We start from the raw sequence: 72089 nt of genomic DNA, 5'->3' as shown, positions 1-72089 counted from the left end.
AGCAGTTGTAAAACTATCAACTCTTAGGACAAACTGCATAGTTACATTGAACTATGACAACAGGGAGCAAAACAGATGACGCTAACATATGTCGTCTGTGGCTGTATTATGTTTTACCTAATCCTTAGACGAGGCAACTTGGAAATTTGTGTTACTGCATGAATACGGGTTCTTTTCTGTAATTACATAGGGCTGACAGCTAAATTACCTTTTCTGGTGCAGTGGGAAATTAAGGGAGCTTCATGTTTCACAGAAAATCACACATTTCTCGTGATTCGCTTGTCATTTGGGTACCTATCTCGTGTCTCACTTCCTCGTTAACTTGTTATTGAATACACTCATTTTGGCATGATCCATATTAACTTGTTGCCATGCACAGGGTTATTTCTCAATTCTGGTGTAGCTTTGTCACATTTCCACTCTATGTTATTGTTGCTCAGGTCACCTAAAAAGACACCAAGTAATCTCTTTCTTTAGTCCTTGCTAATCCTTCTACACATTTCATTTCAAGTTAGTGCTCGATGTTTAAACAGATGGGTTCGAGATACAAGAAGACCATCGTTTCAGAGAACGTTAGGACTTCATTACATGGATGGCGACACAAGGTAAAAGCCAGACTAGAAGGTTCTGTTGTTTCGCCAGAAACACTATTAGCAGCCACATCATTAGACTCCATGGAGGAGGACGAGGCAGATCAAATTCATACCATTGTGTCGGACCAACATGTCACTCTTGAACAAAGTTGCACGAATGAAATCTCAGAATGTGATGAGTTACATATTCCACTTTCTCCTCGAATTTAAGGAGAGTTTAGATCAGAAATATGATGATGGATCAAAACAATGATCAGATGATACAGTTTCGGGCCTTATACAACAGGAACCACAGAACCTTAGACATAGTAATCTTGCTCTTGTCCAATTTTTCCCAGCTATAGATGCATCTAATTTTGTCGTCCATCCATGTCTGGCTATCTATTTAAGAAGATCGATGTATGATCAATTATAAATTATATGAAAACCTGAAGACAAACAAATGGACAGACTTGTTCTGGTAAAGTTTTATCGTGTTAGGAAAGACGGGCACACAATCAAAGAGTCCGACAGGGTAGCAGCGGAAAATACCCAAGACTAAACTTTTCCTTTCAACTTGAACCAAGAGGAGACAAATAAATAGAGTAATATACAACAAATAACTCAACCAAATGAAACAAGACAAGAATAAAGACAATCACACGAAACACAAGATTTACGTGGAAAACAAGAGTAAAAAACCATGGGACCAAAACCTCCATTATAATCACCAAAGAGTTACAATATTGTCTTCCAAAATGGCCACAAAACAAGTGTCAAACAACAAGAAACAATACATAAACCACAGCACCAAAACTAGAGAAATAAAGGAGTGAAAGCACAAAAAACGCAGCTACTATTCGGGAATGAAGAACAGGAGCTACAGGCCACCAAATCAAGCTACGTCAGTTCCTAATCAAAGATTGAGATGAGAGGAACAAGCAGTCCAAAAATCAGCTCAATCGGACAAGAAACGAAGCATGAATCAGCTCAATCGGACAAGAAACGAAGCGTGAATCGCAATTTGAAGTTGACAGCTGTGGCTGAAATTTAGATACGAAAATCAACTTTGTTGTTCTCTCTTTGGCTGCTAAATGAGTTGGTCCAAATTAGGCTTCATTTATCCACGCAGAAGAAAAAAAAACCCAATAACCCAACAGTTGAACTTCAGTTTGTCAAAAGAATCATCTCATGGAAACAACTTATATGACTACGCCCTCCGTCTAAGTTTTGGCGAGGTATGAAGCCTAAGAAAATAAAGGCAGCTCTTATTTTTGGTGTTTCTAAACCAAGATCTACATATCAAGATACTCTTTGAATCTTAACAAGTGTGTAAAAGATTGAAATTAGAAACTCAACAAATAAGAAAAGTCTAGACATTTAAATTGAAATGGAGAAACTAATAAATTGAGCCACTTACATGATGAGTGGCCCGTACAAATGACACACAACATTGAAGATCTCTGTCTATAACAAACATTGTGAATAAGATTAATGATCTTTACCCTTTTGTTTCTTTGATGATACAAATCTATATATCAATTTCTCTCTGTTTTTTTTTTTAAAAAAAAGCTTAAATTCCAAAGAAAAAGGAGGAGGACTCAAAGTGAATAACTTTGACTTCTCTTTACTTCAAAAAAGTTAAATATATCTGCTCTCTTTAGAGATGTACCTAATTAGTCATTTCAATTATCAAATGTCATGGTTTCTGCAGGAAATGTTAACTTATTTCACAAATCGAAAAGTATTGAAAAAAATACAAATTATTAGTATATCATATAAAAATATTTCCTCTTGTCTATTGTGAGAGTTAATAGGGAGAAGAATTTTTTTGTTTTTGTTTTTGTTAGTAGACTAAAGAGCTAAAAAAGGACAAAGAGAGAGAATTTCCAAAAACGTTTAAAGCAAAAGTTGAATTAGGAGGCGATACGTTTTAGTTTGGAGGCACGTGTTAGAGGCTTGAACCAATACATATCTACATATTTGTTGAAGAATTTAAATGATCATAATATCCCTCTTTTGCAGTTGAAAGACAAGCACACATTGAGTGCAGCTCTTCTAATTTATAGGAAAATGAAGCATAATGTCACGGGCTTATTTTTCACTGTGTCAGCGGCACACAATTTTGCTCATGCGACGCCCATGGTTCCCCCAACTATGGGCCAGCCTTCCTCATTTTTCAGGTCTTTAGCACAATCCTGTGCCTGTAGGAAGCTCGCCTCAGAGGCTTGCTCCCTTTGGTGCCGCTCTATCAACATGTCGGCTGACATGGCCAACGTATAAGCAACTCTTCTGACGCACCTTTAATCCTTGGATCTCATCTATATGCACTCCTGGGGATGGCTACGGACATACTCGTCCCTCGCCTTAGCCTGAGCATTGCCATCGCATGCACAGTCCTATCCTCAAGCTTGACATCGCCTCGTGCATGTGCACTTGGCCTTTGCTTCGCCCGAATAGGGCAACCTTCAATCCTTGGCCTTTGTCTCAAGCGTCTTTCGTAGATATGCCATCTCATGTCTTATGGCATAGCCAAACATAGCCCACGCAACTTGCATCCAACTTCCATAGCACAGTGTTGCCCCACAACTGCGCGTCTAGGCCAACGGACCCTTGCTCGCTTGGCTGAACCTTGACCAAGCTCACAAGTTAGCTCACGAGTTTTTGGGGAGGGTATCTCGATTGCTCTATCGGCTTGGAGGCATCCTTCCATAATTTAGACAACCCACGGGACTTGTCGGTTCATATAGCCAACCTCTAGCCTTTTCGGGCGCCCAACACTAGTCCGCCCTACCCTGCGTTGTCTATAGGGTTCCCGAGCCCTATGAGTACCTTGCGCATTCCTTTGACATGCCAAGGCAGGCCCTTGAGGTTTTCCCTCAAGGCAGCACACTTGGGATGACCATCTGTCGACACACCCGGGGGAGACTGGTAGGCTGTCACCATGTATACCCCCCTTATATATGCTTAAAATAAATAATCCCAATGTCCGCCACTAGACATCATTTTGCCCGAGAACTGTACTGGGGCTTAGATCATTCATCCGGCCTTCAAATTAGGTGCCGTTTGTTCCTACTCCTTTCTCTTGACTTCCTTCACACCTCCATAAAGTTTCACTCCATTCCCATACACATGGAACGAGTTATGGCCTTCGGACCAATCAACAAATTACGACAATGCCACTGGACTTTGGCCAAGTCAAGCCCCTATCCAAACGGACTCCAAATGACCCCAAATTTGGTAAGCATACATAAGGTACCCTTAATATCAACACTTTAAACCGGAATCCTTAGATTCCACTTGTAGCTCAAAATGGCACGGCGCTGACATCGAATACCGCACACAATCCTCACCATGCCTCCGCCCCCTTGGGCTCACACCAAGCCCTCTCCAAATCATCTTGTCACTCTTAGGACATGTCATGAAACATATATAGATGCTTGTTGCCTCATGTTATGCCCCTTTGCCTCATCTTCGACTTCAGCATATTCCCTCAACACATGTCGCCTGCATAGCTGACAAGGTTGCGGCCTAGTTGGCACGCATAATCCTAGCGGGTGAAAAGCCCCAAAACTTTGGGGCGTCACACCCTCACACACCTGAATTAGTCATTATCCTCAATGACATGCAACACCAATGATAACCCGAAGTCTGCACCCTTGGGGATTTACATCGCGGCCCTCAAATCCTTGTGTGTGGGAACTCTTACGAGCTCTTTCTAAAAAAATGGAGTTAGGCCCCTTGACCTTCTCCCCCTAGTTTTATCTAAGTGTGCACTCCGCACTTCTGCTTGAATGGTGTCTTCACACCTGCACCCTCTGGTGACTAACTTTGCGGTGACCTTAAGTTATATCCGCACCATGCTCCTCACGACCTTCATCTTGTCCTGGAATCTGTTTCCACCCTGGAGATCCTACTAGCCCATCCATACCTGGCATGTCTAGCCCTTCGATCCTTTGCCTCTGGTAAACAACTATCTTCCCTCCTGGACTTTTTCCTTTTAAGCACAACATAGCTAGGTAGGCAGCCCTCGATGTGGCATCTTTGCCAACCATGCCCTTATGGTCCTTATCTTTTTTCCTCGAGCGACGTCACTGACGGTAGCCCAAATTACAAACTTTGTCCCAATCATCATTCACAACAGCCTTTGGAAACCCATGCTTCACCATGGGACCTTATGGCATCTCGTGTGCTCCACGCCCATAGGCACCTCGCACTCTCTTGGGACGTACCCTTTGGCAAGTACCTCTTATCTCAAAGTGCCGGTATTTGCACACTACTCTGTGAATTAGACACTTCGTTCAAAACTCTCTCTTTCCCTTTGCAGTCCTTCGATAATCGGAGCACCCTCGTACCTATAGCCTATGGCGAGAACTCCCTTGGTTCACCCATCTGCGGCCTCCGACCCGCTCTTCTACTCTTGGAAAGAACCCATCCTCAAACTTGGAACCCAATTCATTTTCAGCGCTTTAGCTAATCCCACTTTGACGACTTTCCTTACTCGTAGTACTTTGGTACAACACCTTTCCATGAAATAGTTTGGTTTACGCGTGCCGCTCACACACCTGATAGCTTTACCTCCACCTGACTTTAACGCCCATCTTCCCATAAAGAAGCCTGCACTCAGGTCCTTCTTTACGTTGTTGCGGCCCAATGGTCTGCTTGGTGCTAGCCTGGTTCTTACTTTGCATAGCACTCTCTTCAACTGTAGGCTCCACTTGCCCATGCCGTAGGCTTCACTGCCCACTCATCTTGCATGGCTCTCTTTTCAAAGAACTCTCCTGCCACTCCTTGCAACCCATTGGATGGCTAGGTTTAGGGACTCTCCTGCCAGTCTTTGCAACCCATTAGGTGGATAGGTCCTTCCGACCTTGAGTCCAACTTCCTTAGATGGACCCCTTCATATGCCTTTCGGCGAAGCTCAAGTCCAACCTTCTTGGCGGACACTCAACTTGATGCCTTAAATGCATCCATAGCAAGATCTAAGAATGATCAAGCCCAATGTTTAGAGTTACGGCTTCAACTCTCTTGGAACATGGCTGCACGACCTGGCAGACATGGTTCATCCTCTTGACCACCCAACTTATCGGCATATCCCCTTCTTTAACTCAGCCTACACTCTTTCATGGCTGACAACCCTGGCTCATCGCTTTGTATGAACAAGCTACTTGACTGACAAGCTTCTGATGCACTTCACCAACCTTGCTTGACGTCCTTGTCAAGTCCATGCTCTCTTCTGACCATAGTTGCCAACACACCGCTAACAGAGTTTCTGATAAACTGACGGCTCCCCACAATCAAGGACATTTGAGCACCAGCTATCCGACTGTTCAACTTTGTGGTTTCACTCAAACAGCATCGCACGATGACCACACCTGTTGGCCTAACGTACCTCCATAGAATCCCTCTACATACGCTAACCACTGATTTAAAGTCATCCCTTGAAGGTTTCTCAATCACTCTCGGATGCTTCGAAGATGAATCAACCTACACAGATGAAGGCAAAATTAACGGTTGTGAAATGGCGTGATTCTGAAATGATGGGCCTTGGTTGACACAGCTAACTCAAGCATCTCAATATACAACCAATTTCCTTCACAAGATAGCATCGTCTCAAACGATCTTCATGAGCACGACGAATGTCAATCTATGCTTTGACGTGATCACTGCAATGGCATTCACAATCTGCTCTAATTCTACGCTCTGATACCATTTGCATAGCAAGTGGTCTTTCTCAGATACCACTTGTCATGGGCTCGTTTTTCACTGTGTCAGCGACACATAATTTTGCCCATGCGGCGCCCATAGTTCCCCCAACTATGGGCCAGCCTTCCTTATTTTGCAGGTCTTTAGCACGATCCTGTGCCTGTAGGAAGCTCGCCTCAGAGGCTTGCTCCCTTTGGTGTCGCTCTATCAATATGTCGGATGACATGGCCAACGTATAAGCAACTCTTCTGGTACACCTTTAATCCTTGGATCTCACCCATATGCGCTCCTGGGGATGGCTACGGACATGCTCGTCCCTCGCCTTGGCCTGAGCATTGTCATCGCATGCACAGTCCTATTCTCAAGCTTGACATCACCTCGTGCATGTGCACTTGGCCTTTGCTTCGCCCGAGTAGGGCAACCCTCAATCCTTGGCCTTTGTCTCAAGCGTCTTTCTTAGATATGCCCTCTCATGTCTTATGACATAGCCAAACATAGCCCACGCAATTTGCATCCAACTTCCATAGCACAGTGTCGCCTCACAACTGTGCGTCTAGGCCAACGGACCCTTGCTCGCTTGGCTGGACCTTGACCAAGCTCACAAGTCTTTTGGGGAGGGTATCTCGATTGCTCTATCGTCTTGGAGACATCCTTCCATCATTTAGACAGCTCGCGGGGCTTGTAGGTTTATATAGCCAACCTCTAGCCTTTTTGGGCACCCAACGCTAGTCCACCCAACCCTGCGTTGCCCATAGGGTTCCCGAGCCCTATGAGTACCTTGCGCATTCCTTTGACATGCCAAGGCAGGCACTTGAGGTTGTCCCTCAAGGTAGCACACTTGGGGTGGCCATCTGTCGACACACTCGAGGGAGGCTGGTAGGCTGTCACCATGTATACCCCCCTTATATATGCTTAAAATAAATAATACCAATGTCCGCCACTAGACATCATTTTGCCCCGAGAACTGTACTGAGGCTTAGATCATTCATCCGACCTTCAAATTGGGTGTCGTTTGTTATTACTCCTTTCTCTTGACTTCCTGCACACCTCCATGAAGTTTCACCCCATTCCCATACACATGGAACAAGTTATAGCCTTCTGACCAATCAACAAATTACGACAATGCCACTGGACTTTGGCCAAGTCAAGCCCCTATCCAAACGGACTCCAAATGACCCCAAATTTGGTAAGCATACACAAGGTACCCTTAATATCAACAATTTAAATCGTAATTCTTAGATTCCACTTGTAGCTCAAAATGGCACGGCGCTGACATCGAACACCGCACACAATCCTCACCATGCCTCCGCCCCCTTGGGCTCATACCAAGCCCTCTCCAAATCACCTTGGCACTCTTAGAACATGTCATGCAACATATATAGATGCTTGTTGCCTCATGTTATACCTCTTTGCCTCATCTTCGACTTCAGCATATTCCCTCAGCACATGCCGCCTGCTTAGCTGACAAGGTTGCGGCCTAGTTGGCACACACAATCCTGGCGAGTGACAGGCCCCAAAACTTTGGGGCATCACAATAAGTTCAATTGATACAATCTTAAAATAAAACTCTAAAAAACATATTTAATGATAAGGTTAAAATGAATAAAAATGATTAAATTATTTATTAATTTTTTAAATTAATTACTTTTAATATACTGTATAAGTAAAGATGGTCGGAGGAGGGAGTAACTTTAATTGATTATTTTAGTTCTAATAATCATAAATTAAAGGGAGAAGGACAAAAATAGCCTTTCTCATAAAACTTATTCACAAAATAGCCCCTGTTTTTAATTCCCACTTAATAGCCGTTAAAATAATTCCATATTCTAACCATCTTCTAATTACCGCAAAAAAGTCGCAAAAATAACCTAATATATTTCTTTCCTTTTCAATTGAAACTCGCACTTTCCTTTCCCAATTTTACCTTAGGATTCTTTTCCATTAAAACCTCACAATTCTCTTTCAGATACAACACATTACCTAAAAATACCTCCATAAATTGTATATAAATATACAAAAATCCTCCATCAATTAGATTCATAAAGTTTTTTTCATTCACAATTAGCTTCAGTTGATATGAAATTATGGCTTCAAGTTCAGTTTTAGTTTCAATTATGCTATAATATGGAGGAGAGTGGTTAAGTAATGTATAGTTTGAAAAGTTTACAATCAATGTAGTACTTTTGAATTCGGATTCAGGTATGAATATTTTGTTGATGAACTGTATAAGCAGTTGAATCTAGAGCAAAATTCTGGTTTAATGACTATAAAATACATTGTAAAGAGTGGATCTATGACTATTTACAATGATATGAGCGTTAGACTTTATATGGAGATGAAGAAAAAAAATTGGATATAAATGAATTTCCATTGTGTGTAACACTATAAAACACATTTGAAAATGGAGAATCCTCAATTGAAAATTTGATCGAAACATCTCTGACTGCTATTCAAGTTTATCCGATACCTATTTCTGATTATACAATTGAAGATAATTTTTCTAAGGAAGAAATGAATGAACAGCCTGAATCGATAATAAAGGATCCACTTCATAGAGATGTTGAAGAAGGGCAGCAGTACTTGGATAAAAATACAATATCAAATGTGATGAAACACTATGCAATCCGTGAGAGATTTCAATTTAAGGTGAAAAGATCATGTATAAACTATATAACTATTTTATATGACTTGTGTCAACAATGTGTAAGTTTTATATTTTGTTGAAATATAGGTATGAATTTGCATAAATACTGCATATAATATTGTAACTACTGTATAAGACCTGTATATAAACTGCATATGACCTGTGTATAGATTGTGTAACTACTATATAGAACCTGTATATATACTGCATATAAAGTACTACATATGAACTGTGTAATTTCTGTATAGCACCTGCATATATATTGGATATCAAACTATATAACTACTTTATATGACTTGTGTCAACAATGTGTAAGTTTTATATTTTGTTGGAATATAGGTATAAATTTACACAAATACTGCATATGATATTGTAACTAATGTATAGGACCTGTATATAAACTGTATACGACCTGTGTACAGACTGTGTAACTACTATATAGGACTTGTATATATACTGCATATGAACTATGTAATTTCTATATAGCACCTCTATATATATTGGATATGAATTGTGTACTGCATATACATTTATTGTATATAAATGTATCAAGGTACTATCTTAAGTGTACCAATCAGAGATGTAATTGAACTTTTAAATCTTCAAGTCAATAAAATTCAGAAATTTTCATGGTGACAAAATTTGTCGATGATCACACCTGTCCAATTGCGGACAAAATGCTTTCACAACGACATGCAACTTCTTTAACCATCACTAAAATGGTGAAGCACAACTTTCTAAATCTAAAGTCAACATACACTCCAGCAGAGATCATGGAAGAAATGAGTAACTTGTACGGAATTAGGATGAACTACAAAAAATCATATAGAGCCAAAGAAAAAGCACTTGAATTGATTAGAGGTTCCTTGCATGAGTCTTATGCTAAATTGCCAGCTTACCTATACATGGTAAACACAATAAATCCTGGATCATTCACAAGGCTACACAAAATGAAGGACAATTACTTTTTATATGCTTTTATCGCGTTGAGCACATCAATTAGGGGCTGGAGATACTGTATGCCTATCATTGTTGTTGATGGAACTTTTCTGAAATCTGCATACAAGGGAACAATGTTGTCTGCTAGTGTGCTGGATGCAGCAGATCAGTTTTATGAAATTTTTTTAGACAAAATTATGTATATGTTGGCATGCACTGATAGACACTTTCCCACTTGTTTAATCAGGACATATTTTTCCACTAGCATATGCTGTTGTTGATTCTGAAAATGACGCTTCATAGGAATGATTTTTCCGCATGTTTAACACTACTTTTGGTGAAAGACAAGGCATGTGGATAGTATCTGATAGGCATGACAATATATTAAAAGATGCTGCAATTGTATATCCAAATGTGGCTCACTGTATATACATCTACCATCTATGAAACAATATCAAGGGTAGGTTTAAGAAGAATCAAAAGCAATTAAAGGGGATCTTCTTTACAATGGCCAAAACATACATAAAGGCAGACTTTGATTGGCTTATGGAAGACATAAACAAAATCGATAATAGGGTGAAGGAGTATCTGTTTGATATAGGCTATGAAAAATGGTCCATAGCTCATTCTGATGTCAACAGGTCGATGTTCATGACTTCAAACATCGCAGAGTCCCTAAATTCAGCAAATAGAGAAGCAAGAGTCCTGCCAATTAAAAAATTCCTATAATTTATGATGGATCTGGTCATGAGATGGAATAAGGAACATAGACAACATTTAGAAGCAACATTTACAGAACTGGAAAATAAATACAATATAATAATGAGGAAAAATCTCATTCTATCAGATAAAATAAAGGTATTACTTCTTATTTCTACTTTACAGACAATTACATATTCTAATGTGCACACTATTTACTAATATATTTATACATTGTAGGTGATGGGTTCTACTCACTATTCTTATGTAGTCATTGATGAAATTGAAAAAAAATATTGTTTGCATGCGTGAAAAAAATGCTCCTACCTACAATTTCAAGTAGATGGCATACCTTGTCCACATGCTATGGTGGTGCTAACTTACACACATGTGGACTTACAAAGCTATTGTGCTCCATATTACACAAGAGAAAACTTCTTGAAAGCATATGAACTTTCAGTTATACCACTTCCTGATGAAATAGTTTGGCACATTCCACCAGAGATATCTGTTAAAATAGTACTGCCACCAACCTGGAAACCAAAACCAGGAAGATAAAAAAAGAACAATTGAGGAAAGGACATTATGGACTACTTTAAGCAACAAATTTTATGTGGGCGCTGTGAAAAAATAGGATACAACTGAAGAACATGTGAAAATTCTCCAACAAGAATCTAATAGGATGTTGCTGCAAGAACACTTTTATTTTTCCCATTTTTTTTCTTGAAAAAAGACTATTCTTTTCATAGCAATGTAATAGCAACAATATTATTTTACTTCAAATGCAACACTTTCAGTTTATAAAATATTGCTTTCAATTTCAATTTTATTTCTACTCTTATAGAAATTTGTGCATTACGGTATTTCATTTAGCCACATTCTTTAGTGAGGTGCACTAATCAACTCCTCTGAGCTGGGGGAGTGTAATTTTTCAGCTATAATGCCTAGAAAAACTGCATATCATCTGTGTCAATCATATATAATACCTATATACAGTTTGAATATATATAAGAACTGGTATTTGTCTTTTGAATTAATTAGCGAATGCATAGAACCTCTGTATTTTGAATATAACTACTGTTATAAACTATATAACTACTTAATTACAACAATAAATAAGTTCTATATATGGTTGACATAAATGTATCAAATTGTAGAAATAGTGCGCTGAAACTGTGTAACAATTGTATAGGAACTGAATAAATATTGCATATATACTGCATATCAACTGTGATCAACATAAACTAACATTTCAATATCACTTGTACAGAATTGTATCAATTACCAAAACGTATAGTATTCAGCATAACATTTCATGATAAGAATCTCCCAATATATCAACACAACCCTAAGCATTTCAACACTAAAAACATATTTCACAACTATGCTTCAAAGATATTTCTAACAAAATTTGTTGCACCCCATCATTTTTCTTCAACAATTGACCAGTAGATTCATCTTCACTAATTGCACATTGCCTTTGTTTCTTCTTTCCATAGTCCCACAGCAACACACCATACTGAATACGAATAATATTAATATCATCTAAATGATTAGAACAAGACCATCAAGCAAATACTCAGCAAAGGCAGCAATAAATACACCACAGTCCCTGCAAACATAATACATCATCAGTATAATTGACAAAAAAAATGTAAAAATGAGCAATTGAATGTGCATTCAATATATTACGTGTTAGCTTGAGTTGGAGTCCATCAACAATACGAATATCAAAAAATTAGCCACTGGAAGTCCATCACCCCTACTTTTTCAAAAATTAATACAAGAAAGAAAGTGTGGAATTAATTCTGAATATGCAATTGATTTCTGAACATGAACGGCATGCCTTGCACTATACATTTAATCATACACATATATGCACTGATCTTGAAAAGACAACCTCGCCAAAATTCAGTGAAACTCCCCAGCAAGATTAATTGGAAAAAGAACATTGTCAACGTTATTTCACGGAACGTTGCATCTCATAAAAAATCCAAACATGTACTCAATGATTTGATGTTCTGAGTGATAAGTGTTACATCTTTATTGTTCTCCACAAACTGCTTATACAAAGTCTGAATCAAGCAGTTAAACCAACAATCGGTGGTTGTAAATTTAACTGAATCATAACAGGACCGTATTTTGACTTCTTTCATAAATAGTAAAGGATAACATCAATATGCTAAAAATACGAACAACAAAATCACGTTAAAATGCTAAAAATGATTACAGAACACTAATTTAAATCTAATAAATACAAACTACTTATATAACATGCATCATATCAACTACTGCATACAATTGTGTACCTACTGTGTAGGACCTGTATATATACTGCATATCAACTACTACAGTTAAACTGTGTACATACTGTGTAACCACTGTATAGGACCTGTATATACACTGCATATAAAGTGTTGCATATAAACTGCACATAAAGTACTGCACAAATAATGCATAGAACTTATATAACATGCATCATATATAAAAATTCAGTATTCCAATTAGCTTATCATTATCAAGTACAAAAATAAAAGATATATAACCTACTTAACTAACAAATTCATTACTTACTGAAAGGTTAAGGGTACTCATGGATATGCCAATGTGAAGAACCACTCTTTCATTTTAACGGTATCAACTCCATAGTCAAAATATTTTGGAAGAGCATTGACAGAATCTGAATAAACATTCCTGTAAAAAAATATTACAAAAATTGTAATATATGACAAAATAAAGTAAAACAAAAAGAAACTACAAATAGACACTTACATCTGTTTAACGCGCAACGATCTTGCAACAAACCTGTTGAACTATAATGTCACTTTCATATCATCAATTCACTCCGTAATACTTTTCATAAAAGGATGCTTTATAGACAAAAAGCGGTTACTTGTCTACACGCTTAGATGATTGTCCTTCAACTTTGCCACAACCAGAATCAAATTTTGACAAAAATGGCGATTCACATACTGCCACTGGCTTACGTAATCGGTGAGGAATAGCGGGTGTTTCACCCAATATAACAGACGCAGCCACCATATTTTCCGCAATCCCTTTAACATTATCACTTGCAATTACATCAACCTTTTTAATATTATCACATACTAAATCAGTTGCATCACTCTTATCGGGTTGAGTGAACTTTGAAATTTCAGCGTCTGGAATTTCTGACCAGTCAACCTCATTCTGGCTAAGCACTGCCACATCACCTTTTTTTTGTGTTTTTTGATCACGAAAAGGTTGAGTAAATTTAGACACTTTAGAATTAGTAAAATTAGACCAATCACTATCAACCTGACTATTTCTACCCTGCCCTATATCTTTATTTTCACCGGAGCTTTGTGTGAACTTTAAAAAATCAAAATTTGAAAAATTCTTCCAAGCACCATCCTTCAAAGTTTCAGCCACAGAATCAACAGCAACATGACCAACTACACAATCACCTATAAAATTAACTTTATCTCCAACGTCATCCACCAAATGACCAAATACGTCATCACATATACAATCTGTTTTTTTACTACATCATCCATCAAATTGTCACTTATATGATCCACTTCCGGTGCAGTAATATTTTGTTGTCCCACATTAGGTGGATCATCAACTTGATCATCACCTATACCACAATATTAGGTGTCTCATCGTCTTTTTCATTGAGTTATCACCATTGTTATCACCAATTAATGTACCAACCTATACAAAAAACTTTGTAAAATAATTACAATAGTGTATATAAGTTTTGTTAAAAAAACAGAAAAAATTCAGGAAAAGAATACCTTAGGTTCGTTCTTTCTATGTAGAGCTCGAAAAATCAATTCAAATGAGGATTTCATAAACTTCTCCATCGAGGAAACCTTTTTCGTTAACTAAACATAAACGGAAAAAGTCAAAATATCAATTAACAAAAACATACAAATATTAATAAAAAACTTCGACATACCATTTTAACATCACTTCTCAAAAGTGCCCATTCATTATCTGAGCTCGAATTACTACATTCGTGTTTACTGGTCCTAGGTAAATCAATAGAGTGCACAACCGCATCCACAGGTTTGAAATCAGGTAATTGAAGGATTATTTTTTCAAGAACTGTTGGCGTACTGTTACGCAACACAATCTGCACATACAAAACAACACTGGACATTTAAGAAGCACATAACAATTTAACAAAATATATGTAAATTATATTTTAAAACAACAATATACTTGCTCTTGCCTAATATAAAAAAATGCAGACTTGACCTCCTTGTATGTTGGTCTATATTTTACAAACTAATTCAGTATACGTGGCACACCATCGCCCACTCGGTCAGCAAGATGACCATCGGCATAAGGACAACACTCATAAAATCAACACCGAAATGCAAGAGGGAAACCAGTACAACGATACATGATTTTTCGCTGATAAATCTTAGACTTCATTGACTCCAACATCAGATGAAAACATAATTTTCCCCCAAAAAATGTTTCATAGTTCCCAGATTCAACCAATAAAAAATTATTCTTAATTATAACATCACTATATGTGATAGAAAAAAGAAAGGAATGAATGAAGAACAAAATAGAAATTTGTAAAGCATCTTCATCACATCGCAACTTTTTGTCCATGAAACACTCTTCTAAATCAAGCTTTGTGACCTTGGACTTTCCTGAAAAATACAACTCCATCAGCTTATTTTCTTCAGTAACAACAAACTCATTATTGTAATTTTCAGTACATTTTAAGCCGCTAGTTACAGCAAACTCTTGTAAGTCGAACCGTAACCTAGTATTATTCACTCTAATCCATATCTCATCATCTCTCTCACAAACAAGTTCCCTGAGCAACATTCCATGGATAAGTTGATTTTGAGGAAGAACACTTGGTAAAGATAAGAAATACCCAAAGCAACTATTCTTAAACAATCAAGTTGCTTTTTGTCCAACTTAGATTTCAAGGCAATCACAATACCACAGTTTGTGTGCACGCTGAGCTGACATTTATAATGATCAGATGGACCAAGAAAAAAATCCCAAACCTGCAATAAGTAAGTGTACTTTTAGGTATAACTATTTCAAAAAGCTACATATATTACTCATACAGTATTCATTACAACAGTGTTGCTAATTTTACACAATTACAATATCAATATTCAAACTATACACACTTCTTATACAATGCTGATACACAAATAGTTATACAGCCACTGTACACTACATTTCACAAAAATTACTACCCAGTATATTTCATATACAACACTGACACATATTATATACAACAATAACACACATATTTCAAACATACACAAATTCTACACAAAAAATGAACATCTATCAGACATAATTAATACATAGAAAGCACAAACAATGTACCTCAAAAGCAGTTAATTTGGGTATTTTTCTCTTCCAAGGAACTTTTTTACTTTTCTTTTTGGATGATTGAGCATCATCTTCTCCGTCATATGATCGATTCCTTTTTTTCGTTTTTTGGGAGGAACAATAGTATCTCCTTCATCATTCACACTTATCTTCTCCTTTCCTTTAGATGACTTACCATCATCTTCATTATTTTTTGAATCACTGTTTTTTTTATTCTTTCGCGAATAACAACAAGATCTGAATCATCACTCACATCTGTATGTGCCTTTATTTTAGCTGATTTTTTTTGTTTTGCCATTGATGGATCACTTACTAATTTACCTTGAGACCTAGTAATTCGACTAGGAGTAGCATGAACATTCTTCAAATCCTTCAATTGAACATCACGATTTGTTAAATTTTCAAAATCATCATCACTAACAACGAAACTAGGATCATATCTTATACCTTTACTAGCTAATTTCTTATCAATATTAACCTTTTTCTTGATTTTCATCATTGCAAACGTCGAAAAATCCTAATCGGAAAGAGTAGTCGAAAAAGGTAACTGTAGGTATCAGTTAATTCTTTTTTTTCGGCAAAAAGGACAACTGCAAATCTTTCACCTTTAGCATGTGCCTTATTAAAATAAAGGGCTAATAAATGACTTTTAAAACATCCGAAGTGTTACTTTTGTCCAAAAGGTGAAACGTGGGCCATTATTTTTCAAACTAAAAATTACATATATACACAAGGTAACTTTACCTTATTACATAAAATCCTATATTGAAAAATAAATTACAAAAATTTCAAATTAATTACTCAAATCCCTACCTTTTTTTACCTTCTCTCTCTTCCTTCTTATACATCCCAAACCACCATATTTTGCTCCAAATTGTGCTCCTTATTTTCCTCCTAAAATCTTGCTACCTTTTCTCTCCAATTATCTATCTCTATTAAACCTCCTTATTATCTTTCCATAACCACAAATCCTGGCAATCTACAATAATCTCTCTCCAATTTTATCACATATCCGCACACACAAAAATCTCCTCCTCGTTTGAAGTTGACGTAGGAAAAGAAAACAAGCTGATCTAGTTATTATACAATAAATTTTACAAGGAATGGATTCAAACATATATTCTGTTGCTATCACATTTTCCAATTCATAATTGTGGATTTACAGTGTCTCAAATGGATTTGGAAGTTGCACGGAATTCACTGGATCTTTTATTTAAGCGTTTTCAAATTTCACCAAGCATCTAGAGATGTTAAACAATTACAACACTTCTTAGTTTTTGATGTTGGTTTGGATTCTTAGCTTTTATTATTTTATTGAAACTGCTTATACATACATATGTTATGTATAGTCAGCATCATCGTTTAATAGGGTCATGTTTCAGTTTTAATTCAATGTATTGCAATGACATAAAATCTATTGTATCGGTACTTCTCAATCATTAGAATATTAATACTATCTATATTTGCAACGAATACAATAAATTATCGTTTATATCTAACGTACAACAAGCATTTAAACACTTGAGTGTTTAGTATTTGTAATGTATGACAAACAATTATACACTAAATTGCATGTCAGATATCATTATATTTTCAACTACTGAAATCTCATACCTTTAAATATATGTATAATAACATTATACATTCATTACGTCATCATACATTTAAATATATATGTATAATAAACCCTAATAAAATAAATATTAATGCAAAGTAATAAACAACATTATAATATATAAAACAGTTATGCATGAATCAACTTATATATATATATATATGTAAGTAACAAAACTTAATCTAAATACTTAACCAATATTTTTTCAGATTTTATACTTTGGATACATTAATAATTTTTTTAACCATTGAATGAGATATGATTATACATTACTATGTCATCATATTTTGCAATACACGTATAACAAACCCTCATACAATATATATTACAGCACAAAGCATAAAACAACATTATAATATATAAAAACAGTTCTGTATGAAACAACTTATACATATATATGCACCATAATTAAATCTAAATAATTAATCAATATTTTATTGGACTTCATACTTCAGATGCATTATTAATATTATATAGTAATTACATATGTCATAACATTATATAGTCAGGATATTTTTTGAATTTGAATTTTATCGAATTCCGTACTTTGAATATAAAGAATATCAAATTGTCAAGGCCCCAAATGTCTCAACAATATAGAGATGCTCATATTGATTTTGGAAAATGGAAGAAAACAATCATTTTTTTTTTCAAATTGAATTTTAAATCGCAATAATAAAAAAAAATTGTGGTGATGTTTCAAGATATTTTTTGAATTTCAATTACAATTACTATTTTTAAGCATCTATAAAATCAGAACATTAATTACTGCTCTTATTAAGGTAAGAGAATAATTGGATATGATTTTATTTTCATAATTTTAGGAAAAACAGTTTCCTCATACATTGGAGTTATGTATGAGGTACTTCGATATGTATATGTATATTTTTAAATCTGAGAAAGAGAAAGTCAATTCAAGATCTTATGCAATTAATCTTATTTAAGATGATGAGATTTATGTTGTTTATACTTTTTCAAAAGTGCTACTTGATGTCTTTTCCCTAAATTAAACTCAAAACTTCATTGCTCTACCACTGGAATAAAATAGGGCCGCTCCCTTAATTGGGCCTGAAATACCTAGAGAAAATAACCCGACCCACTTCGAGAACACCCCAATTCCAATTGTGCTTTTTCCTCCTTTTAGCTTCAACTCCTTCAGCAAGTAAACCCAAATTCCCTCAAAAGTTTCAGAGAAATCCGACGGACCAAACAATTTCTCAGTGGTTAACTCTTTCTCCAATCGTTAGTCATGGTGCTCGAGGTCAGTATCGTTCTCTTCCATTTCAATTCCAGTTCTATCTTTACATTGTTGTAGCAAAATTAGGGTTAATTTTGTCAACAATTTTTTTAATCAGGCGACAATGATCTGTATCGACAATTCGGAATGGATGCGAAACGGTGATTACTCGCCTAATAGGTTTCAAGCTCTAGCTGACGCTGTTAATCTAATCTGTGGTGCCAAAACACAGGTATTAGTTTTTCTTAAAAAAAGTTGTAGTCATTCTAGGGTTTGTAGTATATCTGGATGGTGTTTTAGCTATACTAAAAGCTAATTGGGTTTCATTTTGCTGTTCCTTTTTGTGTGATCCAGTCTAATCCTGAGAATACAGTTGGAATTTTGACTATGGCTGGTAAAGGGGTGCGAGTGTTAGTTACTCCAACTAGCGATCTCGGAAAAATCTTAGCTTGCATGCACGGTAATCTTCTGTTCCATTATTTTATGTTTTTATGTTTTCTTTTTCCTATAATGTCTGGCATTGTAGATTACAGTTATTACGACTTATCTAGCTTTTGAACTTTTGTTACCTCGGCTTGGATTATATTGGGGCGCTAGTTTTATTTGTATAATTGAAAGAGCAGACATGGAGAGAATTTTTTGGAAGTGTCGTAACACATCATATCTGAAAATGTGGCTAGTTAGGATTATGAGAATCTATTGTTAGAGGTGCTTGAATTAACTGTGACTGCGTGTTTAACTTCTTCTTGCATTAGTCCATTTGTTATTTCATTGGTTTTGTTAGCGCCCATCTTCTTATTGTGCTTAACCACTTGTTCTATGCCTTCTTCAGAAAGGATTTATTGTAAATAAGGATGAGAAGTAACTAAAATCAAATTGGAAAAGGTACTTGTATGCATAAGCTTGAATTCTGGAATATTTAAATGTAAAATTGAAGCTATTTTGTAATTTCAAAGAAAGATGCTCCGAGTCTGAAACAAAAAAGACGACTGATGACTTGGAGGGAGCTTTGCACCTGCAACTAATGATGCTAGGTTCTATGCCTTCTCCGGTAGTATCCACTGTACTGCATTTACTGTAGGGAAAAGAGGAAACTTTGAAGTGCCAAGTGAAATGAAAAAAAGGTAAGTGTTATCTGCGAAGTGTAATGGAGTATCAAGTGAGGAGATTCAAGGTAGGGGGCTGGGTAGGATGTGAACGAGGTAGTCTGATGGAAAATGTTCTCCAAAGTTTCGCACAAAAAGACATTTAGTCTAATTTACAGTCATCAAAAAAATCTGGAGAATGGCCCTATCAAGTAAATTTTGGTGTCTATTCACTTGAAGAAATTGTACTATGTGTTGATGGAATCTCTACTCCAAACCACTCTTTGAAAGCTAGGAATACTATGAGTCTATTTAGTTGGTGCAAACTGTCCATTGTAAATAGCATTGATCTTTTTTAGATTTTGTAAGCTCCCGTATTAGCTTAATCCCCATGTACTGGAGCTGTAAGAATCACTTTGTACTCTTCGCATCTTCTTGATGCCATTAATGAATATATTTACTTCACGAAAAAGATGGTTCCAAAACCCATTTGGTGTTTGAGTTCAATGGTACTTGCATGATAGTAGTATCTTTTAGAGTCTTAGGGTGTTGGATAAACTTTTTCTCCAAATTAGCTCTATGTTGCTGAGTGCGCCTTGTCTTCCCTCATTCAGGACTGGAGATAGGTGGTGAGATGAATTTGGCTGCTGGAATTCAGGTAGCCCAGTTGGCTTTGAAGCATCGGCAAAACAAGAAGCAGCAACAAAGGATCATTGTTTTTGCTGGCAGGTGGTTTCCCGATGCTTTTCTCTATATTATCTTTGCTGCTGCAACTCCTGATCCCTCTATTAACATATCATTTGTTTCAGCCCTGTTAAATATGACAAGAAGGTCTTGGAGATGATTGGTAGAAAGTTGAAGAAGAATAGTGTAGCTCTTGATGTCGTTAATTTTGGTGAAGATGATGAAGGGAAAGCTGAGAAACTAGAGGCACTGGTTGCTGCGGTTAATAACAACGAGAGTAGTCACATCATTCATGTTCCCCCTGGTCCTAATGCTCTCTCTGATGTGCTTATAAGGTGACTCATGATATGACCATCTTCTTATCATTAAACGTCTTGTTATCATAACTAATTAAGATTTCGTATCTTGTACTTGTGAAAAGCAATTCCTTAATAAGTTGTATTCCTCACCTGTGATTGGCAGTACTCCTATTTTCACTGGTGAGGGTGAGGGTGGAAGTGGATTTGCTGCTGCAGCTGCAGCTGCTGCCGCTGGTGGAGCGTCTGGATATGAATTTGGTGTAGATCCTAATTTGGATCCGGAACTTGCTCTTGCACTCCGAGTTTCAATGGAGGAGGAAAGGGCAAGGCAGGAAGCAGCCGCAAAGAAGGCTGCAGAAGAAGCTGGTAAACAAGAGAAAGGAGAGTCTACTTCCCAAGATGTTGCTATGGCTGAAAATGTCAATGCAGGAACTCCTGAACCTGAAAACAAAGCAGCCGATCTTATGGTTCTTATCTTTTTTTGTCTTCTTCATATCTGACGTCTTTAAGTAAAAGCTGGAAAAAAGTAAATTTTTGTTCTTTCAGATTTAACTAAATATGCTACTTCCTATCAACTTTTTAAATTTGAGATTATTTTGGTTTATTTGCATTTCCTCCTTTTTTGGTGGTGGGTGTGGGGGAATAGAAGATTGTACTGGTTAGCTAAACCATGGATAGTTTACATATTGTTTTTCTGGAATCGCATGAATCCTCTATTTTCTTGAGCCTTTGTTAAATACCTTTGTAAGATTTGTTCTGGTATTGCACATTACCTTGTTCACGCCTATGCAAAGAGGATATGTTTCCTGTAATTTTTATATGTTGAATTTTTCTAAACGGATGTTAGCTTGAAGGTTTTGTGATGTCTGGCCTTTCGGAAGCCAAGACGAAATAACATGTAAATTATCATTGGATCCCTTACAGGATGATGAGAATGCCTTGTTACAGCAAGCCCTTGCAATGTCAATGGATGATTCTTCTTCCAATGTCGCTACACGAGACACTGACATGTCGGAAGCTGCTTCTGAAGATCAAGACTTGGCACTTGGTATGTCATGATCTCTGCAGGCTTAAATAGTTGCTTTGCTGGTATCCTGTCCCAATCTCATAGATGCAAAGTTTTAACTGTTAGCAACATATGTAACTTAGTTTAGTCCATTCACAATTATTCATTGTTTTCTTGCCTTCCTCAGCTTTATAATATGTCGTGATTTATAGACAAATATGTTTGAGTAGAATGTTCCTAATTAATCCTGCATTATTGTATGTATTTTTAAGAATCTGCTGGTTGAGATCAATTAGCAGCTATTCTCTCGGTCTCAATTTCTGTGCTTTATGTGGTGTGGATCACTGGCACATCATACTTTTAAAACCTGTGATCTGAAATAAGTCATGGACATAAGTGTGTCTATAAATAATCCCATTAAGCATAAATGAGAAGTTTAAAGTTAAATTATTTCTAAAAAAAGGTGTCATTTATTATGGACAAATTTAAAGGGAGAAGTGTGTCACAAAGCATGGGACAGGAGTATTATATTTTGGACAGATAAAGTTTGAAAGAAAAAGGGTGCCCCAACCCCCATCTGGCCCAAAAGGAAAGAAACCACCTCCATTCATTGTCCGTATATGAATGAATAGGAGTGTGCGCGTAGTAGTTAAGGTTCATTTTGTGAAGAAATGCCTTCAATCCATGCTTTATTTGTCTATTTTTGTCCTAATGGTCCTTCAAAATCTCCATAAGGGTTGGTATTAGAGACTATTACTTAGGTTTTAGATGGCATTGGCTTGGGTTACTAAAGGCTGACCCCTTGTAGTGGTTACCTTTTAAAGTTCTCTCAGAATTGTTCACTTCTGATTTCTCTGACCCTTCTGGTACTTGCAGCTCTTCAATTGTCTGTGCAGGACAGTACAAATGATCAGTCAAATCAGACAGATATGAGTAAGCTGTTAGCTGATCAATCATTTGTGTCATCAATCCTTGCCTCAGTAAGTCTTCAGTATGCAATGCTGTATTATATCACCGCAGAAAGTATGCGCTTTTCCTAAGGATCACACTTCATATCTTCTTTGACTTTTAACTTAATTTTGCATTTAATTGACAGCTTCCAGGTGTAGATCCAAATGATCCTTCCGTTAAAGATTTGCTTTCTTCCATGCAAGGCCAGTCATCTGAGGTGAGTTAATTAGTTTATTGATTACTATGACTTTATCAAAGAGCCGCTCTATCTCACATCTGAGGTAGTGGTATGGACTGTGTACACTTACCCTCCCCAGACCCCACTTGGTGGGACTATACTGGGTGTGTTGTTGTTGTTGTTTTGTGACTTTATCAAAGAGCATGTTGGGTAAGTTCGGGTTTATTTTCTAATTTTTTTCTCCAGTACATGCATATGTATTTGTACATTTGGTGGTCATTTTGTTGTTAAACCCTTGCCTGTGCACACAATCTTCTTCAATGTTGTGCAATAGTAGTACTGTCAGAGACCCACTTGAGGTACACTTAATCCCTGGAGCCAGGTGTAACGTAGGGTTTTCGTTTCACCTGGCTTAGGTATGTAGATACTAAGGCGCCGAAGCTGTTAATATTAGACTCCTTTCACTTCGTCCCTTAAACAGATGAATCAATGTGAAGCGAGAGGTATCACTTAGTGGTTGTTTGGTAGAGTTTATAAGAATAGTGCAAAATACGGTGCATTAGTAATGCTAGCATTAGTTATGCCGAGATTTTTCTTATGTAGTGTTTGGTTTGGTGTTTTTAAAATAGCATGAATTGCATGACTTTTTTTAAAAGTATGTTTACAAAAATACCCTCTACAAGGATGGTGGAGAGGATTTGGAAAGGGTATTGAGGATCAATTGTATCTATAACCATGCAGATGCATGCATTAGAACTCATTGCATTACTAATACTATGGATTTTGACTTTTGAGGCATTAGTTATACACACCTTAATACCAAAGTTATACATAGGTTGAGAAGTGTACCGAACAAGGTACATTATACACAAAGCTTTTGCATGCATTATTTTTTCTAATGCACTCTACCAAACGACTAAATGGCGGAGGCCATGCACTCAGAGAGATGTGGGCTTCAGACTAGAGGGGCAAAACCGACCACATGTACTTAAATTGGTTCACATTCTAGGAGACCTCCATCCAAACAGATCCTAGGGGGTTTATATAATTTCTACAAGTAAATGGCAGAAACCAGGGCTGCGGAGACAAACGTATCACAAAGAGGTCCTTCTCAAAAACGTATCACAAAGAGGAGAATTCTTGAATCTGCAATCATGTTATGCTTGATGCTTCTTTTTTCTTTCTTTCTTTCTTTCCTGTTCCTTGATCCCAATACCTTTTGGTTTTTCATTTGTGGTTATATCCGCTTCCTAAAGTGGATGGAAGAAGTCATGTATTACCAAAATAGCATGTTCTCTGTTTTAAAATCTTGAATTTGACAATGTTAATATTTGTCCTAGCAGAAGGACGAGGACAATGATAAGGAACAGAAAGAGGACAAGAAGTAAAGATGCGTACAACTCTTTGCAGCTCAGGTATATAAATTATTAATTTTATTTGTGAAGAAAGCCGCATTCCTCATAGTTTCTCTGCATTTTCCCAAGATTTGAATACTACTTCTGTGCCGCCAATATGAATGCTATTCTTAATCTCTGTAGGCAAAGAAGTTCAGATGGTAATCAAGTATCGTGCTGCTGAAATTGCTTATTGGGATGTGGCTTTATTATGTCTGTAGGAAAGGACTATGTCTTGTTACACTTGATGGACTAATTGAATCGTACTTCAAAATGTACTGTTATAAGATCATTCAGTTGGATTCACTTGTGGCTTCCAGATGATTTATATTTCTCTCTCAAAGAATCCCGTGAAGGAACCTAGCAAACAAGAAAATGGTGTTTATCTTTGATTCATAGAAGACTTAACCTTCAACCACACGACCTTTTCTTTTGTGAAGACTTATGCACGTTCAAACGTCTATTTAGTACGAAGCGCTAAAAGTAAAAAATTTCAAGGTGCAAACATTTTCTTGTTGGCATCCTTTGTTGTCTCCGAGAATGAGGGTCCGGAGTACTCCCCATTTCTGATTTCGTGTGCAAAGCTTTCTCATTGGGGAGTACAATATAGGTGTTAAGAATAGCGTTGGAGAGGTCCAATATTGTTTTCTGTGTTGGATTTTTGTTGGTAGACATATTCGATTAATCATTATGACTTCTATACGAGGAGTTATTGGTGTATACTAAATTAATAAGGCATTAACTGTAGCATAGCTACCGAAGGACAGACCAATGGCTGGGTCTATTTCTATTATGCAGGACGTAAGTTGCACAAAATGTTATTATCAATGGGTTGGAATGGGGACCCTGTTCTCCTAAATGGGCCTATGGACATTGAATATTTCGAGCTAGTTACATCATGGGAGAATGATGTACATATTGCTCAACTCGAAGTGATTGTTGAATAGTGGGAGAAATTCATCACTTGCTGGTTGTTTGGTAGTTCGATATTATTTGCATGCATTAAATGTTGTTTAATAAGAAGAAAAGTTCATATTCACTAACAGCTATTGAAATTCTTTGTGAATTTATATATCGAATTTGGACGTCTCATAACACGTCTTTATTATCTAGTCCTAATCAATAATTGCACTATAATGATTGCAACCGTCGAAACCAACCTTTTGGCGTTACGGTACTGGCTCGATTATGACTATTCAATTGGTGAGGTAATGGATGAAATGACCCAATCCCTTAAAAAAAGACTTTTTAATACACCCCTCCCCCCGCCCCCCGCCCCCCCCCCCCCCCCCCACACACAGAGAGTATGCTAAGACTGAAAACAATAATTAACGTAAAGGTCTGTATCACTGTGACTTGTGCTAAAGGTCCTCGTCGCTAGTTGCCTCCTGGGCCCTTGAACGTGTTGAATTGTTGATGAATGGTTTCTTTACGGTGAAAAAATTCTATACAAATTCATTACTATTCCTTTCCTCCACTGATAAAAGTTCATCCCCAGTCACAAGAGGAATCGATTTTCTTTCAATTCTTTTTCCTTTTTGTTATGGTAATGCATGGTTGTTGTGCCTAATTAAGCTCTGAAACTTAATTAACATGGGATGAGGGTTGTTCAAGATTATATATGAAAAATAAAAAGTTAAAGAGTCGTGGAATACTATATATAATACCTCCTAATCGTCTATGACTAGGCATATATTAAAAATAAATAAATTTTGAGATTAAGAACCTGTTTGAATTACTAATTTTAAGTGATTTTAAGTTAAGGTTGACAAACTATAAAGTATTTATAAGCTCTTAATTTTAGGCCAAAATGATAAAAATAAGTCATAAATCATAAGTGAAGATCTCCAATTAACTTTGGCTTTAAGTCAAAAAAATAATAGATAATTCAAAGAGGCACAAAATCAATCCGAAAAGCTATTTGATCATGAGGTGATGATTGTCATATAAGATGACAACAAGCTCACTCTCTCTCTTCTCTTTTCTAATATTGGTTATAACTGTGTGACTACTTAATTGATCTCGTTTCCTTCTTTTACTCTTTTCAATAACTTTGATTGATTGGGCAATTTGTAACTACTTAGTCTTGTTTTCTTTTGCATTTGAGCAACCCATTACTTGTTTTCCTCATGTATGAAATGATCCAATAAAAAGTGTGGTCTTTTTCAATATTCTCTCTCTTTAGTTTTTTATTTTTTTTCTTAAAACGTCACATAATAATATCTAGACATTTCACGCCATATGACCAGGATCTACTGAAGTTTCTACCATAATTTTGGTTATGAAATAGCAAATACATTATTTATCATAGGACCACTTAACGGTAGTTGCAACTCCGTTTAAAGTATTAATGAGGAAATGGAAAAGGGAAATAACAACGAATTAATATTGTACCACACTAAATTGCTCATTATTTATAAATGATCTTTTCATTGTTAGTAACAATGAAGAATACAATATTAAGAAACTATAGCATAACACTACAATACTATTATGAGGATAAAACCTAAGGTGAACAAATGTGAAAAAGAACACTTTCCTAGTAAACTAAACCATTTTTTGTTAAAAGAGATTCTTGTTTGACATAATTTTTTTCCCATTCCTTATTAATTTACTTTTACGTGCTGTTGTCCCTAGTGTTGGGCTTCATTCGTATTTATTTATTTATTTATTTATGCCACCAATTAATACTCGACCTATTCATCTTTCTATTTTATTCTTTTTGGGAATTAGACAAAAATCAGACATGTATTATTATTAAAACACCCATGACCCATACTTGTTCTAGCACGTGAAATCCAATATTCCTCCCTCCTAATGTGACGGGACGTCCATGGGAGAAATCAATGCAGTTTTGTCTGTTTTGTGGTGTTTGGAATTTCAAATTGTGATTTTATTTTCTTAAAACGTAAAATTTAATTGTAAGTTTATATTTTATTAGAAAAAGTTCAATTATTTTTAAATTTTTTAAAAAAGATTCATATTCGGGGTGAAAAATTATCAGTATTCTGTGATAGGATTAACTAGTTATTTTTATTGTTGACCGATAGATCTTTATATAAAATTATGCGTATTTGAAAGTTTGAAATTGTAAACATTTATTTATAAAACGAACATAGAAATATGTAATCTAGTAATACGATACTTTAGAATATTCCGATGTCTTGTTTATGAACTGTGGTCGGTTCATTTGGTAAGATTGTATATGAATGGAGGAAATTTTGATAGTTTTCACAACTTAAAAATTTTCATTTAAAAAAAAAAATACAACTTGAAAAATTCAAATTGCATGTCCAAACAAAATTTCAATTTCAAATCAATCCGATTTCAATCTAGACTTGGAACAAAAGTAAATTCTAAAATATTCATATACTAAAAAAGAAAAAAATTAATTCTACATTAATATACATCATAAAATAGAGAAAAGTAAATTTCAACAACTTATTCAATCTTAATAAGTGATATCAAGTATATTCAATATAATTAATTTTTACTGTATTTTGCGTGCATCTTGTGTGGCAAACGTTCATCTTACGTGCCATATGTGCATCCCATGAAAATTAATTAAAAAAAATTAAATTCACATATATATTATCATTAAACACAGTGAAAGTAAATTAATGTATTTGTATTAATTTTAGTTTATTGACTTATCTTTTAAATTTTTATACTTATATCAAAACTAAAGGTGCTTGATAAATTTGAGCCTCCAATAAGGCATATGTGCTACTGGCCTATCCATAAAACTTACACGCACCCGATGTATACATCAAGTCAATACATGCATACCATGTGTTTAAATTTAGAATTCATGCTACTTAACCAAGATTAATTAACATGTATTTTACTTGATTTAATTGCTTAATTGTGATAAAGAACATTAATTTGGTATATACACACCGATCACTGTTTATAAGTCACTATTTAGAATAAAATAAAAATATATATGTTATTTTCCTCACGAATATTAAATTAAAAGAAATTAAATATTATGCAATTAACTATAATCTAATATCGGAAGAAAGGTAAATATTCTACCAAATATGGTGCAATTAATTATAATATAGTATTGGAGGAAAATTCAATTTTCTCCCAAATATAATTCAATTACGTATAATCTAGTATAGGAAGAATAGTAAATATTCTAGGATTAATGTAAATCTTAAAGCGCAAGAAAAATAATAAATTTTAATAATTCAATCTCTATATAAAAGTGAACTGGTTTATCAGAGTTCTAATAGAAAACATATTTGGATTTGAAAATGGGAACTTTTGTTAAACCAGCTTTAGTTTTTCTGTTCATTTTCTATACTGTTTGTGGTTATGAGGCAATTGGTGTAAATGGTTATCCAAAGTACAATACTGGGAGTGGTATTGTTGAAGGCAAACTGAATGTTCATTTGGTTCCTCATTCACATGATGATGTTGGCTGGTTAAAGACCATTGATCAGTACTATGTTGGATCAAATAATAGCATTCAGGTCATGTATACATGATACATTTTATTTTTAAATTGGAAATTATGTCTGTTTATGTGTTAGCTGCTAACAAAAATGATTGATGCATTGCAGGGTGCCTGTGTTGAAAATGTGTTGGACTCAGTTGTTATGTCGTTACGTCGTGACAGGAATAGGAAATTTGTCTTTGCTGAAATGGTAACACTGTTTTTCTTATTCATTTGATTGATATCAGACTGTTTTCTTAATTTTGTGTGCATGAACAACTTATTTGGTATCGAGCCGTAATTGTTGTAAGCAATAAAAGATGCACAATTTACTAGGCATGTTTCTGTTGACCTTCTGTAGGCATTTTTTCATCGATGGTGGATAAGGCAAAGCCCAGAAATTCAAGAAGTGGTGAGAAATCTTGTAGCTTCTGGTCAGCTGGAATTCGTGTATGTTAGCTTACTTGCAAGGGACTTTTAACTTATTTTTCTTCTTGGTAATTTTTGATGAAAAAGCGAATTCTGTAACAGAAATGGTGGTTGGTGTATGCACGATGAAGCGACTTGCCATTACATAGATATGATTGATCAGACAACACTAGGCCATCAACTGATAAAGAATGAATTCAATATCACTCCTCGTGCAGGATGGCAGATCGATCCATTTGGGCACTCCGCTGTGCAAGCTTATCTTCTTGGGGCGGAGGTATTTAAGCTTCTCTGTATTGCTGAGCGTGTTCATATGTTGTAGTGTAGAGTTTAATTTCTACGTACTGACAATATTTGCACAGTTAAATCACTTATTAAGTTAATTGATTGTAAATCTGTATTATAATCATCAACTGGTTACTTGATAAAAATGGCAACTAAACTGCTGTCACATCCCGTTTGAAGATCATCATCCTGTTTAGTTTCTAACTCTAAATATTGATCCTTCTTTTGTTTCTCCCTTATAACTTCCACAGGTAGGATTTGATTCTGTTCATTTTGCACGCATTGATTATCAAGACAGAGCAAAACGCAAAGTGGATAAAGCTCTTGAGGTCATATGGCGTGGTTCGAGAACATTTGGTTCTTCCTCCCAGGTAGATGGAGCATTCTTAGCTTTGTTAATTTATTTAATGTCATTGCTCACTTGTGGTTAACACCATTTTTGCAGATATTTACCAATGTATTTCCTGTACATTATAGTCCACCAAATGGTTTCCATTTCGAAGTGAATGATGATTTTGTTCCAGTCCAGGTTCTGTCAGAAAGCAAAAATAAGTCTCTCTATGGTTTATTTTAGTATATATATCAAGGGAGAACTAATTTCTTACAGTTTGGGATATGAACTGCAGGATGATCCTCTTATCTTTGATGTCAATGTTGACAAACGTGTTATTGACTTCATCGATGCTTCAATCATCCAAGTACACCCTGATTACAGTCCCTTTCAGCTATTCATAACCATTATTATTCATAGAACTATAATTAGTGGCAAGGAAATAGATCCACATGTACATGCAATCATCGAAAAGCTGGATGTTGTGATGTGTAGGCAAATGTGACACGTACGAATCACATCATGTGGACCATGGGAGACGACTTCCAATACCAATATGCTGAATCTTGGTTCAAGGAAATGGATAAATTAATTCACTACGTCAACAAGGTAAATACTTCAGGCTCTACAGAAAACTTATCCTTGACAAAAGTCTTGAACATGTTTCTTCAACTCCATGAGTGGTTGCTTCAATATGTCTTCTCCTAAGTTATATTTCTAAAGGATATAACGGCTTTATTCAAAAGAGAAATCTTAATCCAAACAAGATTCTTAGCCTGTTTCAATATTGTCCAATATATTTATCAGCTAGCTCGAAGACTTGATGAGGGAATCCTTGTGGAGAACCTAAATAGCTCTATATGGATCAGTTAACTTCACTGCAGTTGCAGTGAATTTATACATCTTTCCTATGAAGCCCATTTTTTTGAGTTGAACGTCATGTAAGCAAATTACTAGAATGTTATAGTTATGTGATATTTAGATTTCTAATTCTGTCTCCCGGGAAACCAGATATGAGTTTCTCTACTTATAATGGTAGCTGATGTTTTTACAGATCAAATATTTGCGAGATCCTAGACTCACTTGCTTTCATTTTTTGACAGGATGGTCGAGTGAATGCATTGTACTCTACGCCATCACTTTATGTCGATGCAAAACATGCAGCCAATGAGTCCTGGCCTCTAAAAACTGATGATTATTTTCCGTGTGTACTTGCTTGATATTCTCTACCTTCTGGTTTATATTGAATATTTTATTGAGTTCATCTAACATCTCTATCTAATTTCAGATATGCAGATGATGAAAATGCTTATTGGACCGGTTTCTTTACCAGTAGACCAGCTTTTAAGAGATATGTTCGTGTGCTAAGTGGATATTATCTGGTGAGCCCGATTAGCTTCTTTCTTCTGGTTCCATGATTCCATATTATAATGTCAATGTCAAAAGGAACCTGAATGTAGTAAAGAAATTGTGAAACTACGATCTCCAAGTTTTTTTTAGCAATAAGCTGTGAATTATTCTCATACCAAGCAAAATTTGTACAAAGCAAGGAGCATCAAGAGCACTAAACTGTGTGCACCTCGACCTCAAAGGAACCAACAGAAAACCGAATAAACTGTTAGCTAGTTACATTGATCCTTTGTATCAAAACGTGACAGTGTCTTGCTTTCCTCGACCCTTGGATAAGTCCCATTCTCTCCTTCAGTTCCCTCTTGATTCGAGTGATAGTAAACTCGGTATTTACATTTATCTTCCTGAATTGTTTCCAATTCCTGGCTTGCCAAGTATAGTAGATCATAGCCCCATACATTGCAGCCACCATTTCCTTCTTCAACTGTCTCCAACACCTTCTTTTAATCCAAGAAAGTGTTTGGTATACTGTACCTCTGGGAATTACAACTCCAAACCGTTGCGACAATTTGGTTTTCACTTCATTCATCCAGTTGCAGTCCATGAACAGGTGCTTTTGAGTCTCAGCTTCCTCCTCACATAAGCAGCAAACCTCATCTTACACCTACAAGTTCAATTTCTGTATTCTCTCCTTGGTGAGTAGTCTTTCCTGATAAGCAAGCCACAACATCATCCTTTGCCTTGGTAGCATGATAGAGCTCCATATCAAATCTGATTTAGGCCACTTGTTTAGCATCCCCAGCATGGCATTGTAACTACAGGACATGGAATATTTCCCGTTGGATGTTAACATATAAGTTCCCCTTTGGTACCACTGTTTCATTTCCTCTTTAACTTCATTTAGTTTTCTCTAATACCAACTACTATCTTGGAGAGCTTTGTGTCGCCAAATGTCAGCTGATCCTTTCATATACACTTCATGGATCCATTTTACCAATAATACATCTTGCTTGCTAGCCAACTGCCATATTAACTTTCCTACTGCAGCAATATTCCACTTTTGACAGCCTTTGATATTTAAACCACCGTATTTTTCTGGTGCACACACCTTGTCCCAAGCCACCAATACCACTTTCCTGTGCGCCTCACTAGTTCCCCATAAGAAATCTCTACATTTTCTGTCTATTTCCTTCAGCACACTCTGTGGTAGTATGAACATAGTGCACCAAAAGTTGTAAAGTGAAAAGAACACTGCATTAATGATCTGCAACCTCCCAGCATAAGATAGTTGTCTTGTGTACCCTACTGAAATTCTTTTAGTGATTTTTTCTACTAGCTAAAAACAATCTACCTTATTCCATATCTTTGAAGAAATCGGGAGGCCTAAATATCCGATAGGCAGGCTTCCTAAAGAGAACACTGTACTTCTCAAAATGCTTTCTTTTGTTGGGTCATCCATACCAGCTAAAAAAATATTAGACTTCTGTAGATTTGCTTCTAAACCAGTCACATGGCTGAAGTGTTTCAAAGCCTCCATTACCCGATTGATAGACCTTATATCACCTTTATAGAACACCATTAGATCATTTGCAAAAATGAGATGTGTGACCTTATTAGCTTGACACATATAGTGAAACTGGAAATCCTCCACCTCGCATATCTTCCTTAAAGTTCTAGTGAGGTATTCCATAATAAGAACAAATAAAAGGGGTGACATGGGGTCCCCTTTTACCCTTAAAGTATCCATAACCCACTCCATTAAGCTTTATAGTAAAACTAGTTGTTGTAACACATGTCATGACCAGCTGTACAAATGAGGGTGGAAATCCATATTCCGTTAAAGCTTCCTCAATAAATTCCCAGCTAACCATATCATATGCCTTCTTTAAATCAATTTTCATTAAGCATCTTGGTGTTGTTTTCCTCTTATAGTGCCTTAAGAGGTCGTGACATATCAACACATTTGAATCAAGGATCTTCCCTCTACAAAAGCTGCTTGATTATTAGCCACAATCACTACAATAGCTTTCCTTAGTCTTCCACATATCATTTTTGAGATGCACTTGTAAATGACATTGCAACAAACAATTGACCTGAATTGGCTTGCTAAAATAGGAGCTTCAACCTTTGGTATTAAGGAAATTATTGTTGCATTGAGTTGGTTGAGTAATTTTCCATTCCCCATGAAATCTAGTACTGCTTGTGTCATATTTGGCCCTACTATACTCCAGGGTGCTCGGAAAAAACCACTCCCATACCCATCCAGACCTGGACTCTTGTTTATGTCTATACTGAACATAGCATCCTTAACCTCTTTGTGTGTGTATGCCTGGACCAGTGCCAATTGCACCTCAGTAGTTAGAACAGTACCTTGTCTTAGTATTCCAGCATTTGCTACTTTCCTTCTTTGTTCCTTCTCTCCAAGCAAGTGTTTATAGTAGTCAACAAAGACCTCTGCAATAGCCTGTTGGTCAGTCTGAAGTCCTCCATATTTGTCCTGCTCCTGAATAATAGCATGTTGTAGTCTCTTGTGTTTAATCACAGCATGAAAAAACCTTGTGTTGTCATCACCGAGCTGCAACCAATTGATCTTACTTCTTTGTTGTAGGAAACATTCAGCCAAATATGATGATTTTCTAAATTTTTGATGCAATCTCTTTTCCTGTTTCTGCAGGTCACTATCTTGTGGATGCATGTGTAATTCAGCTTGAGCCCCTGCTAGGGCGATCCTATCCTCATCAGCCTCAATAATAATGTTCCTAAAATGCTGACTATTTAGCACTCTCAGTTGTTTTTTCATCGCCTTCAATCTTTTGACGATTCTGAACATTTGATACCCTTCCACCTTGTAATTCCATCCCTCACGCACTATATTCATAAATTGTGGATGACTGGTCCATACATTACAAAACTTAAAAGCTGGCCTTTCCTTCCTCGGCTCATTTGTTAAGGAAATTCTTATCGGGCAATGGTCACTCAGCCCCTTAGGCATGAAGTTAGCACTGTAAGCTGGCATATTGACAATCCATTCATCATTTATAAAAATCCAATCTATCTTTGAGAAAATCCTCACATCGCCTTTATTGTTCCATGTGTAATTCCACTAGTTCGCACTCCTCCACACAAGCCTGAAAATCAACTATCTCTGTCATACTCACTGGATTACCCCCAATCCTATCATCGGCATGTACGACTGAGTTGAAGTCACCCATTACTATCCAAGCAAGATTATTTCCTATCTTCACAGTTTCTAAATAAGTCCATAACCCTTTCCTTTCCTCTCTTGTGTTGAATGCATAAACTACTGTCACCAAGTACTCTATATGTAGTTTATGATTTTTAACTCTACAAGTGATAGCTTGTGCAAACTGGTCATCATCTGCACCTGGAAATAATCAGCTCTCCATAAAATCCACACCCTCCCATTATAGTGATCAATATGGTTGGTACAGTACTCCCAACCTCCAAATATACTACCTGCTACTTTGGCTATATTATTAGCCTTAATTTTAGTCTCGACAAGACCTACAAACCAACATTCTCTTTATTACAAAGGAGTTTGATCTCTTTTTGCTTGTTAGGGGCATTTAAACCCCTAACATTCCAGCACAACAAGTTATCCATTCGCCTTGGGGGTTTTCATCCCACCCCCATTCTTTTCTGCTTCATTAACGTGTTTATCTGCTGACTCTGCAAGCACTTTAAACGTATTTGTTTGCATTACCACAGTTGGTTGTTGAACCTGTGACCTCTGTCTAAATGGACTTCCTGATTTTGAGCCTCGTTGGAGCCAGCCTACAGTCTTCTCACTTGCCAATAGTTCACCTGCAGTACCACTTGGTCCTTCCCCTGCGTCTGCTCTACTAGTTAGTGTAGGTTCCTTCACCTGTCTATCCCCGTTCTTTAGCTTCTCCTCTATTTCCATCTGTTTCCCTACTACCTTGGTTCTTTTTTGTTGTTGTGCCTCTCGTTTCCTCTGTTTTTCTGGATTATTTGGGGGATTTTTCTTCCTACATACACCTTCATCATGCCCATACTGTTTGCAGAAGTTACACAATGTAGGTTTCCAGTCATACTGGACTTTCTGCTCCATCAGTTCACCTCTTTCATTCCTAAAGAACACCTTCTCCGGCAGGTTTCCCCTCATCTCTACTTCAATTAGCAGCCTTGCAAAACTCAAACCTATCTTCTTCTCCGTGTTAATGTCCACCATTAATGGCTTCCCAATCAAACTCCCAATTTTACTCAAACCTTTAGGGCTCCAGTACTTGAACTCCAACCCAGGTAATTTCACCCAAATAGGCACTGTATACAGTTCTTCTCGAGTGAACTCCATTTCTGAGGACCACACTGTAACGATCTGAGGCTTAATTTTTTATTGACCTCGTGCTTGTGCTGATACCATATTGGATTGTGCAACTAATCTCATCTTAAAGCTTAAACTGTTAAAGACAGTATACTTTTTAAGTGGTTTACTGTATTATGTCTCAACATTTACTATGGCTGTACCTCAATGTACAGGGTAATTGGTGAATTGTTATTAATCTTGCTAACGTTGGAGTCTCTGTGGTTGTTACTTCACTTAATCTAGGATGAGGTCATGCAAAATGACGTTACAACTGATTTGAACCAAAGTAGGCTGTTGCACAAGAACGTAGATATCTATAGTGAAATTACATATATTTCATCAAATATTAAAATTTGAATCCATATTTGCAAAAGTATAATGGGTTCAATAGTGAGAATATATGTTGAAGACATCAAATTTAACCCTTGGATTTTCCTTTGACAGGCTGCTCGCCAGCTTGAATTCTTAACTGGGAGGAAATCAAATGGCTTCAACACGTTTAGCTTGGGAGATGCTCTGGGAGTTATGCAACACCATGATGCTGTGACTGGTACTGCTAAACAACATACAACTGATGACTATGCAAAACGCTTGGCTATTGGAGCTTCTGAAGTGTGCTCCTATTCTTCATTTGAACTTGATCTCTTCTGCCTGAACTTTAAGTTTCACGCTTTTGCTTAGGGTGATCTTATTTTTATAGTTCTTTTTGTATGCCTGATTTTCAGTCAGAAGCTGTGGTGAATTCTGCTTTATCATGCCTGGTTAATTCCAAATCAAGTCCTTGTTCTACCACTTCATCATTATTCAATCAGGTAAGTTTTTGGTTACTTGGATCTCCCTTCAGTTCTACAAGCTTAAAAATAAAAGCTTAGAAACTAATTGATGATAAGACCATTAAAATTAGAAACATTTACATGTAGATAAAAGTTACTATTGGAGTTGCGAAAGTTTCTGTTCCTGTAGTTTTTTCTTTCCGAATGATATGTCGATATCTTGGACCTTAGTATACCTGATGAAATGAGGTTTAGGGGAAGTAAGAAATTAGGCGAGAAGTCTTAAATAACTACAGGTTATTTGACATGTCCTTTTCGGTTTATTTCATGTGGTGAACAGTGTCAACTGCTCAATATAAGTTATTGTCCACCAACTGAAGAAGATATCACCGAGGGGAAGAATTTGGTAAATTTGCCTTCTATTCGTTAACCTGCTTTGCTGGCAAAAATGTTTTTACACCTATACTCCCACTTTCAGGTTGTTGTGGCATACAATCCTCTCGGATGGAATCGAACTGATGTCATTAAGATTCCGGTAAATGAATAATCCTTTCTATTTATTTTTTCCTTTGCTCATTTTGTGATTAGTAGGACCTGAACATAGGTAGTTGTATATGAATTTGGCTTCTTTTTTAATACAATTGCTGGTTGGAAACTGAATGTTGTGTTTATTCTCAATATATCTCTGACTGGTGACTGCTGTATGATGACCCTATTATCCAATCATCCTTTATAAGGTTCGTTATTCCATATATTTGTTTGGAAATGGAATTATCCTAAAACCACTTCAAGTAATCAAATTTTCCTACATTTTAGCTTTGTATCAGTATTCAGTATGTTTACTAGAACTTCCAAATCATTGTAGCTGCTGAATAACCAGTTGAAACTCATTAAACGTTCTCATTAGTGAAGGAAGAATTACATATTGAGAAGTTATTTTGTGGGATGACTGTGTAATAAGATATAATGCATGTCCATGATGATTTTGATCAACCATAAATTATAGAATGGGTATGTCAATGTAATTGTACAAGATAGAAGTAAGCTTCTTGTTTATTCAACAATGGAGGAAGTACAGATGTACAGAGTTTGATAGTAGTAGAAGAAGAGAGGAAGAAAGAGAACTGAGAGAGAAAGAAGTTGAGAGATGAGAGAATCAGTTTGTATTGTATTATTAGTCATTGTGTACATTGTCTATATATAGACTACATTGTGAGCTGTCCAACTAACTAAACTAGCCATTAGGATTCTCACTAACTAACTCTGAAAACAGTTATAACTGTAATCAGGAAACAAGACTTCTCAGTTTTTCCTTTTTAGTTCTTCACTTTCTCTATATATTCAACACTCCCCCTCAAGCTAGGAAGGTGAGAAAATGTCACAGATTCCTAACTTGGTATTGAGATGGACTTGTTGAGCTCTTGTTAGTCCTTTAGTTAGCATGTCCGCAGGTTGGTCTGTAGTTGCAATGTAGTGAGTTCTGATTATTCTTTCAACAATCTTTTCCCTTATGAAAAAATAGTCAATATCAATATGTTTAGTCCTCTCATGATATATTGGATTAGCTGCTATTTGTAATCCACAGGTAGCAATACTTCACTCCCAATCTCCTTCATCAAGCCTAGTATCCATATCAGTTCAACTGTTACTGCTGCAAGGCTTCTGAACTCTGCCTCAGCTGAGCTCTTGGATACAGTTGTTTGTTTCTTTGATTTCCAGGACACTACTGATTTCCCAATCTTCACAAAGTAACCAGTCATAGACCTCTTAGTTTGAGGGAAGGATGCCCAATCTGCATCACAATAGGCACTTACTCTATTATCTGAGTCACTAGACAGCAACACACCCTGACCTGGTTGACCTTTAACATACTTCACCACTCTGAGTGTAGCTTCCATGTGGGACTTCTTAGGATCTTGGAGGAATTGGCTTAGAGTTTGAACACAAAAAACTATATCTGGTCTTGTCATAGTTAAGTACAATAGCTTGCCAATCAACTTTTGATAAGTTGCTTGATTTGCTGGTGGATCATCAGCAGTCTGGTTTTGCTTGACATGCTCATCAAACTGTCTAGATGTCAGCTTAGTGTTGTAGTCCATAGGAGTAGCTGCAGGCTTAGCTGCTGTCAATCCTAGTTCAGATAGTAACTCCAATGCATATTTTCTCTGATGCATCAATATTCCTTTATCAGACCTTGCAAACTCTGTTCCAAGGAAATATCTTAGTTCACCTAGATCCTTCATCTTGAAATTGTGATGCAACATTATCTTGGTTTCTTCTATTAGCTTTAGACTGTCTCCAGTGATCAGCATGTCATCAACATACACTAGCACAAGAGTGATTCCTTCTGTTGTCTTTTTGATATATAAGGATAGATCGTATTTTCTTTGAACAAACTGAGACCTTACTAAAACCTCTAATAGCTTAGTGTTCCATTGCCTTGGTGCTTGTTTAAGACCATATAGGGATTTGAGTAGTCTACACGTATGCTCCCCCTCTGAGGTAGATCTATGTATACTTCATCATCTACATCACCATTTAGGAATGTATTGTAGACATCCATTTGTTGTATACACCAGTGTTTTGTAGCTGCAGCAATAAGCACAGTTCTCACTGTCTTCATCTTTACAACAGGTGAGAAAGTTTCTTTGTAATCAATCCCTTCTCTTGTCCATATCCCTTTGCTACCAGTCTAGCTTTAAACCTCTCAGCTTCTCCTGAAGCCTTGTATTTTACTTTACATATCCACCTGCAGCCAATAGGTTTCTTTCCTCTAGGCAAGGGAACAATTTCCCAAGTGTGATTGAAATTCAAGGCATCTATTTCATTCTTCATAGCTTCCACCCATCTTGGATCTTTGCAGGCCTCAGAGTAACTTGTAGGTTCAATCATACATGATGTTTTAAGCACATAGTTCTTGTAGGACTGTGATAGCTTGTCACCTGCAGCCAATAGCTTTCTTTCCTCTAGGCAAGAGAACAATTTCCCAAGTGTGATTGGAATTCAAGGCATCTATTTCATTCTTCATAGCTTCCACCCATCTTGGATCTTTGCAGGCCTTAGAGTAACTTGTAGGTTCAGTCACACATGATGTTTTAAGCACATAGTTCTTGTAGGACTGTGACAGCTTGTCATATGACACATGATTAGCAAGAGCATGAGGTACTTTCTTTGTGTTTTTGGAAACAAAATCATTAATCCATGCTGGTGATTTTCTTTCTCTAGTGGACTTCCTTTGATACTGAGATGCATAAGGTTGAGCTGCAGCTTTTTTTATAGTAGAAACACCTTGCAATTGCTGGTTCTGCTGAACAACTTCTTGACCTCTACTTGATCTCCTTTGATACACCTTGGTTATGGGCTGTCTTGTAGTAGTCACACTTGGTTGCAGCTGCTCTTGCTGATTGACTGAGTTGGGAGCCCCTTGAGATGAGATATTTGTAGGAATCTACAGTGGTGTCACATCATCACTTGTTACTGATCTTCCAGAGGAAATATATAGTGTGGTGATTGAGGCTGCTTCTTAAGCTCCTTAAAAGGAAACATCTCTTCCCTGAATAATACATCTCTACACAAAAAAAAATGTTAGCAGACATATCATATACTATATATCCCTTTTGAGTGCTAGAATACCCCATCATAACACCTGACTTTGCTTTAGTCATGAGCTTATCATTTTCATTCAGTACTTTAGCATAGCAAAGACACCCCATTACTCTTAGATGATCACACTTTGATTGTGTGCCATATAGCATCTTATAAGGATTCATAAAGTGAATGACTGAACTAGGCAGTCTATTTATGATATATACTGCAGTTAGGAAACAATAGCCCCAAAACCTTATAGGAATTTCATCTTGAAATCTCACAGCTCTTGTTACCTCAAGTATGTGCCTGTGTTTCCTCTCAGCAACACCATTTTGTTGAGGGGAATATGGACATGTAGTCTGATGTACTATGCTATGGTCTTGAAACAGTTTCTTAAATTTAAGTTGACAAACTCAATACCATTATCAGTCCTTATTACTTTGATAGTCCTCAAACTGAGTTTTGACATACACAAGGAAATATTGTATTTAAATGCAGACATCAGTCTTAAGCTTTAACAGAAATATCCAAGTAAATCTTGAGAAATTATCAACCACAGTTAAAAAATATTTGTTTCTATTCATACTTGGTACTTTGTAAGGTCCCCACACATCCATGTGCACAAGATCAAAACAACATGTACTTTGACTACTAGTAGATAGAAAAAGTAACCTAGTTTGTTTAGCACTAGGACAAATTCTACATTGTTTTAGTCTATCTTCTATCACTTGAACTTCCTGAGATATAACTCTCTTCAGCACATTTGTTGATGCATATCCCAACCTTTGATGCCACAAGTCTACTTCAGCCTGAATTCTTTCTACAGCTGGTTTACTAGATACTTTAGTTGCTACTGCAACCTCTTTCCTTGCCTGATCTCCAAGCACATATAGTCCGCCATCAAGATTACCAATCCCCCTTACCTTTCCAGTACAAAGATCCTGGAAAACACAGAAATGAGGAAAAAAATTCACAGAGCAATTCCACTCCTAGTCACTTGTGACACTGATAGAAAACTACATGTAAATTGTGGGATGTGATAGACATCTTTGATGTTGTTTTCTTCTGACAAACAACTAGTTCCCACATGAGTGACCATTGTAGTGTCACCATTTGGTAGATATACCTTCTTTGGTTTGTCTAACTCTGTAACACTCTTGTTAAGTAACAGGTTTAGGTCCCCAACCATATGGTTAGTAGCACCAGTGTCTATGAGCCATTTATGAGTATCAAAAGAAGCTAAATAAGAAGAAATACCTGCACTTATTACATTTGCAGAATCACAAGGTGTGTTCTAAAGTTGCTTTTGTTGATCATTTGCAAGATTTGCTCATACTGTTCCTTAGTGAATGCTGCATTTCCCATCTGACTGAGTAGCTCTAGCTGACCGTCAGATACTAGAGCCTGGCCTGCATCTTTAGTAGCCCATTTCTGCACAGATTTAGAATTAGAATACTGACCTGCACACTGATCATAACCATGCTGATCCATTGACTCCTCATGAAGGCCTGCAGACACATTGTAAGCTGTGTTGCTTCCTTCATGTTTGAACTTCTTCTTGGCCTTGTAATCCTGAGGATAGCCAACTATCTTCCAGCAGTTTTCCTTAGTATGTCCCTTCAGTTTTCAGAAATCACACTGCAAATTAAAGTTTTTCTTGAACTTCTGACTGTTATTTCCACCTGGACCATTTCTTGCATACATGGCTATCTTAAGATTCTTGGCAGTAATTGTAGGGCTCATTCCCAAGATTCCTGTCTGACTTGCAACAGATTTGTGACTCTCATCATTTATGATCATTGCATAAGCCTGGTTCACATTTGGGAGAGAGGTCATAAGCAAGATTTGACTCCTTGCTTGTTAATAAGTCTCATTCAGACCCATAAGAAACTAAAATAGTTTCAGTTTCTGCAAGTGCAGTACATACTCTTTGGACTTCTCACATTCACACCCTGGTGCAGGCACAAGAGCCTCAAATTCCTCCTACAAATCCTTAAGTTTTGAGAAGTACACAGACACTGAGGCAGTTCCTTGAGACAATGTGGCTATTTCTTTGTGCAGGTTGAAGGTTCTTGCCCCATCAACTTTGTTAAATCTTTCTAATAACTCATTCCAAACTACACTGGCCACAGACGCATACATGATGCCACCAAGTAAACCTTTAGAAACTGCATTCATGATCCAAGATAACACAATTGCATTGACTCTTTCCCAGTGGTTACTCAACTCATTTGAGAACTTATCCTTAGAACATGTTCCATCAACCATGCCTAGATTATTCCTTCCTAGTAAAGCTATACGCATGGACCTAAACCAGATTGAGAAGTTCTCAACTCCTGTCAACTGAAAAGATATGATTTGAATGCCACTTACATCAGAGGGACTGAGAAAGAGAGGATGATTGTAATCCAATGAACTGGGAGTGGCTCTGCTTGTTTCAGCAACATTCACAGGAGCAGTTTGATTATCCATTGTAGTATCTCTGTAATTTTTGATTGTAGAGTTCTTGATCTTGAATCAATAGAGTAGAATCGACCTTTCTCTACTAGTATTCTAGTGAGTAATGACTTTGATACCATGTAATTGTACAAGATAGCCATAAGCTTCTTGTTTATTCAACAATGGAGGAAGTACAAATGTACAGAGTTTGATAGTAGTAGAAGAAGAGAGGAAGAAAGAGAACTAAGAGAGAAAGAAGTTGAGAGATGAGAGAATCAGTTTGTATTGTATTATTAGTCATTGTGTACATTGTCCATATATAAACTACATTGTGAGCTGTCCAACTAACTAAACTAGCCGTTAGGATTCTCTGTAACTAACTCTGAAAACAGTTATAACTGTAATCAGGAAACAAGACTTCTCTGCTTTTCCTTTTTAGTTTTTCACTTTCTCTATATCTTCAACAGTCAAGAATGAGTTGGAAATAAAAACAATGATTCTTTGTCTGTCAATTAGAATGACTTGGAAATCAAAACAATGATGGTTTGTTAAGTTAGACCCGTGGAACTAGTCTCGGTCCATAATGGCCATCATAACTTTCGAAGAAATATGACCTGGATTAAGTGAGGGGACTATTTAAGCACTCAAAAACCACAATGAAAGTAAAAAGGAAGAAAGCTGCAGCATTATTTGAATTCTGGTGCAAGGACACCCAGCAATAAATAATGTTGTCCATAACACCGGCTAATTTCATTTTATATTTCAGTCTTAGACAATTGAGACAAATTATGGAACTGATCTATTTTCCTAATCCTTTTTTCTTTCTCTTGAGCTTTTTTGAAATGGCTTATTCGCTGTTGATGGGTATCTAATCATATTTTCTTTAACAGGTCAATAATGCTAATCTTATTGTAAAAGATTCCATGGGAAATCTGGTTGAGGCACAATTTATAGAGTTGGACAATATTACCAGAAAATTGAGAAAGTTTTATGTTGAGGCGTATCTAGGAATATCGCCCAAAAGTGCTCCCAAATACTGGCTCTACTTTCAAGCGTCTGTGTCACCTCTTGGCTGGAATACTTATTTTATTTCTAAAGCATCGCAGAAGGGTAATACTATATGTTACTTCTCTATGCCTTTTTCATCACTAGTATGCTCATGGATGACTCAAAAATCCGAAGGCATTGCCTGTTTTCAAAAAGTAAAATGATAGAACTCCATCCTTCATCTTGTTCAATGTCTGCTGGAACTATTCAGGGAGCTCTGCTAGCTATGTTGCTAAGATGGACATTCCACTGAAGGAGACTGTTGAAATTGGATCAGGGAACTTAAAGGCGTCCTTTTCCTCAAAGACCGGTCAACTTAAACGTCTATACAATTCTAAAACCGGGGTAAGCTCTTAGTTATGATAGAATCTCAATATGGAAGCATATTAAATGCATTATGTGTTACAATCTTACTGAGGGAAACATATAGCAGTCTTTACCATTTTTGTTCTTGCTGAGTTAAGACTTGTAAAAACATACTAGTTATTTACCTAGAGTGGTCTAACAATTACTGTCAAAAGGATATACTCTATTACATGCTATCTAATGCATTATATTCTTTTTTCTTCACAAAAGTATCTGCCTGCTAGCTCTCTCGGATCATCCATCCCATTTCTGTGCAGGGAATAGCTGTGGCAGACATGCTTGATGATTGTAATTGTACACAAAATGATTCATATTATCCCGTATTTTATCTGATTGATCTTTGTTTTTCTTTTGTATGTTGAGGGACGTTTTATTCTCCTAACTAACAAAAGACTATTATTAGGTTGTGTTGGAAGTTGCTTTAAAAATGCAACCGTTTTTTCTGTTTTCTCCGGCAGTTTTTTTTAAGTACAATCCTAATTAAATTAGGAGTCCTATCTTTGGTAGGAAATTAATTAGTTATTTTAATTTTAGTAGAAGTAGGTTGTTTCTTTGTCCTATTTTTAGTTGTAATAGCAACTATTTAAGTTGTTAATTGATGATCAATAACAAACGACTTTTACAAGAAAAAATAACTGTTTTGCGTATCCTCTTCTTTAAAGTTCCATCTCTGTTTCTATGGCCAGTTTTTCAATTGAATTCCTGCGCTGTTTCCCTTTAACGGTTTTAAACCAACAATTGGTATCAAAGCTTTAATCTTAAGGGACCTGTGAGTGTTTGCATCAATCTGATCCAGTGGATACCATGAACGGAGAAGCAAATTTTTCCTCAATGGCACCACCAACTTTCAATGGAGAAAGTTATCAAATCTGGGCAGTTAGAATGCGAATATATCTGTAAGCTTTGGATCTCTGGGAAGCTGTTGAAGCTGAATATGAGATAGCTCCCTGACAATCCCGGTGGCGCAAATTAAAACTCACAAGGAGAAGAATACTAGGAAATCAAAGGCAATGGCATGCTTATTTACTGCAGTTTCATCTAACATCTGCAGTTTCATCTAACATCCTTACCCGTATCATGTCTCTGCAATCAGCGAAAGAGGTATGGGATTATCTCAAGACTGAGTATGAAGGAGATGATAGGATTCGAGGGATGCAAGTGTTGAATCTAGTACGTGAGTTTGAGTTGCAAAGGATGAAAGAAAGTGAAACCGTAAAGGAGTACTCTGACAGACTTCTTAATTTAGCAAATCGAATTAGATTGTTGGGTTCCACTTTCAATGATTCAAGGATCGTTGAAAAAATCCTAGTAACGGCACTTGAAAGATTTGAGCCTACCATAACAACCTTAGAAAATACTAAGGACTTGTCTAAGATCACACTTGCAGAGCTCTTAAGTGCTTTTCAAGCGCAAGAGCAACGGCGTGTTATGAGACAGGGAGGAGTTGTCGAAGGTGCCTTACCAGCCAAGCATCACGATGATGGACGTTCTAAGAAGAAGAAGAATAAGAAGTACCAACCAACTGATAGAGAAGGTTCAGCGCAAAGCAACAAAAACAAAACAGGTGGTTTCAAAAGAAACTACCCTCCTTGTAAGCATTGCGGCAAGCTCAGGCATGCACCTTTCAAGTATTGGAAGAGGCCTGATGCTAAGTGCACTAAGTGCAATCAACTTGGGCATGAAGCGACCATCTGCAAGAACAAAACGCAGCAGCAAGATGCAGAGGCTTGAGTTGTTAATGAGCAGGAAGAAGATCAACTCTTTGTCACATCATGTTTTACAAGTAGTGTCTCAAGCGGGTCATGGTTGATCGATAGCGGATGCACAAATCATATGACTTGTGATAAAGATCTTTTTAAAGATTTGAGGCCTACTCAAGTTACAAAAGTTAGAATTGGCCATGGTGGTTATATTCCAGCAAAAGGAATGGGAACCATTACAATTGAAACACAATCGGGCAATAAAACAATTTTCGATGTTCTTTATGTACCTGATTTGGACCAGAACTTGTTAAGTGTTGGTCAGTTATTAGAAAAAGGTTTCAAATTGTATTTTGAAATTGCTTGATCAAGGAAGAATCTAGACAAGACCTATTTAAAGTCAAAATGAGAGGCAGAAGTTTCTCATTAAATCCATTAGAAGAAGAGCAGATGGTGTATTCAACAAAAGAAAACATTGTTGAGTTATGGCATAGGAGACTTGGGCACTATCATTATCAAGGGCTTGTCAAAATGCAGAAATTGAATATGGTAGAGAACTTACCCGATTTGGATGTTAACGCTACTGAATGTCATGCCTGCCAATTCGGTAAGCAACACAGAAAGCCTTTTCCAGAATCAACTTGGAGAGCTTCACAAAAGCTGCAACTAATTCACACTGATGTAGCTGGACCTCAAAGAACTCCATCACTAAAAGGTAGCATCTATTACGTTCTCTTCATTGATGATTTTACAAGAATGTGCTGGATTTTTTTCTTGAAATTCAAGTCAGAAATTACTGGTGTATTCTGGAAATTCAAGAAACTGGTGGAAAATCTAAGTGGTTGTACGATTCAAGCTTTGAGGTCTGATAATGGAAAGGAATATACCTCAATGGAGTTTGATTCATTCTGTGAGGAGGCCGGCATTGTGCATCAACTTACAACTCCATACACACCAGAACAAAATGGTGAGTGAAAGAAAAAATAGATGGGTAATGGAGATGGCCAGGTGCATGTTACATGAGATGGAGTTGCCTAAAAAATTCTGGGCAGAGGCAGTAAATACTGCAGTCTTTGTGCAAAATCGACTTTCAACGAAGGCTTTGGAAGATAAAACACCATTTGAAGCTTGGTATGGATTTAAACCTTTACTAAGTTTTCTTAAAGTGTTTGGTTGTGTGTGTTTTGTTCACATTCCTCAGGTTAAACGCGACAAACTTGACAAGAAGGTGATTCCCGACATCTTTATAGGCTACAGTAATGTTTCCAAAGCATATAAGGTCTATCAACCTCAAATGGAGAAAATTGTTGTACTTAGAGATGTTCACTTTATTGAAGACCAATATTGGAATTGGGAGAAGCCCGAAAATATCCAACAGTCATCACTCATTTAGATCCAAAAAATATAGTAGATGAACCTCCTGTTAGGGGCATGAGGTTGATCACTGATAGCTATCAGAGATGCAATACCGCAATTTGTGAGCCCGCAAGTTATGAGGAAGCAGAAGGTGATGAAAAATGGGTGGCTGCAATGAAGGAGGAGATGATGATGATCGAGAAAAATCAAACGTGGGAGCTTGTTGAGAAACCTTCTGACAGAAAGATAATTGATGTTAAATGGGTCTATAGAACAAAGTTGAATGCAGATAGTTTTATCAACAAACAAAAAGCGAGGCTTGTGGTGAAGGGCTACACTCAGATCTTCGGAGTGGACTACTCTGAAACTTTCGCACCAGTTGCTCGCCTTGACACAATCAGATTGCTACTAGCCATTGCAGCGGAAAAGAATTGAAAACTTTATCAACTAGATGTTAAGTCGGCCTTTCTCAATGGTCTTCTCCAGGAGGAGATTTATGTTGAGCAACCAGATGGTTTTGTTGTCAACGGACAAGAAAATAAGGTTTATTTGCTAAAGAAAGCTCTCTATGGTTTAAGGCAAGCACCAAGAGCCTAGTGTAGCAGGATAGATGATCATCTGTTAGGCTTGGGTTTCGAAAAAAGCTTATCGGAATCCACTCTTTATGTAAACCACAAAGATAATGATATTCTTATTGTGTCTCCTTATGTTGATGATCTTGGAAATAATTTAAATTTGATTGACGAGTTTAAAGAAGAAATGATGCAAGTTTTTGAAATGACAAATCTTGGTCTTATGTCCTATTTTCTTGGGATGGAGATCAAGCAAAGCAAAAGTGAAGTGTTCATTTGCCAAAAGAAATACACAAAGGAAATTCTGAAGAAATTTCAAATGGAGGATTGCAAGCCGATGAGCACACCAATGAATCAAAAAGAGAAATTTTGTAAAGAAAATGGAGCCGATAAAGTTGATGAAGGGTATTACAGAAGCTTGATCGGATGCTTAACATATCTCACTACGACAAGGCCGGATATTCTATTTGTTGTGAGTCACTTATCCCGTTTTATGCATTGTGCAAGTGAGACGCATTTAAGAGCAGCAAAAAAATATTAAGATATATCAAAGGGATGGTTGACTATGGTGTAAAGTTTGAGAAGTCTCAAAGCTTCAAGTTGCTTGGTTTCTCGGATAGTGATTGGGCTGGATCCGTTGATGATATGAGAAGTACTTCTGGACATTGTTTCAGCCTAGGTTCAGGAACTTTTCATGGTCATCTAAGAAACAGGAAGTTGTTGCACAATCTACTGCAGAGGCTGAATTTATAGCAGCAACGACAACAGTAAACCAAGCCCTATGGCTTAGAAAGATCATGTGTGATTTACATATGGAACAGAATGACGGTACTGAGATTCTAGTCGACAACCAAGCCGCTATTGCGATCTCAAACAATTCGGTGTTTCATAGGAAGACCAAACATTTCAACATCAAGCTCTATTTCTTGAGAGAAGTGCAACAAAAGGGAGACGTGACTCTAATCTACTGCAAGTTTGAAAACCAGCTAGCAGACCTGTTCACTAACCCACTTCCAGTCAGCAAGTTTGAGCTTCTCAGGCAAAGAATTGGTGTTTGCATTTCATAAAGCAAGGAGGAGTGTTGGAGGTTGCTTTAAGAATGCAACTGTTTTTTCTGTTTTCTCCGGCAGTTTTTTGTAAGTACAATCCTAGTTAAATTAGGAGTCCTATCTTTGGTAGGAAACTAATTAGTTATTTTAATTTTGGTAGAAGTAGGTTGTTCTTTGTCCTATTTTTAGTTGTAATAGCAACTATTTAAGTTGTTAATTGATGATCAATAACAAACTACTTTTACAAGAAAAAATAACTGCTTTGCGTATTCTCTTCTTTAAACTCCCATCTCTGTTCTGCGGCCATTTTTTCAATTGAATTCCTGCGTTGTTTCCCTTTAACGGTTTTAAATGAACAGGTTGATGTACCTGTACAACAAAGCTATCTTTGGTATCGCTCAAGTTCGAACTTCGGTCAGGTACTTGCTGATGTTCTTGTTGGTATAATTCAATGTTAGAGCGCATTAATGAAGTGGACACAGTAAGTTTGGATGTTAATTATTGTACTATCCATTGCAGAATTCTGGTGCCTACATTTTCAGACCCGATGGATCATCCCCCGTCATAGTTGCGAGATCAGTGAGTAGCCTTTTCTTCCTTTGGTTCCTGTTATTTAACAACTAAAAATGATTAGAGCAGTTGTTTCTATGTCTCTTAATAAATCAATCACTAGTTCTTATTAACTGAAGTTTTGATTAGCATCTCTCACACACTATCTAGTTTTCTTCATAGAAGAAACTAAATTTCCTCTTTGCTAGCAGGTCCCAATAAAGGTAATACGTGGACCCCTGGTCGATGAAATTCACCAGCTATTCAACTCATGGATATCTCAGGTGTGGTGCATGGTTCCTTGATTACCAGTAATAACATTTGGATCTTTTCCTATTTATTGTGTTATAAAATATATGTGTTGGGTTCTACATGTCTTGGTATGCCAATGTTTCAGGTAATTAGGATTTACAAAGACAAGGAACACGTTGAACTCGAATTCACTGTAAGTCAACTCTGCGCAGTATGATTTCTCATTGAAGGATAGTCTATAAGTTTGACGTACCTCTTCAATTGAAGATTGGTTCCATACCGATAGAAGACAGCGTTGGAAAAGAGGTCATTACCAAAATGACAGCGAATATGGCCACTGATAAAGTGTTCTACACTGACTCCAATGGGAGGGACTTTCTTAAAAGAGTAAGTTTGACATTTCATTTCTCTTTGAAGTACAAATACCCCCAGAAAACCTAAGGAGTCAGTAAAATACTCTTTTCATGTGTTTTCCATTAATATAGTCTCTTTTTTCCGCGGGCACACTTATTGTCAGTATACTATTTCTCCCTTTATAGCTCCCATTTACTGTCTTTACATTTCGGCTTTCATTACATTATTCTTGAGCTACATGTCGACCTTTGCCAAGGTTTCTTGGGAATTATATATTTAAAGACTTTGTACTTTGATGATGACACTTCCATAGACAAAGTTACTTCAGCATATGCTAGACTTACTATAAAATAATACTCTTAACAAAATTATAAAATCCTCATATCTTCCTATTCATGCAAGGGCTCCATTTACTAGTAAATAAAACCATACCATGGTCATTGCTTAAAGAAGGATGTCCATAATGAAATTCCGCATCATCAGTTCTCACAGTTTTTTTACGTAATTTATCTGTAATCGAGAACTGATGGCTAAAGGTGGTGGAACTTCTACAAAATATTTTAAAGGATGTACTGAATAGAGGCAACACTAACAGGATTTTTATTTAAGGTCGGTTTCAACCATTTTCCAAGTATCAAGATACCATGTTATTCTAAAAGTAAGCAGTATTTCCGTTTCTTTCATGTATCAGACCTCGAATGCATGCATTTGGGAGAGCTATGATCAATATCCACATTATTTCATTGCAGAATATATCTACATCTTGAAGCAAATGTTGCGGAGTTGTATTCCCATCTATTCGCTCTGAAACAGATGTTGGCTATCAAGCTGACCAACTTTTCTGTCTGTTCTATTGGACTCGATATATACTTGTTGCATGGATAACAATGTTCTTATAAACATTTTTATGTTGGCAAATTTATGAACTAGGAAAACGGTCATCAGGATCTCAATCCTACTTCTTTAAGCTTAATACTGGCTTCATCTTTTATTCACTTGATTCCAAATTTTCTGTTTGAGTTAAAGTTAATTTGAGTGATAATTTGTTTGTTCATCAGGTTAGAGATCACAGAGCTGATTGGGACCTCAACGTTACACAACATGTTGCAGGGAACTACTATCCAGTTACTTTCTCAACACAGAGTTTCTTGAATTGAAATTGCAATTTTGTGATCAAGCTCACTGAAGTCTTACATGAAATTTCGTTGACTATCAATTCCAATGGATTTAGTTAACTCAATTTTGTAACTAACCTTAGGTTGAGATTGGAAATTATCCATTGTGCTCGAGTCACAGTAAAAGAGCATCCCGGTGAACTAAAGCTCCCCCAATACGCGGGTCTGGGGAAGGGCCGGACCACAAAGGTCTATTGTAAAGCAGCCTTACCTTGCATTTCTGCTAGAGATTGTTTCCACGGCATGAACCCGTGACCTCCTGGTCCCTTAGAGGCAACTTTAACAGTTACTTTAAGGCTTCCCTTTGAGTATCTGTTTGAAATAATTTGTTGCCTCTATCCTTGTTCTTTTGGTCGAAAAATTGAATAATCATCATCTTCATCCAGAAAGTCTAACCAGAATGTGCTTAAATAATGTTGGAGTTGACAAATGTTCCTTTTACTGTGAAAACAAGGCCTAGATTTGCTCTCAATCAGTTTATTTTTTTTGTATATAATTTGTTGTGTCATTTAAACAATTGCATGTTACTTCAGAATCCAATACATCAAGCTTCTTTCAGTTGTCCATATGATGCGTAGTTTAGATTTGTTCATAATAATTTGTACATTAAGCTGGTGGCATATCTTTTGGACTACTGTGAGTTTTTTCCTCAGAAGTTGTTTAATTATTTTCATTTTACAGGTGAATCTTGGAATGTACATAACAGATAACAAATCAGAATTGTCTGTTTTAGTGGATCGTGCAACAGGTGGAGCCAGCATTAAAGATGGAGAAATAGAACTCATGCTGCATAGGTTCAATAGCATCTCGAGTTTTATATTTTAATTTGTTATGAAGATTTAATATAATTGTTGGCCTTGCAAAAGGTAATGGCTTTTACGTTTAACCAGGCGCTTGGTCGCTGATGATGGTAGAGGAGTGGGTGAAGACCTTGAAGAGACTGTCTGTGTGGGGTCTACTTGTGATGGACTCACGGTACGTTTAATATGGAATTCCATAGCAGTCATAGGCCTCTGCAATGAAAGTTGCTGAACATGCAATACTATTCTAAACCATTAAATCTCTAAACTAACGGCTGACTTAAATGTACCTAAGCTGCTAAATACGGAAAGTATCCTTCAGAAATATTGCAATCTCTGACTTGATCGCTTCTTGAATTGCTCTGTTCTCATATCGCTTGGCCAGGTTCGAGGGAACTACTATATGGGAATTCATAAAAATGGTGATGGTTCACGTTGGCGCAGAACAACTGGCCAAGAAATTTATTCACCACTTGTTTTAGCTTTTGGACATGAGGTAATTTCAACATATTAGAAAAAGGACCAGGACCAAATTCGGCAGGCCCTCCACACCCTATGATATTCCTTTATTTTAAATGATCAATATTACTGCTTGATATCGGGAAATTGTACTACTTGACCTTGCAGAATCAGAAAGAATGGAAAGCTTCGCATACAACCAAAGGGACCATCATGAATCCCAATTATAGTTTACCTCCTAATGTTGCACTGATTACTCTCCAGGTTATCTATAGATCATGCAGTGATTAGAGGGATCCCTTTCCTTTGATAAATTAATGAAGTCATTTCTGTTCTCTCTCTTCCAGGAGTCGGATAACAGAGGTGTACTTATCCGTTTGGCTCATCTATACGAGGTAAAAATAAAATAAAAGCTGTTATTGAATAGATATGAGAATATAAATTGTGGATGAACTGGAAGTTCACCAAGAGACAGCGACTTACTACAGAAAAATCTTTGACTTCTTATATTTACTTGAATTCTGAAACAGAAAATGTCAAATTAAGAGTGCGACCCATCACATCATTATAGGTTGGACCTACGTTTGCACCTTGTTAACTGATATCACTACTAATCCTTGTGGTTTTATGTGTTGTGGATGTGGATAGGCTGGTGAAGATGCTGATTATTCGACGAAAACTAAAGTCCAGCTGAAGGAGATGTTTGCTGGAAAAAGGGTATGTTTGTTCCACTTTGTTCATCTTGTAGAGACTTAGCACATAATAAACATTTCTAATAGTACACTTTTTTGTGTTGTATTCAGATAAAGGCAATTAAGGAAACAAGCTTATCGGCAAATCAAGGCAAGAATGAGATGAAGAAGATGACTTGGAATGTAGAACATGACAGCTGCAGTGAGGCTACACCAATAAGAGGGGGTCCAGTAAACATGTCTAATCTTATAGTCGAGCTTGGTCCCATGGAGATACGGACTTTCCTTGTTAAATTTTGAGTACAGCATCTCTTACTTTCTACCCAATAAGTTAAAAAGAACTGGTACCTGATTAACAGTTCTTTTTACTCAATTTCTTAATAAATGTGATGTATGGCAAAGAAAGTAAATGCATTATGTATATTCTGTAAAATAATTGGAGGATAATGTTTCTTTTTCACAATCTTGGACCTTCATTTTGCCAAAACGGGTATTGTAAGTGGCAGAGTGACCACGATTCGTCGAGATTCAGTCCTTTGTGATCTGAATCGAATTAGTAAAAGAAAAAGTTAATGCTAAAATTAGAAAAAAAATAAAAAAAAGGTTTACTTTTTCTTTTATATATGATTTCCTGACAGTTATAACAGTTATTCATGAAAACAACCTCTTCCACGTGTGTCTCCATGTTCCTTCGTATTCCTCCAAACCAAAAAAAAAATTTAAAAAATCCGTTGCTTCTTCGTTTTCCTCCATCAACATATTTTCTGAGCTTTTCAATGGCTTCTCAGAACCCTAATGCCCATAAAGCCCCATTATATCCAAAGGTGATTAACAACAATCCAAATCTCCAATCAACCTCTTCTTCTCGTACCAATCTTTATCCAACCATAGACGAAAAGGACCTCGCCGATGAAGTGCTCATACCTGACGATTACAAAATTATTCATTCTGCTCCATGTACCCTTCCTGAGTCCCGCGAGGAAACACTTCTCGTTATCCCTGGAGTCCTCATCCATTTGATCGATAAAGAGTACTCTGTTGAGCTAGCTTCCGGAGATTTTACTCTGTTTCGTCTCCTCCAAGATAAGAATACCGTTGCTGTCATTGCTCGGGTGGAAGACGACATCCAATGGCCGTTAACTAAGGACCTGACCGCGGTTAAATTGGATGAATCACATTATTTCTTCTCATTTCAAGGTTTGAAAGAGGATGATTCGGATTCTAGTGATGACGATGAGAAAGAAAAGGGTAAAAAAAAGAAAAAGAAAAAGAAAAAGGATAAGGGGCCGATGGATGATACGTTGAATTATGGTTTGACAATTGCTTCTAAGGGTCAGGTGGCATTGTTGAAGGAGTTGGATGATATTTTGAAAAGTTACAGCATCTTTTCTGTTCAGAAGGTGGAGGAAAAGGCGGCATTGGCAATGGGAGGATCAGTGGCGAGGGAGTTGTCTCCAGATGACTTGAAATCAGAGAAGAAGAAGGTGTTAGAAGAGAGATGCACTCAATACTGGACCACGTTAGCGCCCAATGTGGAGGAGTATAGTGGATCAGCTGCAAAATTAGTTGCTCAAGGATCAGGGCAGCTGATCAAGGGGATTTTGTGGTGTGGAGATGTGTCAATAGAACAGTTGACGCGCGGAAATGTGGCTTTAAAGCAAAGGATGGTTACAGGGATGAAGGCCGAGATTAGTCCTGAAACATTGAAGAGGATTAAAAGGTAAAATGACCTCTTGGTATTTGATTGTATTTGCTTGCTTCATATCATCAAGATTATGTTCACCCTTAATTATATTATATATGCTATGATGTTACTATTATTCATTTGGATTAGCATGTTTGTGGGTTCTTAATTTTCTGCAATGTGATTGCAATTTATACCAAGGCTCCTTGAGTTCTAATGATGACAAAGGAGCTCGAACACTAAGAAAATCTTTCCTTGTTTATCTACATAGACTAGTTCGAAAGAATTTACAGGAGAATTTTTTTTTCCTGGTTTTCCCCACATTATTGATTGAATTCCCAAATTTCTTCTATATATGTTTCGAGTTACCTTTTCTCGCTAGGAAGTTTCTATATATATTTTTAAATTCATCAATCGGTATTTGAAGGAGTACAATAACCGGTTGGATACTAGCGTACTTGTGGTGAAGTTTGTTAAACTGATTATCGCATAAGTACCATAACTCTTTCACATGTTATTCTCATTTATGAACAAAAATAAGAGGATAAATGGTTGTATGATACTGAATGAGTAAAAGAGGGAGTTTTTTGTCACTAAGAAGAAAACTTTTAGGACAAATGCTTGAAGTGTCTAGTACTACTTGAGCTATTGTAGATGATCCCTAGTGAACTGTGAGTATGAAAATTTCGAAATCAGTTTAAACGACATTGCTAAAATGGATTGGAAATGTTCTTCAGTTTGAAACATTAATGGATCTTCCTTGTTGTTCGTTACTCTTACTGCATAATTTGGTTCACCTCAGTGTGTTAGCTATTGTCTTTTACCGGGAAGATGCTTCTAATTCGACAGAAAATGACTATAACTCTAAGTCCAGAATTTCATCACTGTTTAGTGAGCAGTTGCCCCTTTCAGATGCGAGTTAGAGTTTGTTATACAAGAGAATCCAGAATCTTAGAGCCCCAATATCTAGCCTTCTGGCATGTTTCCCCACAGAGCAAATGGAAGTATACTCATCAAACATGAATTCTTGGTTTAAGCTAGCTGTTGCTGGCGTGCATGTACATTAAATATATTATCAGGGATACTCAAATCCCTAGCCGTAAATCATCTAAGAGAAGAATAAACTTTCTACTCAAGTTGTGCTGTATTTTTCAGGGTTAAGAGAGTAACAAAAATGACTGAGAAAGTAGCAGTTGGAGTCCTTTCAGGAGTTCTCCAGGTTTCAGGATTCTTCACTCGTTCAGTGGTAAATTCCGTAGTAGGAAAAAAGTTCTTCAAGATGCTGCCAGGAGAGATGGTCCTCGCTACTCTGGATGGATTTTGTAAGTCAAACTTCTTCCCCTTTTTTTCTGATCGAGTTTGCAGCCTTGTGGAGTCTATATGTCTATATGTGATCCATTTAGCTATTTTTTCTTCTAAATGTTGGAACAAAAAAATATTAGCATCTTTTATTGTTTAACGACTCATCTTTCCTGCATTAGAAGTTTATTGGTCCTGCACAATGGCTGTCGAAGAACAAGTTTAACTTGAGGATTTGTTTCCATTTTCTAAGTCCAGGAGAAATGCTAAAAGTAATTCCTGATTTTAGACACTGGGACTCCAAAGATGATTTTTGAGTGCTTTTTCACACTGCATTTGGCATTCACATTTACTATAGCAAATGACTTGTTGTCAACATTTATGATTTCTATTTCAACAGGAGCCTAATATTTGTCTTAATTTGTTATAGGTAGAATATGTGACGCTGTTGAAGTAGCTGGAAAGAATGTGATGTCGACATCATCCACTGTGACAACTGAACTTGTATCGCATAAGTAAAGCTCCCTCCGATGAATTCTCCTGGTTATATCCATATACTTGCTTTTATCATGTGTCATCTCATGAAAATTGACTATATTCAGACTCAACTAATTGGATGCACACCATATTAGTTAGGCAGTACAATAAGATGAAGACATGCTGCTTAAATCTTTTGAGACGAACTTAAAAGTGAATTTGATTTGTAGGTATGGAGAAGAGGCAGCAAAAGCGGCAAGCGAAGGGCTTGGTGCAGCCGGGCATGCTGTTGGGACTGCCTGGACTGTGTTTAAGATCAGACAAGCTCTCAACCCCAAAAGTTCCTTCAGTAAAGTCACCCAACTTAAGTCAAGTGCTAAAGCTGCTACTGTGAAGAAGGCCAAGAGCTCAAAGTATTGAGGCCCTTTTAAAATGTTTCCCATGTCATTTATATTTGTACATGTTATTACATAGAAATCAAAAGGACTTTAGTCTTTGTAAATGATCAAAATTTCCACACTAGACCACCTCAATTTCTACTTTTCACCCTCTAGCATTTTATTGGAAGAGGGAATGTGCACCCGCAAACAATTCTTGCTTTGACAAGACATACATTGTATCCATAGTTGTCTCTGTATGTAGTTGTAATCATGGATATATAATGATAATCCAACAAGGAAATCTCTCTGCTTTAATTTTATTCCTTCAAATTTATCCCCAGTGGGAATATTATTATTCTATTGTTCTGAAAGCAGGACACATTCATATGATGGCAAAAGAATGTGGGAGATAGGGCACTTATGTAATCTTTTGTTGATAACTGCGAATAATAAGAATTAACATCAATAGCATTTACCCTTTAGTAAAAATTAACAAGTGGTGTGGAAAGTGACTTATGCACGCTAAAGGACATGAGTTGCTTTTACCTGTTTGAAGACAATCAAAAGTTGAATAAATCAGGAAAATAATGATCGTAAATCATACCAAACACACCCTAAAAGAAGAACTGTTACAAATAAGTGGACTTCCCATGGAACACGTTTTTTTCTAATTATTTCTAGCTGTCCAGTTTTATGCTGCACATTAATTTGCTATGCCTAGCTCTTGATTTCATGTAGTTGTATAAGTTAAAACTGCAACTTGATATTAACAAGTTCTTATTTGATTGATTTCTTAGTGATCACCATGGTTATCCAATACAAGGGCCGGCTTAGGACTAGCATTTTAATATTTTGCACCATCACATATTGTTAAAACTACTTTACTGCGCTCGATCTCCTATTTAATTAATATTAGCTTTAGTGCGATTTTGAAGATTTGTGGCTATCTAATGCCAGTCTAGCTCGAAGTAATATTAGTTTTTTATTTTAAAAAAGAGCACCTAAGAATATTTTAACACAAGTATACGGGTCCTTCTTGTGTCTATTGGTTATTAGCTTAATCATCTGGATATTATGTCAGAAATCACTCTCTCCTTTAATATAAATGTTTCTCATCAGTTAGGTAAACATCGTTTTATGTATTATCATTAGAGACTTCTTACTTGACATGTGGGTACGAAGATATAATATGAAATTACATTAGCTATATATATTAGTGTCCCATTTGATGTTTTATTTAAAGGATTAAATTGATTGTTTTCCAAATGGTCATTCGGATTTGACAATGTTATGTATGTTTGGGTCCCATGTGACACTATTTGATTTTATACTGAGGAAGCCAGTGCGGTTTATCGTGTAAAAGGACTCTAAAACTTTGATCAGCAAAGTCGGTCACTGTCTCCATTCTCCATCTTGTATTGGTATGTTTGGTATGATATATCAAATATTTGGAAAAATGTTTTAATTTATTTTAGAAAAATAAGTTTTCTTAAGAAATAAATGTTTGGTTGTCAGAAAACAAACTTGAGAATCCTTATGGACGAATACAATTTTCCTTCACAATGGTAATTTCTTTAAAAAATTCTAGTACTATTTTTAGTAATTATAACAGAAATCTGAAAGTTAATTTTCATTTCCGCTAATTCAAATACTCCACTATTTTTTTTTACTAGATATATCGTGGATTTTCAATTTTCTTATCTTTGTCTGTTTTCAAAAATCAAAACACATGAAAAAAAGAAGAAAGAAAATAATTAAAGTGTACCCACTCGCCTGGGGTGCGAGTGGGGGTCATTTTTTGACCAATTTAACATTAAAATAATTAAAATATATAAATATATATATATATATATATATATATATATATATATATATATATATAAAATATAAAAAAAAAATAAAAAGGATCCTTTTTTTTTCTCTATCTTTTTAAATTTAAAAATATTTTTAAAAATTTAAAAAAACTTTAAGAATATTTTTAAAAATTTTAAAATAATTTAAATATATTTTTAAAATTTAAAAAAAAATAAAAAATAATTTATAATTTTAGAAAAAAATAAAAAAGAATCCTTTTTTTCCTTCATCTTTTTTAATTTAAAAATATTTTTAAAATTAAAAAAAATATTTTTATAATTTAAAAAAAAAAAGATTTTTTTTCCCTCCATCTTTTTTAATTTAAAAATATTTTTAAAAATATAAAAATAATAAATTTAAAAAAAAAACTCCCACCCCCCCCCCCCCCCCCCCCCCCCCCCCCCTCTTTCCCCTCCCCCCCTCCCACCTCCAACCCCCCCCCCCCTCCCCAGCCCCCCACCCTATCCATCCCGTCCCCATCCCACCCAGCTCCACCCCACCCACAGCCCCCATGCCTCTCTCATCCCCATCCCCACCCCACCCCAGCCCCTTCCAGCCCCCACACCCCACCCAAACACACTTCCAGCCCCCTCTCTCTCACACACACGTTCACTTTTTTTTTTTTAATTTTAATTTTTTCTCTCAATTCATATCCTTTCATTTTTTAATTAAAATTTAAATTTGAAATCTTTTTATTTTTTTGGGGATTAAAATTTAAATTTAAATTGAAAGTGAGTGATAGTGAATATTGAAAAAAAATAGTGAATTTCGCTTAAAAAAATTAAACTTTGTGAATTTGTTAAAAATAAAAAAATTACTATGTTTGTATGTATGAATTTATAGTTAAAAATTTAAATTAGTTGGAGAAGAATTTTAATTATTTGGAATGGATTTGATGTTTAATTTGTGAGCAAAAATAAAAACATGATTATTTAAATTTTTTTACAATTTATAGATTTTTCTTATTTAATTAAATTAATTTTAATATTTAATTTGTTATGTAGCATTTTAAAAATGATTTGAAATTTAATGTAATATTTTATTTTTTTTATTTTTTAAATGACGTGGCATACGTGACAGCCGTGTCAGACGTGGCAGCTGATGTGGAGGAGAGTGTGTTACACTCACCAAAAAAGGTTTTAAAATGTTGTTTTTAGTGGGTTCATGGGTCCAGATGACAAACATGTAAGTAGAAGTGTCCAACTTACATAACCGACATAGTACAGGGATCCAGAAGGTCATTTTGCCTTATTTATATATATATATATATATATATATATATATATATATATATATATTAAAAGGGTGTAATTGACGCTCATGACAGAGGGTGGACCGACAAGGACAGATCACATAAAAAGATTAGTAGACTTCTAAAGAATGAGAGGATTAAGTGAGAAACTTTAAAGACATAGTACAAGTTAACATGATACACACGCTTTTGAGCTCGATGATGATGTAGCTCAAGAGACAAATTTGTGAGCTTGTCAGGGCAAAGCGGACAATACGCATTATTGAAAAACATTATTTCAGTCTTTTATATACTCTAAAAGCTTTCTCTAGAAACGATATCCAATTCACATTATTATCAATCTCTAATATATACATTTTTAACTCTCCAACCAGACGCTAGAAATATTTTCCAGAAAATCTGTCTTTGTCCAACAAAAATAAATAAATGACTTCCCATTTTATCAAATAGTGGTAATAAATAATATACAGTGGAGATAAGCAACTCTTAGTGATGGCCATTGGGCATGCGAAGAGAAAAAGGATGTCCTTAATTTATTCCATCTTTCTCGATCTCTAGATAATGGTACCAACTCACTCACCAGTAGTAAAATGCATGGAATTTAAATTTTCGCACTTCTTTTTCTATTAATATACCACTACTAGCTAAATTCCCAATGGCCACATAAAGAAATTATAGTGCTTTATCAAGCTACTAAAGTAACGAATCAAATACTCTATTAATTTAGTGTCAAAACAATTGACATTGACGTTCTTGCCAAACTTTTATTTTGTCGGTTTCTAAGCTTCCTTTCGGTCCTCTTCTGCGGTAGATTCATTCATGAGTTTGGGGGTTCAACAAAATTCAATATCTTTATTTAAATTATATATAATATGAATATAAGTGCAATAAACAGGTATAATAACTATAATGTTTTTAAAGGTCCACCATAAAATTTTAAATCCTTATCCAAATTTTGAATTCGCAAATGCTTTTCACATCTCTCAAATTTTAAAACTTTGATATACCCGGTCAGTGGTGGAACTTAGGAGCGCAAGGAGTCCATTAGGACCTTTTCATCGAAAAATTACACTATTTTATTAGCCTTATCTATGTAGCTTGGATATTACTGGAAATGGGACTCAAAAGGGAGATGTTTCGTTGCTTATGGCTAAATATTATAATGTCATTGTACTACAATTTCTAGCAAAGAGTGTCAATTCACCATGCGCACGTTCAACTCCCATGTTTGCCCATAAACATAATGATCATAACATTGACTACATAATTGGCTCAAAGGGGAATTTTTTTATTTTTTTTAAAAAGAACAAAAGTGTCACTAGTTTACTCTTTTTTCTCACTTTAGTAAATCAGAGCTTTTGTAATTTCCAATTGGTTCTATATAGAAGTGAATAATTTGTGCAGCCGACGATGATGCAACTCAGCACTATATAAATTTTGCTGGAGGAGTGGAAACTGATATGTATCAAATGAATTAAGGCCACAAATCAGGTCATGACTATTAGTGAGTGTTAACTAAGAGTGAATGATGATGAATGCACCAAGTGATCAATTACTGTTCTTGAGGATGAAGCGCACAAAATTAATCAAAGTTAAAATAGAAAATAAAGATCTGAAAGATTATTTTATTAATTTATAGCCACCTCTTACAACTATATTTGAGGAACTTTATTATCATCCAATCACCCACATATAGGACCACTAGGTTATGAGAAAGTCTTAAAATTGTACCATCTTCGTGCGACCTTTGACATTTCATGAAAGGCAAAAGTGTACCCCCAGATGTCAACTTCTATACTACTTTCTCTTTTTAAAAATATTTATTTTAATTTAATTATTTCTTTTATAAAAAAAAAAAATACTGCTATTATGTTATTTCATCATTAAATGATTACATAAAGTGTATATACTCAAATTTATATTTTCAAATCGCAATTAATAAGCGAATTTGGTAAAATAAACGTCTAATAAATATTTTCTTAAAAAGAATGTCAAATCAATAGGAGCCAGTTATTCTAAAACGGAGAAAGTAAATTATAAATATAACGTAATAGTAATGGTGGAATGTGGATTATAGGCTAACATACTTTGGTCTCGGTATATATAAGGTTAACATGCTTTGTGTTCGTGTATAGATTTTTGTCATTTAATCATCATAAGTTAAATTAGTTAATTAGGGTAAACACTTGATAAAGATAAGTATTTTACCATCTCATAGCATATTTGAGATACGTACAGTACTGAACCAAATCAGATCGTGAATACTCCTGCATTTACGCATCCAGGCACCATACTTGTGCTGTGTGTGTAGGACAATAAAATTTTCAAGACCGAAAAATAAATAATCGAAACAAGAAAATATTGCAACAATCGTTTTATTAACTTTAATGCGAGTGTTACAATCTATATAAATCAGCCCGCTGATTCGCCTATTCAAATATAAATTCAAGGGCTTCGAGCTTGATCTTGAATTTGAACTTGATTTCTTGATTTGAGGGACTTGATCTTGACTTGTGCTTGAATTCAAGGGCTGCTTGAATTCAAGGGCTTTTGAGCTTATTCTTGAATATTGATGAACTTCATTTGAATGCTTGAACTTTTTAGAGAAATTACGGTGTTTGATCACGAGCTTTGCTACTTGTTAAAGTTCTTGGGGTCCCTTTTTCTGAATTATGAGGCCCCTATTTATAGTTGTAGGCAAGGAAGAGTCTTGATGAATATGGACTTCCTTTGACCAATCAGATTTAAGTGATGTGACACCTTTTATGGGCTTTTATTTTATGGGTCTGCTGCATTAGTTTGACATGTGGCACGGTCCTATTGGCTCCTTCATTTGACTTGGCATGCCACGTCATTTGACACGTGGCACTTATTTGGACCTCTAGAATATGACAATATTTTGGGCTTAGTAAAGTGGGTTCATCATTTATAGCCCAAATTAATGGACTAACCCAATAATATTGGGCCTTATTTAAATCCATACCTATTTGGACTTAAATAATTAATTCAATTATATTAATCCGTAATATTTATTCGGGAATAATATATTTTAAATTTAATACAATCCGAATTTTGTACGGATTTAAATTTAATAAAATTGCATCGCCCACAAATGCCCCCTACTTCAAGACTTGTCGAGACATTTAATATTTTGGAGACTAGCCTTGAAGTATGATTATTTAAACATGTTTCCTTTGTGCTTCAACGATTTTCCTACATAAGAACGCCTCATTCAAAAACTTTAAAGCCAAACCATATTGACATTGTCTCTCAAAGCTCTCTTATTTTTTTTCCACGAATCTCTATACTTAAGACCCGTTGGTGAGGCATGATATCCAATATCAAACAGTTTTAGAAGACTTTTTCACTGTCTTAATTAACCAGGAATAAAACTCTTCCGATTTAAACTTAGATTGGAGAAGAAAACAACCTCCAATTTGACTTTGTGTGAGAGAAGGAAACAACCTCCAATTTGAATTTGTATGAAAGAAGAAAATCAACCTCCAATTTGAATTTGTATGGGAGAAGGAAATAACCTCCAATTCGAATTTGTATGGGAAAAGAAAATAATCTCCAATTTGAATTTGGAGATGGAAGTTATCCCAATCTGAATTTATATTGGAGAAAGAAAGAATCTCCAATTTGAATTTGGAGATGAAAGTTATTCCAATCTGAATTTATATTGGAGAAGAAAACATCCATCCTATAACTCTATCAAAGGAGGTAGTTTCCCCACTTTTTTAATATCAATTTTAGGATTTTCAAGTCATCAGCAATATTGAGGTAATTTCTTTCCCTCTTACTTTTCTCTTATTTTCGTCACTTTTTTTCAGCACAACATCTTTCATCGATGCACTTATGCAATGGTCTTCTTTAAGTATGGGCCCTTTCACTTGATGCACTTATGCAATGGTATTCTTTAAGTATGAGCCATTTCCAATGGTTAGCTTAAGGTGCAAAGGGACAAATTTTTGTCCACCTCAAGGCATGAAAATTTTGATATCCTTTCAAGGATAAACCCGCGAAAGGCCGGCTTAAGGTGCAAAGGGACAAATTTTGTCCACCTTAAGACATGAAAATTTTTATATCCTTTTAAGGATAAACACGTAAGAGGCCAGCTTAAGGTGCAAAGAGACAAATTTCGTCCACCTTAAGGCATGAAAATTTTTATATCCTTTTAAGGATAAACACGTAAGAGGCCAGCTTAAGGTACAAAGGGACAAATTTTGTCCACCTTAAGGCATGAAACTTTTGAGATCCTTTTAAGGATAAACCCGCGAGAGGCCAGTTTAAGGTGCAAAGGGACAAATTTTGTCCACCTTAAGGTATGGAACTTTTGAGATCCTTTTAAGGATAAACCCGTGAGAGGACAACTTAAGGTGCAAAGGGACAAATCTTGTCCACCTTAAGGCATGGAAATTATGATATTCTTTAAGGATAAATCCGTAAGAGGTCAGCTTAAGGTACAAAGGAAAAAATCTTGTCCACCTTAAGGTATGAAAATTTCAATATCCTTTAAGGATAAACTCGTTAGAGGCCCGCTTAAGGTGAAAACGAACAAATCTTGTCCACCTTAAGGCATATAAATTTTTGAGATCCTTTTAGTTGAAGGCTTGGAGAACTTTGGCATTCTGAATCCCATTGAAGGAACTCTATTTCTTTTCGATGGGTTGCCCCCATTGAGTCACAAATATTTAGAGTAAGTCCAAAATTTAATTAGAATAGTTTCATACTTGGTATCCATATGGTAGATACTATATGAACTCTTTTTTTTTACACTCATGCAACTGAACTCAGAATGAAATTCTAAGCGCCTACATACCTCAATAAAGAGGATCAAGTCACAACGTAGTTCTGGGTGAGTGTTTTTTTTTCTTGTGTCCTAACTTTTGCCTAGGCCGCCTCTTTCGAGGTTTTCAACCTAGCGAACTTTCATTTTCTTTTTGAGCCGTACACAGTTTATACTCTTGCGGGCAACTAGTGGACAGGCAATTTATACTCTTGCAAGCCAGGAGTGGATATGCAGTTTATACTCGTGCCTTAAGGAGTGTACATGCAGTTAATACTCGTGCCTTAAGGAGTGTACATGCAGTTTATACTCGTGACTTAAGGAGTGTACATGCAGTTTGTACTCGTGCCTTAAGGAGTGTTATCTTTTAAGGATAGTACTTCTTCAAGAACTTGGCGTTGATGGGGCCAATCCTCACGCCATCTGCATCGATAAGCTTGTAAGCACCGTTTGAATATCCCTGTTATACGACATATGGTCCATCCTACTTTGGGGTGAATTTGCCCCCAGACTTATGAGAAGTGATAATGGGCCTTCTTACTGCAAGGACTTGATCTCCAACTTGGAAGCACCTTAAACGAACCCTTTTGTTTAAAGAATGAGATAACCGGGCTTGATAACATTCAAGATTTTGTTGAGCCTCCAGCCTCTTCTCGTCAAGAGATTCTAACTTCATAAGATGAAACTTAGCATTTTCTTCCTCAGTGAGACCTTCTAGAATGGCCAGTCTCAAAGAAGGTATTTGACGCTTAAGTAGCAAAACTGCTTCAACTCCAAAAGCAAGTGAGTATGGGATTGCTTGCATCGGTGTACGATAAGTTATCCTATACGCCCACAAAGCTTCTTCCATCCGCTCATGCCAGTATCGTTTGGATTTGGAGACGACTTTCTTCAATAAGTTGCATAAAGTCTTATTGAATGCTTCTGCTAGACCATTGGCGGCAGCATGGTACATAGAAGATTTGCGTTGCTTGAACCAAAGAGGCCACATGTTTTGTTCATCAGCTTGTTATCAAATGTCTTTCCATTGTCAGTTATTATATACTGAGGGATTCCAAAACGGTAGACGATATTCACTCGGATGAAGTTCGCAACCTTTTCTTTCTTTACTTCCTTGAGAGCAACAACTTCGGCCCATTTTGAGAAGTAATCTATCGCGGCCAAGATGTATAAGTGTTCACCAGAAGACTTTGGTAGTGGAACAACAACATCCATTCCCCAAGCATTGAATGGCCAAGACGCTACAGTTGGATGCAGCACCCCTGGAGGTTAATGTATGAAATTTGCATGAAATTGGCAAGCTTTGCATCTCCAAGCATAGTCCAAGCAATCTTTCACCATCGTTGGCCAATAATATCTTATCCTTTTAATGTGAAAATGGAGCTTCGGTCCAGACTGATATGATCCACAAACTCCCGAGTGCGCTTCTTGCAAAGCTTAAATTACTTCTTCTTCTCCCAAACACCGTAAGAGTACTTATTCAAATGATCTTATGTGTTGTGTGTCTTTTTAGTAAAGGAAGCGAGGGGCACGACGACGAATGTCAGTCTTTCTCCTTGGATCTTCTGGAAGTATCCCATAACATAAGTAATCAATGATAGGTTGTCGTCAATCTTCTTTTACAGCTCCATACATGGTAACGAGGTATTCAACCTTATTTTCTACATCATCATCCGAAGGCAGTACTACCTATTCTTAGCGGATGGTAACTCGCGTCTGAGTTGGAAGAGTTAAGGTTGAAGCCAAAGCAGCTAGAGCATCAGCTTGCTTATTTTCTTTTCTTAGCACATGCTGGGGGGTTACTTCTCCAAGACATCCCATCAACTTCTGTGCATAATCATGATATGATCTTAACTCAGGCTTCTGGACTTCATAACTTCCCAAAACCTGCTTAATCACCAATTGGGAGTTACCAAAAACTTGTAACTATAGTTGTTTTATGTCGACAGCCATCTCAAGTCTGAGTATGAGCACTTGATATTCAGCAACATTATTGGAGCAACGATTCATCAAGGTAAACGAGTAGGGGATGACCTCTTCTTGTGGAGTAAAAAACACTACGCCAGCACCAGCTCCATCTCGATGTGTGGCACCCTCAAAGTACATCTTCCATGGGGATCTAACTTTAACAACCATTGAATCTTCATCAAGAAGTTCATTGCCCAGTTCCTAGTCATCAGGTATTGGGTGATCTGCCAAGAATTCAGCCAATGCTTGTCATTTTACAGCCTTTGGGGGGATGTACGCGATCTCAAACTGTTGAAATTGGAGGTACCACCTTGCAAGTCGATCATTGAGGACTGGTTTCAATATTACAAACTTGATGGGATTTTCCTTGGACACAAGATGAACAACATGGGCTTGAAAGTAGTGTTTCTTCTTTTGGATTGAGAAAGCCAATGCCAAACATAACTTTTTGATCGGAGAATACTTCAGCTCATTCGGCATCATCATTCTACTCAAATAGTAAAGAGAGTTTTCTTTGCCTTCACTATTTTCTTGAGCCAGTAGTGCTCCAACTGACCTGTCTTGTGCCGCGATATAGAGTATCAATGGTTTCCCAGGTATGGGTGCCGTAAGAACTGGTGCCTTCATTAAGTATGATTTGATACTCTCAAAAGCATTACTACAAGCTTGGTCCCATTCGAAGGGAGTATCCTTCTTCATGAAACAACTAAATGGTTGACATTTCCCAGCCAGGTTTGAGATGAACCTCCTTAAATATGTTAGCCTTCCTTGAAGGTTTTTTAAATCATGAATATTTTGAGGCTTGGGCATCTTCAAAATCGCATCAACCTTGTCTTGATCAATTTCAATTCTTCGGTATCGCACAATGAAGCCAAGAAACTTTCCAGAAGTAACTCCAAAGGCACACTTCAATTCATCCTAAGTTGGTATCCTTAAAGTAACTCGAATATCATTCTTAGGTCTTTTAAGTGGTCATCTCTCTTTCTTGACTTCACCACTAGATCATCCACATATCATTCAATATTTTTATGGAGAAGGCCATCAAAGATATTCTGCATAGCCCTTTGATAAGTGGCACCAGCGTTCTTCAAATCAAAAGGCATCACCTTGTAGCAATAAATACCTTTGGGAGTACGAAATGCAGTGAGTTCTTCATACTTTGGCGCCATACGGATTTAGTTGTAGCCGGATGAACCATCCATGAAGGACATTGCCTCATAACCAGTGGTGGCATCAATCATCAACTCTGGTATAGGGATTGGAAAGTCATCCTTAGGGCAGGCATTGTTGAGATCCTGAAAATCGACACAAACTCAAATTTGGCCATTCTTCTTCCGTACTGGAACAATACTTGAAATTCATGTGGGATATTTGACTTCACGAATAAAGCCCGCTTCAATGATTTTGTTAACTTCATTTTCAATCAAAGGAACCAACTCCGACCTAAAGCGTCTTTGGGCTTGCTTAATAGGACGAGCAGCATTCTTGACCACCAACTGATGGACTGCTATTTTTGGATCTAAACTCATCATTTCCTTATATCTCCAAGCGAAGTCATCCATATATTCTTTGATTATGTCCATATAAGCGATTTCCTCTTTCATTTCTAGAAATGCGCTCAGGTAAGTTGGTCTTGGATCTTCATCGGTTCCAAAATTAACTTTCTTTAAGGGATCTATTATGGCCTTTACTCCTTATTCAAGTTGTGATGGAGCATCTCCAGCATCTTCTTCCTCTTAAACATCATCATCGTTGACGGATATATGATAACACCAAAAGGAATCTTTAATCTCTTCATCAACCTTCATTTGAGATGAGATATCTTTCTCATTCTGGGTTGTAATATGATATGAGGAGTCAACACTCTCTTCAGCTTCTTTGTGTTGCTTGGTATAAACCACAGTATGCGCCTTTACTTTTAGCACCTCATTGGATAAAACTACCAGTTCCGTCTGTCGCTTCATTCTAGATGGAATCAAACTTTGTAAATCTTTTTGTATTTTAAGTGAAGAGTGCATCATCGTGCTTTGACGACTTCTCTTACACTTGTTGTTTTTCCTCTTATTTAGAGGTCCTAACCTTTCAAACACAGAAGTTCTTGCAGTTCATTATCTAAGTCAGTCAAAGACAGAAGCTCTCTTGTTGGATGCAGTGAACTCTTCTTCTACAGTGATATAATTGCTAACCGCCCTTCTTATAGAGATGTGAATTGGAGGTGGCTACATATATCCTAGGCTTTCACGTGCCTACCTGGTCGTACCTTCCGGCGAAAGTTTGCCCAACCTTGATAGCTCATTTGAATTGTATCCAACCTTTACAAATAGCTTGTATGTATTTGGATCGAATTCATTCTTCGTATATTTCGTAGGGAGTGTCATATCTTGCGGCAGATTTTGAGACAGACTCTTCAAAAAGTCTTGAGGATGGATTTATTGCATTAATCTTCCTGATAGGTAAAGTTATCCCCTTAGCATATTATCTAGGGAATTCAATGGGTGATCTTTTTCTTCTCTTACCTTCGGTACGTAGCGAAGAATGAGAGTTGCCTTTTTTTCGTAGAAGTGACACCTTCTTTATTTGAAGTGGAGAGAGGCTTCTTGGTGGTGACTTTTTCGACAATCACCGCGATATTCTTAGATGTAAGATCATCACACTTGGTCTTGGTGACATCTTCAACCCTTTTCTCATCCACAACATGCTTTTTTAAGTAGAATTTTGCATCGGCAAAATGTGACTCAGCTTCAGTGAATGGCTTATCATCGGCGACTGTCTTTCTGTCCACTCAGCCTTTGAGGTACTTCAAGCGCTGATAGTAAAAGGATGAGATAATTTTTTTCCCATGCACCCAGGGCCTACCAAGCAATATATTAGATGAAGTTTTGGCATCGATCACATGCATCAATGGGTTTGATTGAAAATCATCCATACGAATCCCCAACTTGATATATCCCATGGCCCTCTGGCCCTCTTGATTGAAGACTTGGATCATTATACAGCTTTCGTCTAGTTCGCTAGTAGCGATGCCAATTTCTTTCATCATGTGGATAGGCAGGATATTGACTCCAGACCCCTCATCTATCAAGATTCTATTAATCTTCTTTCCTAGAATTTGACCCACCATGTATAAGGTATGGTTATGTAGGGACTCACCAAGCAGAAGATCGTTATTTGTAAATTTGATTTTTGTATCACACACATGTGCCTCTTCGCCAACAGTTTCAGCAAGCTTTTCGGAAGGTGAAGGAACCTCCATGGGTAGATTCTCACCCTTTACCCCCTCTTTGGCGGTATTAAAACAAGACGCCTCAAGGTTGACTTAGGAAATCTTTACATGAAACCAACTCGATAAGAATTTCTCTAAAGTCACCGGACGCTGAGGTTTTTTGGTGGTGAAGCTCAGTCACCCTCGTCTTCTTTGAGAATTCAACCAACTTCTGTTTCCTTGGTTTCTTTATCATTCTCCTTCTGGTTGGATGCTCGGATGACTCCTTTTGCAGACTCATCCTCCTGCCTCTGCTCCTCGTCACCAGAGTCCAACCTTCATCATTGCCTTCATCAACTGAAGACCTGTCAGGCTCTAATATTTTTTCATTATACTCTTCTACACATATTTGGACTGGGTCGAGCGAGCCAAAAGTAATAGAGATTTGATGATAACTGGCTGTCTCATCATCGAAGAAGATCTTCTTCTCTTTTGCCAGTTGCATGACTTTATCTTTAAAGAAAAAGCACTTTTCTAGAGAATGACTTACGAGCCAATGATATTTAAAACAATTAGGGTCATTGGTCCTTCCAGCTTCGATGGGATGCTTCATCTCTGGGAGTTCAATGAGCTTATGCTCAAGGAGTTCATCGAAAATCTCAGAAACATCAAAATCAAGGAAGGGATATTCCTTTTCTTGCATCTCATTTAAAGTTTATTTATTCAGACGTGCTTCAAAAGTCGTCTTCATATTTTGCTTCTTGCTTACCTTTGTGGTGACCTTCACAGGAGACACATCAACATTCATGGACTCCTTGTTTTCATTTTTGGGAACAAACTTGCCCCATCTTTTGGGTTACTGTTTTTCCTTTCCCCTTCGAGGGTCATGAATAAGTGTTCCTTCCTTTCCAGCAGAAGACATGCTCAACTCCATGTCGTGAGCACGAGTAGCGAAGTCTTTACAGGATTTTGGTTAATTCCTTGCAAGATGTAGAGAAGTCCCCAGTGCATTCATTGGACGCACATCTCTATTGCAGAAGCTTCACTGAGCCTATCTTTGCAGTTTAAACTCACATTTCTCTATCGATTGATGAAGTCAATGACTGGCTCATCCTTTCTTTGCTGAGTATTTGTGAGCTCTATCATGCTCACTGTACGCCTTGTGCAATAAAACCAATTTAGGAACTCGTGTTCCAATTGCTCCCAACTATCGATGGAGTTAGGCTCGAGGTCTGTATACCAATCAAGGGTATTTCCCTTTCGGGAACGAACAAACTATTTGACAAGATAGTCACCGTAAGTTCCAGCATTATTACATGTTTCGACAAAGTGTGCGACATGTTGTTTTGGGTTACCTTTTTCCTCAAATTGTTGAAATTTGGGGGGTTGATAGCCAGCAGATATTTTGAGGCAATTTATTCTTGCAGTGTAAGGCTTGGCATATGCAAGGGAAGACTTGGTGACAACATCATACTTGTTTTTTAGGGTCCCTTCAATAAATTCCCTCAATTGCCCAATCGGGATCATTCGCTCAGTAGAAATTTGCATCTCTTTAGTCGATGGTATTTGTTTCACAGGATTTTCTATCTCATGAACCTCTGGAGCTTTTTTTGGTGCATGAATAGATTCTCTGTCTATCAAGTCTTCCACCCTATCTACTATCTTATCAATCCTAGCTTCTTGATTCTAAACATAGTTGGTCAGGTCTTCAATTGCCTTTGTCAAATTCGCAAGTTGTTCCTCCATAGACGAGGCACCAGTTACCATTGCTTGCATGATTATCGGAGACATTAGAGAGTAACATGGATTATCACATAAGTTGAACCTTGAAGTGCTCAGCTTTTGTGGTGTAAGTGGAGATGACACATTTGTTGAACGACCATCGCTCTTTGCGCCAGAGTATTTGGAACCAGAATGCTCAAGTAGAGCTAAAGTCTTCTTAAGCGATTCTGCCACACTGATTCCTCCCCCCGAAGCACTTTTATTGGACTTCGTTCCTTTTGGGGTTGAAGGTCCAAAAACTGGAGCTGGAGCGGACGACACTGGATGTGTTTGTTGTCCTAGCAAGCCTTCCTTGCTTCTTGTGAAAGCTCCCAGGCTTTCGAAAGTAACATCAAGGATGCTTTCTACTTCAGCAGAGAACTTTGAATCTGCAGCCTTGGAAGCAGTTGATTTTGAGCTTGTTCTTGAATATTGCGGTCTTGATCTTGAATTTTGATGAACTTGATTTGAATGCTTGAGCTTTTTAGAGAAATTGCGGAGTTTGATCCACGATCTTTCTCTTGCTACTTGTTAGAGTTCTGGGTGTAGACACGTGATTTTGACCCTCCCCGAGTTTAATATATATATTTTTCGATATTAAATATTTATATTTGGTCTAATATTATTTAAATTATTATTTTTATTTCAATAAATTTGTAGTTAAAAAATAAAGTAAATTTTTAGATGTTTTATGT

General features: G+C 36.6%; 4 protein-coding genes across 8 annotated transcripts in view; all 4 read left to right on the top strand.

The window, feature by feature from the left end:
• Positions 1–1036, top strand: part of LOC107859866 (MLO-like protein 4) — a 5558-nt gene extending 4522 nt beyond the window's left edge. For all 4 annotated transcript variants that reach the window (XM_016705008.2, XM_047407182.1, XM_016705007.2 and 1 more), the window contains 3 exons: positions 223–290; positions 380–440; positions 534–1036. In XM_016705008.2, coding sequence (XP_016560494.1) covers positions 223–290; positions 380–440; positions 534–803 — 399 coding nt within the window. In that variant the 3' untranslated portion in view covers positions 804–1036. The remainder of the gene's footprint in view (positions 1–222; positions 291–379; positions 441–533) is intronic.
• A 17499-nt stretch (positions 1037–18535) lies between these two features.
• LOC107859865 (26S proteasome non-ATPase regulatory subunit 4 homolog) lies at positions 18536–24676 on the top strand. Its single transcript, XM_016705006.2, has 11 exons — positions 18536–18797; positions 18892–19005; positions 19128–19233; positions 20473–20587; positions 20668–20877; positions 21005–21308; positions 21766–21889; positions 22724–22827; positions 22944–23015; positions 24320–24391; positions 24515–24676. The coding sequence occupies exons 1-10, from the start codon at positions 18786–18788 to the stop codon at positions 24362–24364; spliced, it is 1206 nt and encodes a 401-aa protein (XP_016560492.1). The 5' UTR covers positions 18536–18785; the 3' UTR covers positions 24365–24391; positions 24515–24676.
• Positions 24677–28464: 3788 nt separating this feature from the next.
• Positions 28465–53191, top strand: LOC107859863 (alpha-mannosidase). 2 transcript variants are annotated; one of them, XM_016705002.2, is made up of 29 exons: positions 28465–28851; positions 28942–29025; positions 29176–29264; positions 29346–29520; positions 29780–29899; positions 29974–30057; positions 30155–30226; positions 30355–30468; positions 30963–31063; positions 31148–31241; positions 36002–36169; positions 36283–36369; positions 36671–36736; positions 36809–36865; positions 43248–43467; positions 43616–43749; positions 48807–48866; positions 48967–49026; positions 49209–49280; positions 49394–49441; positions 49516–49635; positions 50661–50726; positions 51459–51571; positions 51668–51752; positions 51963–52073; positions 52205–52300; positions 52384–52431; positions 52685–52753; positions 52840–53191. In XM_016705002.2, exons 1-29 carry the CDS (start codon positions 28633–28635, stop codon positions 53026–53028), a joined length of 3021 nt encoding a protein of 1006 aa, XP_016560488.1. In that variant the 5' UTR covers positions 28465–28632; the 3' UTR covers positions 53029–53191. The 2 variants fall into 2 exon arrangements, with proteins under 2 accessions (XP_016560488.1, XP_047263137.1); XM_047407181.1 differs by lacking the exons at positions 28465–28851; positions 28942–29025 and having other exon boundaries at positions 29208–29226.
• A 135-nt stretch (positions 53192–53326) lies between these two features.
• LOC107859864 (protein EARLY-RESPONSIVE TO DEHYDRATION 7, chloroplastic) lies at positions 53327–56883 on the top strand. The gene is made up of 4 exons (XM_016705004.2): positions 53327–54448; positions 55568–55734; positions 56142–56226; positions 56419–56883. The coding sequence occupies exons 1-4, from the start codon at positions 53382–53384 to the stop codon at positions 56606–56608; spliced, it is 1509 nt and encodes a 502-aa protein (XP_016560490.1). The 5' UTR covers positions 53327–53381; the 3' UTR covers positions 56609–56883.
• Positions 56884–72089: the final 15206 nt, after the last annotated feature.

Source organism: Capsicum annuum, chromosome 2 (genome assembly GCF_002878395.1).
Source record: "Capsicum annuum cultivar UCD-10X-F1 chromosome 2, UCD10Xv1.1, whole genome shotgun sequence".
Classification (NCBI taxonomy): domain Eukaryota; kingdom Viridiplantae; phylum Streptophyta; class Magnoliopsida; order Solanales; family Solanaceae; genus Capsicum; species Capsicum annuum.
The sequence above is the reverse complement of the archived record's forward strand: the minus strand, read 5'-3'. Positions and strand labels throughout refer to the sequence as shown.

Excerpts from the sequence above, each read along its gene's own strand:
- LOC107859865 (XM_016705006.2), top strand. Across the intron at positions 19,006-19,127 it reads TCTGTGGTGCCAAAACACAG|TCTAATCCTGAGAATACAGT; the intron begins GTATTAGTTTTT and ends TGTGTGATCCAG. Across the intron at positions 20,878-21,004 it reads CTCTCTGATGTGCTTATAAG|TACTCCTATTTTCACTGGTG; the intron begins GTGACTCATGAT and ends TGTGATTGGCAG.
- LOC107859863 (XM_016705002.2), top strand. The coding sequence starts at position 28,633 with ATGGGAACTTTTGTTAAACCAGCTTTAGTTTTTCTGTTCATTTTCTAT. Across the intron at positions 29,026-29,175 it reads AATTTGTCTTTGCTGAAATG|GCATTTTTTCATCGATGGTG; the intron begins GTAACACTGTTT and ends GACCTTCTGTAG. Across the intron at positions 31,242-36,001 it reads TGCTAAGTGGATATTATCTG|GCTGCTCGCCAGCTTGAATT; the intron begins GTGAGCCCGATT and ends TTCCTTTGACAG.
- LOC107859864 (XM_016705004.2), top strand. The coding sequence starts at position 53,382 with ATGAAAACAACCTCTTCCACGTGTGTCTCCATGTTCCTTCGTATTCCT. Across the intron at positions 54,449-55,567 it reads ACATTGAAGAGGATTAAAAG|GGTTAAGAGAGTAACAAAAA; the intron begins GTAAAATGACCT and ends TGTATTTTTCAG. Across the intron at positions 55,735-56,141 it reads CGCTACTCTGGATGGATTTT|GTAGAATATGTGACGCTGTT; the intron begins GTAAGTCAAACT and ends AATTTGTTATAG.